Source organism: Oratosquilla oratoria, chromosome 40 (assembly GCF_046742065.1).
Source record: "Oratosquilla oratoria isolate Oo_2021 chromosome 40, ASM4674206v1, whole genome shotgun sequence".
NCBI lineage: Eukaryota > Metazoa > Arthropoda > Malacostraca > Stomatopoda > Squillidae > Oratosquilla > Oratosquilla oratoria.
This window is the reverse complement of record NC_134816.1, coordinates 25,907,089-25,979,177: the sequence shown is the minus strand read 5'-3', so window position 1 is coordinate 25,979,177 and position 72,089 is coordinate 25,907,089. Positions and strand designations below refer to the sequence as shown.

At 39.0% G+C, this 72,089-nt stretch overlaps 1 protein-coding gene and 1 long non-coding RNA gene across 2 annotated transcripts; both read left to right on the top strand.

Annotated features, from left to right (window-relative positions):
* The first annotated feature begins 27,033 nt into the window (after nucleotides 1–27,033).
* Nucleotides 27,034–71,237, top strand: LOC143020701 (arrestin domain-containing protein 3-like). Its single transcript, XM_076177354.1, has 8 exons — nucleotides 27,034–27,073; nucleotides 38,234–38,362; nucleotides 38,934–39,053; nucleotides 45,559–45,770; nucleotides 50,076–50,258; nucleotides 60,486–60,668; nucleotides 68,034–68,673; nucleotides 69,519–71,237. The coding sequence occupies exons 2-8, from the start codon at nucleotides 38,251–38,253 to the stop codon at nucleotides 69,641–69,643; spliced, it is 1,575 nt and encodes a 524-aa protein (XP_076033469.1). The 5' UTR covers nucleotides 27,034–27,073; nucleotides 38,234–38,250; the 3' UTR covers nucleotides 69,644–71,237.
* LOC143020579 (uncharacterized) lies at nucleotides 31,304–32,289 on the top strand. Its single transcript, XR_012965907.1, has 3 exons — nucleotides 31,304–31,473; nucleotides 31,607–31,714; nucleotides 32,210–32,289. It is a non-coding gene; the product is annotated as an uncharacterized LOC143020579 (long non-coding RNA).
* Nucleotides 71,238–72,089: the final 852 nt, after the last annotated feature.

Here is a 72,089-nt window from a genome sequence, read left to right as displayed (position 1 = left end):
CCAGAACACACACAACAGAATGCTAGAGGGAGGTGTGTACCAAGCCAGCGGCGGCGCCAAGGGGGGGACTTGGTGGGGCTTTAGCCTCCCCATTAGCCCCCCCCCCCAACTGAAATGAGCAAATTGAAAATTTAAAACACTCATTAAAAATAATTTTATTAAGTGGAATTTTTAATGGCCAGGTCTAAAATTTTGTCAGCCATCAGCGCTAGCCCTACCATTAACCCCCTCCCCATCTGAAATGAGGATAATATATGTGTATTATTGCGGCGTTATGCAAGTTCAACTGCTTTCATTATATATGACCCACGCCTCAAATCACCTGTAACCCGTTGTAGAAAGGTCACACATTACAGATAGCCTATCTGTAATGTGTGACATATATATGCATAGCTTATCTGAGATAGACTATGCAACGAATCAGGGCGTGGCCAGGCAACAATGGTATTCCCAAAGTATATAGATCAGGGGTTCTTAAAGTGGTCGATATCGACCCCGCAGGGTTCGATCGGAACATCCAAGGGGTCAATGAATAGCCAAGGGGTCGAAAGGGGGTCGATGAATAATATAATCAGGGGGTCGGTGAATGTTTACTGCTGGAGTAGAACAGACTAATTAAAAATAATTTCAAACTACAAAATTACACTGTATTAATGATTATGCTAATAAATATCCTTAGTTAATACCAATCATTGTTTTAATACCAATAATAAAAAGATACTTTATAATAGGTTACAATACATTATTGTAGTGGAATGTATATATATATATATATATATATATAAATTCGACGCACCCAAGTTATATCACATTTGACCTCTGTCACACTCCAAACTTCATCATAGTTCTTAACTCCCCTTAAACTTTTCTTCGCACTCATTCTTATCCTCTACCCACGTTGATTTTTTTCTCTATCATATTTGAGATGGTGCCAATATGAATGCGTCGTATTTATATGGAAAACCAGATATAACTGATATTAATGACTAATGAGACTGAGTAATTTCTTAAAGACGCAATAGATGATGAAATCAATTCAAACTAATTAAATAAAATCAATTGAAGTTTCAATTTTACAGCCTTCGTTGTCCGTGCAAGTTTGGTATGTAGTGTTCATAAGCAAGATGTATATTTTAGGCGAAATTGCGTTCTTGGCAACTATAAACTTCAATCAGTTTGATTGGAAACACTTTGAGGAATTTCGTGGTTGTTAATCATGCAGTTTCAGTTTGGTTGGTTGTGGGTTTGTTTGTGATTTTGTACATGCTGAGGTTTTTCAACTTGCTGTTTCAATCTTGTAAATTGTTTTCCCCACATGGAGAGGATTTCACTTCATGTATCTGTTTTTATATTGTGGTGCTGCTATTGATATATGGGCATTTTTATGCATAATTATACAAAAAACTGTATATGTACTTTCCACTGTTCTTGTTTCGTTGTGAAGCACATGCTTTTTCTTCATTTCACAGTTCCACTAATAACAATACAGGCTCTTGTTCCAATGGATGCTTTCTATTCGTTTACTGTAGTGGTTGTTGGTCGCAGCACGTTAGCGCAGGGGGACCCGCTCGGTTTCGAGTCCAATATTACCAATATTGGATTTTAAACGAATCCAACGACCCTATCAAGATGACACTGTTACTATACTATAAATGTTGTTATTTGATAATAGTGATATTGATAACGCCAATGATGTTTATACAAATATTTAACCTAAGCTAACCTAACCGAACCGAACCTAATTTAGTTAATTCAGTTAAGACCTAACCTAAACTAAACCTAACCTACCTAATGTATTTCCCAATGGTGACAATTGACGAATGAGTCACGAAGTCTATAAGTGGTCCGAATCAGCCATTGCTAGCGAGGGCCGAATGAGCCACGAAAATGAACACAATTTCTGATTGTTAGTGTGTTATGTATAGGGCCTATAGTACTTAGAGAAAAATTCGTCCCACCCCCATTTTAATCATGTGTTCTATTTTTCTGTATAGGTCATAGATAGCTTCCTAATTCCCCACAAGAGGCAACAAGTTAATGACAACGATCAAGAACCATGTACTTCTAGTTCTACTGAAAATCCGGAGTTGGAAGAGAATGTGGATGATGACAGTACCCAGAATAACAAAAGACGTCCTCCAGGGCCAAACAACATCAGCCTGCTGCCAGATAGTGGGCCTACTTGTCCTGATTTGAAGAAATATCCTTCACACATGCAAGGTGGTCAGACATGACCATTCAATAAAAGATGGCACCAACAATATTCTTGGCTTGAATATTCCGTGGTCAAAGATGCAGCTTAGTGTTTTGCGTGTCGTCATTTTACAACTTCCCATCTTCGTCGAGGTGAACAATCATTCACCCACAACGGATTCAAGAATTGGAAGAAGGCAACAATGTCTCTGAAGGCTCATGATACTTCACCTTGTCGTAAATTTGCGATGCAAGCTTGGGGAGAATTCATATTGCAGAAAGTTACAGGGGCAACAATTTATCAAGCCGGGCATGCCAAGACAGTGACGGAAAATCGGCGGTACATTAGAATAGTTATTGATGTACCTCTCTAAACAGCACAGAGAAGGGGTTGAATCCGACAATCGAGGAAACTTTTTGGAATTACTTAATGTGCTAGCTAAATATGATCATACAGTTGCAAAAAAGAAAGTTAACGGTCCGGGGAATGCAAAATATACTCACCACGATATACAGAATGAATTATTTGAAATAATGGCAGGTATGATCAGAAAGGAGATAAGTGATGAGGTGAAACAAGCAGTGCACTTTGCCACCATGGTGGATGAAACGAAGGATATAGCGAAGGAGTAGATCTCTATAGTTGTGAGGTATCTCCATGATCAGGAGCTTCATGAAGAATTCTTGGATTCCACACCGGCTGAAGGCCTTGATGCTGAATCGTTACTTCAGAGGAAAGAAACTTTAGCCAAATGTAAAATTGACCACAGTACCTGTGTCGGTCAGTGCTATGATGGAGCGGCAGTTATGTCGGTTTGCACCAATGGGGTCCAAGAAAGATTCAGAAGAGATGTTTCACAGGCTGTATACATCCACTGCTATGCTCATAGGCTAAACCTCGTTTTAGTTGACTGTGTAAACAATATAAGGTCAATCTCTGAGTTTTTCGTCACAATCCAATCACTGTACAACTTTTTCTCCTCGTCAGTGGTGCATCAGGAATTTCTAAAATTCCAAAAGGTGCTGAACCCAGAGAGACCACATATAGAACTCAACTTGTTATCAGTGTGTGACGTGGATGCGTCACTACACCATAGCTCCGGAGGTTTCTTTGATCAGTGTGTGACAGGTCGTGGATGCGTCACTACAACGTCATGGACGGCGATTGATAGGTAAAGACATGATAAAACATAAAATTACAAAAGAATAAAGAGAGAGAGAGAAAGAAAAGAAGGAAAAATAATGAATTTTGAATTTTAGGATCGTTAGTCGTCTTCGGGTTTGTTGTCTTTTGTGCATGCGCCGTGACGTCATGGGCAGAGATTGGTAGATAAAATAAAAAGATAAACAAGAAAATTAAATAACGAATAGATTGATAGATAAAAAAGATAAAACACAAAAATTAAATAACAAAGAAAAGAGAGAAAGAAAAGAAAACAAAGAATTAATTTTGAAAGAATTAATCGTTGGTCGTCTTCGAGTTTGTTGTCTTTTGTGCATGCGTCAAGACGTCATGGGCAGAGACTGGTAGATAAAAAAGAGATACAAAAAAAAATAAACAACGAATTTAGATTTAAATAACAAAGGAAAGAGATAAAGAGAGAAAGAAAAGGAGGAAGAATTACTTTTGAATTTTAGGTTAATCGTTGGTCGTCCCCGGGTTTGTTGTCTTTTGCGCATGCGCCGTACGTGACGTCATGGGCAGAGATTGGCAGATAAAAAAAGAAAATAAGAGAAAACGAAGAAAAGAGAGAAACAAAACAAAAAAAAGGGGGGGGAAGAATTAGTTAATTTTCAATTTTAGGTTAATCGTTTGTCGTCCGACTTCGGGTTTGTTGTTGTTTTCTTCTGCGCATGCGATGTGACGTCATGGACAGCGATTGATAAAAATATATATATATAAAATATAAAATTAATAAAAGAACAAGAGAGAAAGAAAAGAAGGAGAAATAATTAATTTTGAATTTTAGGATTATTAGTCGTCTTCAGGTTTATCTTTTGCGCATACGCCGTGACGTCATGGGCAGACTGGTAGATAAAATAAAAGAATAAACAAAAAATTAAATAACGAATAGATAGATAAAAAGATAAAACATAGAATTAGATAACAAAGAAAAGAGAGAAAGAAAAGAAAATAAAGAATTAAATTTGAAAGAATTAATCGTTGGTCGTCATCGAGTTTGTTGTCATTTGCGCATGCGCCGTGACGTCACGGGCAGAGACTGGTAGATAAAAATGAGATAAAAGAAGAAAATTAAACAACGAATTTAAAATTAAATAAGAGAGAAAGAAAAGAAGGAGAAAGAATTAATTTTGAATTTTAGGTTAATCGTTGGTCGTCTTCGGGTTTGTTGTCCTTTGCACATGCGTCGTGACGTCATGGGCAGAGATTGGTAGATAAAAGAAAAGAAAATAAGAAAAGACGAGAAAACGAAGAAAAGAGAAAGAAAGAATGAGTTAATTTTGAAATTTGGGTTAATCATTTGTCGTCCGTCTTCGGGTTTGGTGTTTTCTTTTGCGCATGCGACGTGAAGTCATGGATGGCGATTGATAGATAAGAAATGATAAAACATAAAATTACAAAGGAAAAATAGAGAGAAAGAAAAGAAGTAAAAATAATTGATTTTGAATTTTAGGATCGTTAGTCATCTTCAGGTTTGTTGTCTTTTGCGCATGCGCCGTGACGTCATAGGCAGAGATTGGTAGATAAAAATAAAAAAATTAAATAACGAATAGATTGACAGATAAAAACGATAAAACATAGAATTAAATAACAAAGAAAGGAGAAAAAGAAAAGAAAAAAAGAATTAATTTTGAAAGAATTAATTGTTGGTCGTATTCAAGTTTGTTGTCTTTTGCGCATGCGCCGTGACGTGTTGGGCAGAGATTGGTAGATCAAAATAAGAGATAAAGTAAAAAATTAAACAACGGATTTAAAATTAAATAACAAAGAAAAGATAAAAAGAGAAAGAAAAGAGAAAAAGAAAAGAAGGAGAAAGATAATTCTTTCTCCTTTTCTTTTGAATCTTAGGTTAATCGTTGGTCGTCTTCGGGTTTGTTGTTTTCTTTTGCGCATGCGACGTGACGTCATGGACGGCGATTGATAGATAAAAAAAATATCAAACATAAAATTAAAAAAGAAGAGAAAGAAAAGAAGGGGAAACAATTATTTTTTAAATTTTAGGATCGTTAATCGTCTTCAGATTTGTTGTCTTCTGCGCATGCGTTGTGACGTCATGGGCAGAGATTGGTAGATAAAAAAAAAGATAAACAAGAAAATTGAATAAAAATTAGATAAAAAAAAAGATAGGAAAGAAAAGAAATCAAAGAATTAAATTTGAAAGAATTAATCGTTGGTTGTCTTCGAGTTTGTTGTCTGTTGCGCATGCGCCGTGACGTCATGGGCAGAGACTGGTAGATAAAAAAGACATAAGAAAAGAAGAAAATTAAACAATGAGTTTAAAATTAAATAACAAAGAAAAGAGATGAAGAGAGAAAGAAAAGAAGGAGAAAGAATCAATTTTGAATCTTAGTTTAATCGTTGGTCGTCTCCGGGTTTGTTGTCTTTTGCACATGCGCCATGACGTCATGGGCAGAGATTGGTAGATAAAACAAAAGAAAATAAGAAAAGAAGAGAAAACGAAGAAAAGAGAGAAAGAAAGAAGGAGAACGAATGAGTTAATTTTGAAATTTGGGTTAATCGTTTGTCGTCCGTCTTCGGGTTGTTGTTTTCTTTTGCGCATGCGACGTGACGTCATGGACAGCGATTGATAGATAAAAAATCATAAAATATAAAATTAAAAAAGAAAAGAGAGAGAAAGAGAAAGTAAAGGAAAAATAATTTATTTTTAAATTTAGGATCGTTTGTCGTCTTCAAATTTGTTGTCTTTTGCGCATGCGCCGTGACGTCATGGGCAGAGATAGGTAGATAAAAAAAGATAAACAAAAAAATTAAATAACGAATACATTGATAGATAAAAACGATAAAACATAGAATTAAATAACAAAGAAAGGAGAAAAAAGAATTAACTTTGAAGGAATTAATTGTTGGTCGCATTCAAGTTTGTTGTCTTTTGCACATGCGCCGTGACGTCATGGGCAGAGATTGGTAGATAAAAAGAGATAAAAAAAAATTAAACAACGAGTTTAAAATTAGATAAAGAAAAACAGAAAGAAAAGAAGGAGAAAGAATAAATTTTGAATCTTAGGTTAATCGTTGGTCGTCTTCGGGTTTGTCGTCTTTTGCACATGCGCCATGACGTCATGGGCAGAGATTGGTAGATAAAACAAAAGAAAATAAGAAAAGAAGAGAAAACGAAGAAAAGAGAGAAAGAAAGAAGGAGAACTAATTAGTTAATTTTGAAAATTGGGTTAATCGTTTGTCGTCCGTCTTCGTGTTTGTTGTTGTTTTCTTTTGCGCATGCGATGTGACGTCGTGGACAGCGATTGATAGATAAAAAAAATTATAGAACATAAAATTAAAAAAAGAAAAGAGAGAGCCAGAGAGAGAGAAAGAAAAAGAAGGAAAAATAATTGATTTTGAATTTTAGGATCATTTGTCGTCTTCAAATTTGTTGTCTTTTGTGCATGCGCCGTGACGTCATGGGCAGAGATAGGTAGATAAAAAAAGATAAACAAAAAAATTAAATAACGAATACATTGATAGATAAAAACGATAAAACATAGAATTAAATAACAAAGAAAAGGCAGGAAGAAAAGAAAACAGAATTAATTTTGAAAGAATTAATCGTTGGTTGTCTTCGAGTTTGTTGTCTTTTGCGCATGCGCCGTGACGTCATGGGCAGAGACTGGTACATAAAAAAGAGATAAGAGAAGAAAATTAAACAACGAGTTTAAAATTAAATAACAAAGAAAAGAGATGAAGAGAGAAAGAAAAGAAGGAGAAAGAATTAATTTTGAATCTTGGGTTAATCGTTGGTCGTCTCCGGGTTTGTTGTCTTTTGCACATGCGCCATGACGTCATAGGCAGAGATTGGTAGATAAAACAAAAGAAAATAAGAAAAGAGAAAACGAAGAAAAGAGAGAAAGAAAGAAGGAGAACGAATGAGTTAATTTTGAAATTTGGGTTAATCGTTTGTCGTCCGTCTTCGTGTTTGTTGTTGTTTTCTTTTGCGCATGCGACGTGACGTCATGGACAGCGATTGATAGATAAATAAAATAATAAAGCAAAATTAAAAAAGAAGAGAGAGAGAGAAAGAAAAGAAGGAAAAATAATTGATTTTGAATTTTAGGATCGTTTGTTGTCTTTTGTGCATGCGCCGTGACGTCATGGGCAGAGATAGGTAGATAAAAAAAGATAAACAAAAAAATTAAATAACGAATACATTGATAGATAAAAACTATAAAACATAGAATTAAATAACAAAGAAAAGGCAGGAAGAAAAGAAAACAAAATTAATTTTGAAAATTAATCGTTGGTTGTCTTCGAGGTTGTTGTCTTTCGCGCATGCGCCGTGACGTCATGGGCAGAGACTGGTAGATAAAAAAGAGAAGAAAAGAAGAAAATTAAACAATTAAGTAACAAAGAAAAGAGATGAAGAAAGAAAGAAAAGAAGGAGAAAGAATTAATTTTGAATCTTAGGTTAATCGTTGGTCGTCTTCGGGTTTGTTGTCTTTTGCACATGCGCCATGACGTCATGGGCAGAGATTGGTAGATAAAACAAAAGAAAATAAGAAAAGAAGAGAAAACGAAGAAAAGAGAGAAAGAAAGAAGGAGAACGAATGAGTTAATTTTTGAAAATTGGGTTAATCGTTTGTCGTCCGTCTTCGTGTTTGTTGTTGTTTTCTTTTGCGCATGCGACGTGATGTCATGGACAGCGATTGATAGATAAAAAAAAATTATAAAACATAAAATTAAAAAAGAAAAGAGAAAGAGAGAGAAAGGGAAAGAAAAGAAGGAAAAATAATTTATTTTGAGTTTTAGGATCGTTTGTCGTCTTCAAATTTGTTGTCTTTTGCGCATGCGCCGTGACGTCATGGGCAGAGATAGGTAGATAAAAAAAAGATCAACAAAAAAATTAAATGAATACATTGATAGATAAAAACGATAAAACATAGAATTAAATAACAAAGAAAAGGCAGGAAGAAAAGAAAACAAAGAATTAATTTTGAAAGAATTAATCGTTGGTTGTCTTCGAGTTTGTTGTCTTTTGCGCATGCGCCGTGACGTCATGGGCAGAGACTGGTACATAAAAAAGAGATAAGAGAAGAAAATTAAACAACGAGTTTAAAATTAAATAACAAAGAAAAGAGATGAAGAGAGAAAGAAAAGAAGGAGAAAGAATTAATTTTGAATCTTGGGTTAATCGTTGGTCGTCTCCGGGTTTGTTGTCTTTTGCACATGTGCCATGACGTCATGGGCAGAGATTGGTAGATAAAAAAATTATAAAACATAAAATTAAAAAAGAAAAGAGAAAGAGAAAGAAAAGAAGGAAAAATAATTTATTTTGAATTTTAGGATCGTTTGTCGTCTTCAATTTTGTTGTCTTTTGCGCATGCGCCGTGACGTCATGGGCTGAGATAGGTAGATAAAAAAAGATAAACAAAAAAATTAAATAACGAATACATTGATAGATAAAAACGATAAAACATAGAATTAAATAACAAAGAAAAGGCAGGAAGGAAAGAAAACAAAGAATTAATTTTGAAAGAATTAATCGTTGGTAGTCTTCGAGTTTGTTGTCTTTTGCGCATGCGCCGTGACGTCATATGCAGAGACTGGTAGATAAAAAGAGATAAAAAAAGACAATTAAACAACGAGTTTAAAATTAAATAACAAAGAAAGAGAGAAAGAAAAGAAGGAGAAAGAATTAATTTTGAATCTTAGGTTAATCGTTGGTCGTCTCCGGGTTTGTTGTCTTTTGCACATGCGCCATGACGTCATGGGTAGAGACTGGTAGATAAAACAAAAGAAAAGAAGAAAAGAAGAGAAAACGAAGAAAAGAGAGAGAGAAAGAAGGAGAACGAATGAGTTAATTTTGAAATTTGGGTTAATCGTTTGTCGTCCGTCTTCGTGTTTGTTGTTGTTTTCTTTTGCGCATGCGACGTGACGTCATGGACAGCGATTGATAGATAAATAAAATAAAACAAAATTAAAAAAGAAGAGAGAGAGAGAGAGAAAGAAAAGAAGGAAAAATAATTTATTTTGAATTTTAGGATCGTCTGTTGTCATTTGTGCATGCGCCGTGACGTCATGGGCAGAGATAGGTAGATAAAAAAAGATAAACAAAAAAATTAAATAACGAATACATTGATAGATAAAAACGATAAAACATAGAATTAAATAACAAAGAAAAGGCAGGAAGAAAAGAAAACAGAATTAATTTTGAAAGAATTAATCGTTGGTTGTCTTCGAGGTTGTCTTTCGCGCATGCGCCGTGACGTCATGGGCAGAGACTGGTAGATAAAAAAGAGAAGAAAAGAAGAAAATTAAACAATTAAGTAACAAAGAAAAGAGATGAAGAAAGAAAGAAAAGAAGGAGAAAGAATTAATTTTGAATCTTAGGTTAATCGTTGGTCGTCTTCGGGTTTGTTGTCTTTTGCACATGCGCCATGACGTCATGGGCAGAGACTGGTAGATAAAACAAAAGAAAATAAGAAAAGAAGAGAAAACGAAGAAAAGAGAGAAAGAAAGAAGGAGAACGAATGAGTTAATTTTTGAAAATTGGGTTAATCGTTTGTCGTCCGTCTTCGGGTTCGTTGTTGTTTTCTTTTGCGCATGCGACGTGATGTCATGGACAGCGATTGATAGATAAAAAAATTATAAAACATAAAATTAAAAAAGAAAAGAGAAAGAGAGAGAAAGAGAAAGAAAAGAAGGAAAAATAATTGAATTTGAATTTTAGGATCGTTTGTCGTCTTCAATTTTGTTGTCTTTTTTGCATGCGCCGTGACGTCATGGGCAGAGATAGGTAGATAAAAAAATATATATATAAAAAATTAAATAACGAATACATTGATAGATAAAAACAATAAAACATAGAATTGAATAACAAAGAAAAGGCAGGAAGAAAAGAAAACAAAGAATTAATTTTGAAAGAATTAATCGTTGGTTGTCTTCTAGTTTGTGTTTTGCGCATGCGACGTGTCGTCTTGGGCAGAGACTGGTACATAAAAAAGAGATAAGAGAAGAAAATTAAACAACGAGTTTAAAATTAAATAAAAAAGAAAAGAGATGAAGAGAGAAAGAAAAGGAGAAAGAATTAATTTTGAATCTTAGGTTAATCGTTGGTCGTCTCCGGGTTTGTTGTCTTTTGCACATGTGCCATGACGTCATGGGCAGAGATCGGTAGATAAAAAAAATTATAAAACATAAAATTAAAAAAGAAAAGAGAGAGAGAGAGAAAGAGAAAGAAAAGAAGGAAAAATAATTTATTTTGAATTTTAGGATCGTTTGTCGTCTTCAATTTTGTTGTCTTTTGCGCATGCGCTGTGACGTCATGGGCTGAGATAGGTAGATAAAAAAAGATAAACAAAAAATTAAATAACGAATACATTGATAGATAAAAACGATAAAACATAGAATTAAATAACAAAGAAAAGGCAGGAAGAAAAGAAAACAAAGAATTAATTTTGAAAGAGTTAATCGTTGGTAGTCTTCGAGTTTGTTGTCTTTTGCGCATGCGCCGTGACGTCATGGGCAGAGACTGGTAGATAAAAAGAGATAAAAAAAGAAAATTAAATAACGAGTTTAAAATTAAATAACAAAGAAAGAGAGAAAGAAAAGAAGGAGAAAGAATAAATTTTGAATCTTAGGTTAATCGTTGGTCGTCTTCGGGTTTGTTGTCTTTTGCACATGCGCCATGACGTCATGGGCAGAGACTGGTAGATAAAACAAAAAAAAATAAGAAAAGAGAAAACGAAGAAAAGAGAGAAAGAAAGAAGGAGAACGAATGAGTTAATTTTGAAATTTGGGTTAATCGTTTGTCGTCCGTCTTCGTGTTTGTTGTTGTTTTCTTTTGCGCATGCGACGTGACGTCATGGACAGCGATTGATAGATAAATAAAATTATAAAGCAAAATTAAAAAAGAAGAGAGAGAGAGAAAGAAAAGAAGGAAAAATAATTGATTTTGAATTTTAGAATCGTTTGTTGTCTTTTGTGCATGCGCCGTGACGTCATGGGCAGAGATAGGTATGTAGTGACGCAGCCACAGGCGGTCACACACTTCCCATAGTTGGCAAGAGGTGAATATGAGCTAGCCAATCAGGAGCCAGCAAATGGTTCTCGAGCGGCTAGCGACCTCTCTTGCCAACTACGCTGAGCCGCGAGCGACCCTTAAATAGGGCAGCGGCGGCTAGTCAGGACAGAATGGTAATAGCCACGGCAGCAGCAACAACATCTCGTCTAGTCTTGTAGCAGTTCCATCGAGCCTCGCCGTCATCAGCCGCCACCGCCTCTGACGTTAGGCTCACCGTCCAGCTACGACTGATCAGATCCACTAACCAGTGGCTATTACTTGTGGTTTTACCAAAGAGATTAGAATAAGAGACCAAAGTGAATTTCATTTTCCCTGGCTTGTTCGAACCAAACCACTACAAATTGGTGACCCCGGTGAAAGACAACCAGGATTATGGAAAATTCACAAGTGAAACTTCCCAGTTTCTCCCGTGACTTGGAGAGCTGGCTACTTCACACAGAAGCCTATTTAGCCACTCAAGGTGACGTTCCAGACCACCAAGCCTTCGGCGCGTACATCGCCGTTCTACCAACGGACGTCATCGCCCTTGTCCGTAACGCCGTCTCTTCTCCTCCGGAAGAAGGCAAGTGTGCCGCCCTCAAGACTGCCTTACGGAAGCTATGCGCCAGGCCTGACGACCAGCTCTACCGAGATATCCAGCAGAGCGAACTCGGCGACACCACCCCCTCACAGCTATACACCCGTATGGCCAACCTCAACACCCGTGCAAAGGTGGCATTGCCCAAGGAACTCCTCCGCTCCATTCACCTCTCCAAGATGCCGGACGCCCTCCACTTACACCTGGAAGCTTTAGCCGGCGATAAGGACGACGAACAATACTGCGAAATAGCAGATAGGTTGTTCCAGCGACATACCTCGGTACACAAACCAGTGCATAGTGTTCGCGCAAAGTGTAGTGACAACCCAGGTGTTACCGACCATAGTGCTGTGAGTGAAAACATTCCCATGTCATATAGTGCCAGTGACCAAAGTATGCAGCAACTACGGCAGGAAGTCGCCGACATGAAGACCTTGCTCAACCAGTTGCTTGCCGAGAAGGGAACCCCCCCTCAACCACCACCTAGCCCCGCTCCACGACAGGATACTGCCTCCTGTTGGTACCATACCCGCTTCGGAGCCAAGGCGCTCAGATGCACACAACCATGCAGCTGGTCGCAGGGAAACGCCAAACGCGGGGGTCGGTAAGCACTCCTACCCCCGCTAACCATACTCACACCCTCCTCTCAGTGCGTGATCGCCACTCTGGCCTCTCTTTCCTGGTAGACACGGGCTCAGCCGTCAGCATCATACCCCCGACGGAAGAACCCAACCACGGTACACGGTGGCCATCCTACGACCTGCTTGCAGCCAACGGTACGCCCATTGCAACGTACGGCAGCCACCACAGCGTCCTGGACCTCCACGATGTCAAGTTCCCTTGGACATTCGTCATAGCAGCGGTCCAGCACCCCGTTCTTGGCTACGACTTCCTCCAGCATTACAATATGGTAGTAAACGCCAAGGATAACTGCTTGTACCACGGCACGACAAGCATACCGGGAACCACCACTAACGCCAAATCCCACCAGATATCGTCCCGCCAGTCCGCTGGCGATTATGTACGCATCCTGCAGGAGTTTCCCCAGCTAACATCGCCAGACAAGACCAACACCACCACCACCCCTCACAACATCATGCACCACATCCAGACATCTGGACCGCCAGTACACAGCAAGCCTCGACGACTTTCCCCAGAGAAGTTGGCCGCTGCCAAACAGGAGTTCCAAGAACTCCTAGACCAGGACATCATCCAACCATCGGAGAGTGCTTGGGCATCACCACTCCACATGGTTCCCAAGCCACCCCCACCGCCCAACCAATGGCGGGCTTGCGGTGACTACCGTCAACTTAACCGCATCACGAAGCCCGACCGCTACCCCATCCCTCACGCTCAAGACTTCCACTTCAAGCTTCACGGGAAGCAGGTCTTCTCCAAAATTGACCTGGTCAGGGCGTTTCATCAAATCCCTGTAGCGCCGGAAGACGTCCAGAGGACAGCCATAGCCACTCCGTTCGGCCTCTTCGAGTGGAAGATGATGGCCTTTGGCCTCCGGAATGCCGCCCAGACGTTCCAGAGGTTCATAGACCATGCCCTCAGAGACTTCGACTTCATCACCGTTTACATCGACGACATCCTCGTAGCCTCCGATACCCACGACCAACACCGCCAACACCTCCGCCTCCTCTTCCGCCGCCTCCAAGATTATGGCCTCCGGGTACATCCGTCCAAGTGTCTCCTCGGAGTTTCATCTCTCGACTTCCTCGGACACCGCATCTCAACAGCAGGTCTGTATCCTCTCCCTCAGAAAGTAGACACAATCCAAGATTTCCCACAGCCAACAACCATCAAGATGCTCCGACGATTCCTAGGAATCGTCAATTATTACCACAGATTCATCCCCAACGCAGCTGCAAAACTCGCTCCCTTGAACGACCTCACCAAGAACCATTCCAAGCGGTCGGTCAAACCTGTGAGATGGTCTTCCGAAGCGACCCAGGCATTCGAACAAGCCAAGGCGGCAATCGCTGAAGCCGCCCGCTTGTCCTACCCAGTAGCTCACGCACCCACATTCCTTACCACTGATGCCTCCTCCACAGCAATTGGCGCCGTCCTCCAACAGAAGATCAACGGCCAGCTCCAGCCTATCGCCTTTTTCTCCAAACGTCTGGACCCTCCTCAAATTCGCTACAGCGCCTTTGACAGGGAACTGCTAGCCATAGTCTCGGCTGTCAAGCACTTCCTTTACTTCCTGGAAGGCCGGCCTTTCGTTATCCTTACAGACCACAAGCCACTCGCCCATGCCCTAGACAGAGTCTCCGACCATCACTCCCCAAGAGTCTCCCGGCAGCTGTCCTTCCTCTCCCAATTTGATACTCGCATTGAATACATCAAGGGAGAGGATAACCAGGTAGCCGATGCCTTGTCTAGAATCACCTCCAGCATCCTCCCTAACCACAACATAGACTACGCACGCATCGCCGCATCTCAGAACAACGACGGTGAACTCCGCCTCCTACGTATGCACGACACCTCGTCCCTACAGCTAAGACAGCTTCCCAACAACCCCGTACCATTGTGGTGTGACATCTCCACAGGCAAACCCCGTCCGTACATCCCCGCCTGTCACCGTAAGGACGTCTTCTCCTCCTTCCATGACCACAGTCATCCGGGCATCCGCGCGACACAACGCCTCATCACGGATCGAGTCGTCTGGCCAGGCATCAACAAGGATGTCAGACAATGGACCCGGACCTGCCTCCCCTGCCAGACGGCCAAGGTTACGCGCCACGTCCACGCACCACTCCAGCGTTTTCCTGCACCAACGGCACGTTTCCAGTCAGTTCATGTGGACATTGTGGGCCCCCTTCCGCCTTCTCGCGGCATGCGTTACCTCCTTACGTGTATCGACAGGTACACCAGGTGGCCAGAAGCGATCCCCCTTCCGGATATATCCGCCGAGACGACCGCCCGTGCTTTCCTCTCTGGATGGGTATCCAGATTCGGCGCACCTCACATCATTGTCACCGATAGGGGCTCCCAGTTCGAATCTGACCTATGGTCCAGCCTCCTCAAGTTCCTTGGCACCAAACGTAACCGGACCACCGCTTACCACCCCCAAGCCAATGGACTCGTGGAACGGTTCCACCGCCAACTGAAGGAGTCGCTGAAGGCACAACTCTCATGCGACTGGGTCGACGCCCTTCCCCTGGTGCTTCTCACGATCCGCGTCACACCTAAGGTCGACAATGACATTTCCCCATCGCAGCTACTTTACGCTGAGAACCTTCGCCTCCCTGGGGAAATTGCCACGCCTGCCGTCGGCGATCCGGATCGTCACGCCCTCCTCCAACTCATCAAGGACACATTTGCCAACACCCGTCCAACACCCCCTCGTCCACCACAACCACAGCCGGAGCACCTTCCCCCGGCCCTGTCTACAAGTGACTACGTCTTCGTCAGGAAAGACTCCACACGAGCTCCTCTTCAGCGCCCATACGACGGCCCCTTCCGAGTCCTCAGCAGATCACCAAAGTACTTCGTGATCAACCGAGGTGCCAAACCGGATAGCGTCTCCATCGACAGGCTCAAGCCGGCCCATCTCCCCATCAATCCCCCTACCAAACCTCCAGGGCCACTACAATACCTCTTACAGCATGGTCCTAACCCCATCCTCACCACCGAACCAAGTCATTCCTCACCCCCCGAAACACTCTCCCTTCCAAACCAACACTCCCCTCCAGGGCCACTACAATACATCTTACAACATGGTCCTAACCCCATCCTCACCACCGAACCAAGTCATTCCCCACCCCCCGAAACACTCTCCCTTCCAAACCAACACTCCCCTCCTGCCCCTGACTCTTCACCATACACAGATCACACGCACACGACAGCGAACCCTTCTCCTTCTCCCACCCCGCAACCACATCCTTCTACAACTGTTCCCGGCACCCCGCAAGATCCTCCCCACCCTACGCCCCGACTCTACCATGCAATGCAACAATTCTCACCCAACCTTATGTCTCCACAGCTCCATACTCAACCGACCCCACCTCGCCAGGCATCTGACTTCGACCACACCACCCTGCATTCGAGCCCCCCTCCATCAAGGCCCTCCTCGCCAGACATGCCCCCTGATGGAATGACCACACGTTTTGGGCGAGTGATACGAAGGCCACACCGATTCAACCACGTCGCGCGCGTCGCTCCCTATCTCCCTCGACGCCCGCTCTCGAAGAGAGGGGGAGTGGTGTAGTGACGCAGCCACAGGCGGTCACACACTTCCCATAGTTGGCAAGAGGTGAATATGAGCTAGCCAATCAGGAGCCAGCAAATGGTTCTCGAGCGGCTAGCGACCTCTCTTGCCAACTACGCTGAGCCGCGAGCGACCCTTAAATAGGGCAGCGGCGGCTAGTCAGGACAGAATGGTAATAGCCACGGCAGCAGCAACAACATCTCGTCTAGTCTTGTAGCAGTTCCATCGAGCCTCGCCGTCATCAGCCGCCACCGCCTCTGACGTTAGGCTCACCGTCCAGCTACGACTGATCAGATCCACTAACCAGTGGCTATTACTTGTGGTTTTACCAAAGAGATTAGAATAAGAGACCAAAGTGAATTTCATTTTCCCTGGCTTGTTCGAACCAAACCACTACAGGTAGATAAAAAAAGATAAACAAAAAAATTAAATAACGAATACATTGATAGATAAAAACGATAAAACATAGAATTAAATAACAAAGAAAAGGCAGGAAGAAAAGAAAACAGAATTAATTTTGAAAGAATTAATCGTTGGTTGTCTTCGAGGTTGTTGTCTTTCGCGCATGCGCCGTGACGTCATGGGCAGAGACTGGTAGATAAAAAAGAGAAGAAAAGAAGAAAATTAAACAATTAAGTAACAAAGAAAAGAGATGAAGAAAGAAAGAAAAGAAGGAGAAAGAATTAATTTTGAATCTTAGGTTAATCGTTGGTCGTCTTCGGGTTTGTTGTCTTGCACATGCGCCATGACGTCATGGGCAGAGATTGGTAGATAAAACAAAAGAAAATAAGAAAAGAAGAGAAAACGAAGAAAAGAGAGAAAGAAAGAAGGAGAACGAATGAGTTAATTTTTGAAAATTGGGTTAATCGTTTGTCGTCCGTCTTCGTGTTTGTTGTTGTTTTCTTTTGCGCATGCGACGTGATGTCATGGACAGCGATTGATAGATAAAAAAATTATAAAACATAAAATTAAAAAAGAAAAGAGAAAGAGAGAGAAAGGGAAAGAAAAGAAGGAAAAATAATTTATTTTGAGTTTTAAGATCGTTTGTCGTCTTCAAATTTGTTGTCTTTTGCGCATGCGCCGTGACGTCATGGGCAGAGATAGGTAGATAAAAAAAGATAAACAAAAAAATGAAATAACGAATACATTGATAGATAAAAACGATAAAACATAGAATTAAATAACAAAGAAAAGGCAGGAAGAAAAGAAAACAAAGAATTAATTTTGAAAGAATTAATCGTTGGTTGTCTTCGAGTTTGTTGTCTTTTGCGCATGCGCCGTGACGTCATGGGCAGAGACTGGTAGATAAAAAAGAGATAAGAAAAGAAGAAAATTAAACAACGAGTTTAAAATTGAGTAACAAAGAAAAGAGATGAAGAGAGAAAGAAAAGAAGGAGAAAGAATTAATTTTGAATCTTAGGTTAATCGTTGGTCGTCTTCGGGTTTGTTGTCTTTTGCACATGCGCCATGACGTCATGGGCAGAGACTGGTAGATAAAACAAAAGAAAATAAGAAAAGAAGAGAAAACGAAGAAAAGAGAGAAAGAAAGAAGGAGAACGAATGAGTTAATTTTTGAAAATTGGGTTAATCGTTTGTCGTCCGTCTTCGTGTTTGTTGTTGTTTTCTTTTGCGCATGCGACGTGATGTCATGGACAGCGATTGATAGATAAAAAATTATAAAACATAAAATTAAAAAAGAAAAGAGAAAGAGAAAGAAAAGAATGAAAAATAATTGATTTTGAATTTTAGGATCGTTTGTCTTCAAATTTGTTGTCTTTTGTGCATGCGCCGTGACGTCATGGGGAGAGATAGGTAGATAAAAAAATATATTTAAAAAATTAGATAACGAATACATTGATAGATAAAAACGATAAAACATAGAATTAAATAACAAAGAAAAGAGAAAAAAACAAAGAATTATCTTTGAAAGCATCAATCGTTGGTTGTCTTCGATTTTGTTGTCTTTGCGCATGCGCCGTGACGCCATGGGCAGAGATTGGTAGATAAAATAAGATATAAAAAGAAGAAAATTAAACAACGAGTTTGAAATTAAATAACAAAGAAAAGAGAGAAAGAAAAGAAGGAGGTTATTCGTTGGTCGTCTTCGGGTTTGTCTTTTGTGCATGCGCCGTGACGTCATGGTAGATAAAACAAAAAGAAAAAAGAAAAGAGAGAAAGAGAGACCGAAAGAAGGAGAAAGAATGGGTTAATTTTGAATTTTGGGTTAATCGTTTGTCGTCTGTCTTCGGGTTTGTTGTTGTTTTCTTTTGCGCATGCGACGTGACATCATGGACGGCGATTGATAGATAAAAAAATTATGAAATATATAATTAAAAAAGGAAAAGACAGAGTGAGAGAGATAAAGAGAAAGAAACGAAGGAGAAATAATTAATTCTGAATTTTAGGATCGTTAGTCGTCTTCAGGTTTTCCGCATGCGCCGTGACGTCATGGGCAGAGATTGGTAGATAAAAAAGATAAACAAAATATTAAATAACAAATAAACTCATAGATAAAAAAGATAAAAAATGAAATTAGATAAAGAAAAGAGAGAAAGAAACGAGTTTGTTGTCATTTGCGCATGCGCCGTGACGTCATGGGCAGAGATTGGTAGATAAAAAAAGAGATAAAAAAAATCAAAACGAATTTAAAATTAAATAACAAAGGAAAGAGAAAAAGAGTGAAAGAAAAGAAGGAGAAGGAATTAATTTTGAATTTTAGGTTAATCGTTGGTCGTCTTCGGGTTGTCTTTTGTGAATGCGCCGTGACGTCATGGGCAGAGATTGGTAGATAAAAAAAAAGAGAGAGAGAAAACGAAGAAAAGAGAGAAAGAAAAAGAAAGAAGGAGAACGAATGAGTTAATTTTGAAATTTAGGTTAATCGTTTGTCGTCCGTCTTCGGATTTGTTGTTTTCTTTTGTGCATGCGACGTGACGTCATGGACGGCGATTGATAGATAAAAAAAAACGATAAAACATAAAATTAAAGAGAGAGAAAGAAAGAGAAAGAAAAGAAGGAGAAATAATTGATTTTGAATTTTAGGATCGTTAGTCATCTTCGGGTTTGTTGTCTTTTGTGCATTGGTAGATAAAAAAAAAAGATAAACAAGAAAATTAGATAACGAATAATTCAATAACAAAGAAAGGAGAGAAAGAAAAGAAAACAATGAATTAATTTTGAGAGAATTAATCGTTAGTTGTCTTCGAGTTTGTAGTCATTTCCGCATGCGCCGTGACGTCATGGACAGATATTGGTAGATAAAAAAGGGATAAAAGAAAAAAAATTAAACAACGAATTTAGAATTAAATCACAAAGAAAAGAGATAAAGAGAGAAAGAAAAGAAAAAATAATTAATTTTGAATGTTAGATCAATCGTTGGTCGTTTCCGGGTTTGTTGTCTTTTGCGCATGCGCCGTGACGTCATGGGCAGAGATTGGTAGATAAAAAAAGAAAAAAGAGAAGAAGAAAACGAAGAAAAGAGAGAAAGAACGAAGGAAAAATAATGAGTTAATCTTGAATTTTAGTTAACTGTTTGTTGTCCGTCTTCGGGTTGTTGTTTTTCTTTTGCGCATGCGACGTGACGTCATGGACGGCGATTGATAAATAAAAAAATATATAAAACATAAAATTAAAAAAGAAAAGAGAGATAGAGAGAGAGAGAAAGGAAAAATAATTAATTCTGAATTTTAGGATCGTTCGTCGTCTTCAGGTTTGATGTCTTTTGTGCATGCGTCGTGACGTCATGGGTAGAGATTGGTAGATAAAAAAAAAGAAAAAAGAAAATAACGAATAGATTGATAGATAAAAAAGATAAAACATAAAATTAAATAGCAAAGAAAAGAGAGAAAGAAAAGAAAACAAAGAATTAATTTTGAAAGAATTAATCGTTGGTCGTCTTCGTCTTTTGTGCATGCGCCGTGACGTCATGAGCAGGGCTGCGGAGTCGGAGTCGGAGTCGGAGGTTTTAGCTGGAGTCGGAGTCGGAGTCGGATTTCTAAGAGTACTAGGAGTCGGAGTCGGAGTCGGATTTTTTTTTATCTGACTCCGACTCCTTAAGTCCAATAGAATTTTTTTTTTTTAAATGGTTTCCCTGTTTGGTTTTACCAGTTGCACAATTTAACAGTTTTTGTATGGTTTTGCTTTTATTTTTGGAGGCAATAGTGAGTGTGTGCAGTGTATATGTACACTAAGTGGTCTCTCCAGATGGAAACAAAATACAATCTATCAATAATAATAATAAAAATACACAATACTGACAAGCTATCGTTGTCAGTCTGGGTAAAAGTGTTTGTGGTCATATATTTGTAGTTGTTTCCTGTAAGGAGAGTGAATATATATATATATATATATATATATATATATATATATATATATATATATTATTTTGTACTATACTGCAATGCTTTTACTTCAACATAAATAAACATCAATTCGTGCTGCCACCATGTGACGGCATTGTGTGCTACTAGTACTAACTAATGTAAACAAACAGCTGCAGATTCTGCCTGAAGCAGTGTCTCCCAGTGAATTTACTTTTCCTTCATTTTCGGTAGTTTTATCGCATTTTCCTTTAATAGAAATATGCTAGATTATGATAAAGCTACTTCAGAATATGAAAATCATACATTTATCAAAGAAATTTAGTGGTTTGAAATATACGAAAAAGAAACAGGCTACTGATCATGGTTACTAGTGAATACAATAGGCCTACAAGTGAAGCAATGAAAAATAGAAATCAGAGTAAAGAAAATCACGAACCATTTTAATCTAATTCAAAACTGATTATGGTATAAAGACAATTGCAAATTAGGCCTAAGTGTACCAGATATTTATGCTTTAACTCATAACCATAATTCTATCTATATACAAAAGGCTTTTTCCCCCTTATCAGGGAGGTAGCCAAGTCAAAAGGCATAAACCCACTCCCACCCATCATATATCCACTACGTATGCACCATGCACGTACGTCTTCATGTATGTAAAAGTCAACGGAAGTGCCCTGAGATAAACTTTGACCAGTCTCAGAGGCCAGATAGGAATGACATTAGAGCATATGTCACAGCATTTGATGATGACTGAAAAGGGGAGGAACAACAGCAGATATGGACAGTGTGCACAGGGGAAGGTTGTCTCTCTCTTTCCTGAACTGATTCCTGGTTTTTATGATAACATGGTGAAATTAATTCTGCAGTAAGTACTAAGTAGGGCATTCTCCATTAACCTTTCCTCATCATGATTTGTCACATTTTTTTCCTAATATTGTGATAGAAGGTTTATGAGATTGGACAAATGAAATAACAGATGATTTTTTTTGGGGGGGAGGGGAGGGGCACAAAGGAAAAAGAAAATATCTAGCTTGAAGTGGCAACTCTGCCATGACAGATCTGAAAGTGCTAATAAGCTGGTAGATGATCATGAGCATAAATAATACCATTATATATTTAATATATATATGTATATACGAATATACGTGCTTGTGTGCATATATAAAGCTGGTTGAGTGTATGTGTGAGCATATTCATCATACAAGTGAATGTTTCACGTAAAAAATAATATACATGAAAAATATAAAATGCTTGCTGAATAGGTGTGGGAGGCTGGTATATGGATCTGCAGAATAGATTTCCACATCATAGGGGTCAAGGAGTTAAGGAGTCGGAGTCGGAGGAATCAAAGGAGTCGGAGTTGGAGGAATCAAAGGAGTCGGAGTCGGAGTCGGACATTATACCATCCGACTCCGCAGCCCTGGTCATGAGCAGAGGTTGGTAGATAAAAAGAGATAAAAAAGAAGAAAATTAAACAACGAAATTAAAATTAAATAACAAAGAAAAGAGATAAAGAGAGAAAGAAAAGAAGGAGAAAGAATTTATTTTGAATTTTAGGTTAATCGTTGGTCGTCTTTGGGTTTGCTGTCTTTTGCGCATGCGCTGTGACGTCTTGGGCAGAGATTGGTAGATAAAAAAAAAAGAGAAAACGAAGAAAAGAGAGAAAGAAGGAGAAAGAATGAGTTAATTTTGAAATTTAGGTTAATCGTTTGTCGTTCGTCTTCGGGCTTATTTTCTTTGGCGCATGCGACGTGACGTCATGGACGGTGATTGATAGATATAAAAAAATGATAAAACAAAATTAAAAAAGAAGAAAGAGAGAGAGAAAGGGAAAGAAAAGTACCTGTGTCGGTCAGTGCTATGATGGAGCGGCAGTTATGTCGGTTCGCACCAATGGGGTCCAAGAAAGATTCAGAAGAGATGTTTCACAGGCTGTATACATCCACTGCTATGCTCATAGGCTAAACCACGTTTTAGTTGACTGTGTAAACAATATAAGGTCAATCTATGAGTTTTTCGTCACAATCCAATCACTGTACAACTTTTTCTCCTCGTCGGTGGTGCATCAGGAATTTCTAAAATTCCAAAATGTGCTGAACCCAGAAAGACCACATATAGAACTCAAACGGTTATCGGACACCAGATGGGCATGCCAACACTCAGCCTGCCAAGCTGTTAAGAGGACCTTGCCTGCCATCGTTGCAACCCTAAAACATTTAATGGAAGGGGGAAATGTGGACAGGGCCAGTGGAGCAAGGTCGATCATTACCCTTCTGGATCACCATTTTGTGACGAATCGGGTCTTCATGGAGAGTTTGCTGCATTTGACGAAAACCTTGTCAGATCAAATCCAGTCCCCTGATCTCCAGCTTGCCTCAGCAGTTGATTTGGTTGAAGCAGTGACGTCTAGTCTCACAGAGATGAGAAACGAAGAGAGCTGGGAGTAACTACGAAATCATGCTGAAGAATTGTGCCAGACTGTAGGGATTCGCAGACAACTTGCACGTCAGAGGCAAAGGGCAGCCCCACGATACTTGGATGAGTTTGTCATAACATCTGGCATAGGACAAGATGATTCGAATGACTCTGATGTTACCAAGAGACGGATTTGCTACTCCGTGATAGACAAGTTTCTCAGTGAGTTGAGAAGAAGGTTTTCCGGCGATGCATGTCAGGTACTTATTGGAGTATCTGCCCTCAACCCCAATCATCCAACCTTTTTGAACAAGGAAAAGCTATCAGGAATGGCTGCAAATTACGGGGTGGAGGACAAACATCTATCTGTAGAGCTGCACCAACTAAGAAGGTTGATTGCCTGAAAGCAGGAGCAGGGAATGGAAGTGGACACACCTATGCAACTTGCCATCATGCTCCAACCGTACAAAGATGCATTCATAGATTTGTATAAGCTAGTGCGTATTAGTGTTACTCTTCCAGTTAACTCGGCATCATGTGAAAGAAGCTTTTCGTGCCTAAAGCAACTGAAAACCTACTTGTGTAACAGTAGCGGTGACAAATGTACCAGTAATCTTGGAATATTAAACATCAATTCCCAAAGAGACAGGGATATGATTATCGATGCATTTGCTGCCAACCATAGGAATAGGCGTATCATTTTAAAGTAGGTGGAACGATGTATTTCCTGAGATATATCATCGTGGCTTTCTCTTCTTTTTCTAACTTTATCTGTTTATGGTTGAAATCCATGAAATGTCAAAACCAGGGCTGCGGAGTCGGAGTCGAATTTCTAAGAGTACTAGGAGTCGGAGTCGGAATTTTTTATCCGACTCCGACTCCCTAAGTCCAATAGAATTATTTTTTTTTAACATAGTTTCCCTGTTTGGTTTTACCAGTTACACAATTTAGCAGTTTTTGTATGGTTTTGCTTTTATTTTTGGAGGCAATAGTGAGTGTGTGCAGTGTATATGCACTAAGTGGTCTCTCCAGATGGAAACAAAAAACAATCCATCAATAATAATAAAAAAAAAAAAAAAAATACATAATACTGACAAGCTATCGTTGTCAGTCTGGGTAAAAGTGTTTGTGGTCATGTATTTGTAGTTGTTTCCTGTAAGGAGAGTGAAACTATATATATACTGTATATGTATATGTATATATATATATATATGTATATGTGTATATATATATGTATATATATATGTGTGTATATATATATATATATATATATATATATATATATATATATAATATTTTGTACTATACTGCAATGCTTTTACTTCAACATAAATAAACATCAATTCGTGCTGCCACCATGTGACGGCATTATGTGCTACTAGTACTAACTAATGTAAACAAACAGCTGTAGATTCTGCCTGAAGCAGTGTCTCCCAGTGAATTTTCTTTTCCTTCATTTTCGGTAGTTTTATCACATTTTCCTTTAATAGAAATATGCTAGATTATGATAAAGCTACCTCAGAATATGAAAATCATACATTTATCTAAGAAATTTGGTGGTTTGAAATACTGTATACGAAATAGAAACAGGCTACTGATCATGGTTACTAGTGAATACAATAGGCCTACAAGTGAAGCAATGAAAAGTAGAAATCAGAGTAAAGAAAATCACGAACCATTTTAATCTAATTCAAAACTGATTATGGTATAAAGACAATTGCAAATTAGGCCTAAGTGTACCAGATATTTATACTTTAACCCATAACCATAATTCTATCTATATACAAAAGGCTTTTTCCCCCTTATCAGGGAGGTAGCCAAGTCAAAAGGCATAAACCCACTCCCACCCATCATCCCTTCCACCCTCACATCTTAGCTCCTCGTGGACGACGGGTCATCCCTGCATCCCGCCCACCACCCTGGGTCAGAAGCAATCCAGGACACAGAACATCCACAGCAAGGCTGCTTCACTTAATTGGCGACCCCTCTCTCTCCGTCCCCTCACATAGAAAACGGAGGACGGGGAGAAGTCCCTTCGGGCTGCGTCAAAGTATCATTCACACTTTCCCACTCCCCAAACCCCCCCCCCCCCATCCTCCCATCCCTTCCCTTTCTTTTCATCACAGTATCATCTATACACAGCCCTTCTCCACTCATTTTATCTTCTGCCACCTCCCTTCCCTGCTCCACAGGCATTCCCCTCTTGCTCAACGCCCCTGTCACCCCATCCATCCATCTCATCCTCGGTCGTCCTCTCAAATTCACTCCCTCCATCTCTGCCTTCCATACCCATTTCACCATTCTTTCCATGTGTCCAAACCATTCTAATAATCTTTCATCAGCCTTCTCAGCCAACTCCTTTTCCACCCCAGCTCTCCTTCTCACTTCCTCGTTTCTCACTCTATCCAGCCTTGTAACCCTCACCATACTTCTCAGACATTTTATCTCAAACACATTTAAACTTTTCCTCTCTGCCTCTTTCAAATTCCATGTCTCTGCCCCACACAGCACTGTCGGCACAATCACCCCTTCATACAATCTCCTCTTTGCATAATTCCCAAATGTCTATTTCTCATTACTTTTTTAAATCCCCCAAGGCATCTGTTTGCTTCTCTCAATCTACAGCTTACCTCTACCTCTACTCCTCCCTTTGCAGCCACATATGACCCCAAGTACCTAAAACTATCCACTTCCTCCAGCCTCTCCCCTTTAAGACTTACTTCCAACTCTCCACCATCCTTTCCTCTTGTACACCTCATCACTTTACTTTTACCCACATTCACCTTCAACTTTCTTCTATCACACACCCTCCCAAACTCAGTCACTAACTCTCCTAATGCCTCCTCTGACCCTGCCACAAGTGCAGTGTCATCGGCAAACAACAACTGACTTGCCTCACACTTTTCTCCATTTTCCGCAACCAACTCCAGTCCCCTGCCCATTTCTCTTGCATTTACCTCCCGTACCACCCCATCCATATACACATTGAACAGCCATGGCGACATGACACATCCCTGATGTAGTCCCTCCTTTACCTCAAACCATTCACTCTCTCCATTTCTGATTCTAACACAGGCTCTACTACTCTCATAAAGACTCTTGACTGCTCTTAACAGCTTTCCCCCAATACCTGTTTACCCTATCATAAGCCTTTTACAAATCCATAAAGGCCCAAAAGACATCCTTACCATTTCCTAAAGCTTTCTCACAAATCTGTCTTATCACAAAAATCTGATCCACACAGCCCCTACCTCTCCTAAACCCACACTGCTCCTCACCAATTACTTTCTCTGGTCCTCTCCTAATTCTCTCGGTTATAACCCTCCCATACGCCTTCCCAACTACACTCAACAAACTGATCCCTCTGAAACTACTACATTCACACTTTTTCCCTTTTCCTTTGAAAAGCGGAACTATACATGCACTCCTCCAGTCCTCTGGTACTCTACCCTCCCTTAGACACACATTAAATAACCTCACTAACCAGTCTACTATTACTTTACCTCCCTTCTTCAGACACTCCGAATGACACCCATCTAACCCAGGTGCCTTACCTGCTCTCATCATTTTAATCGCTACTTCCACCTCATCTTTTCTTAATTTTCCCTCATTTTCCTCACCCATCACTGTTATTTTCTTTGCGCCTCCCACTGCTATCACCATTCCCTCCCTATCTTCCTCTACATTCAACAGTTCCCTAAAATATTCTGCCCATCTTCCCCTTATATATAAACAGTTATTTTCATTATAACGATAATAGCTACAGTAATAGTAAGATTCACTTAATGAAACAATTCAGCCATTGATGACACAATGTAATACAGTTTACTTAAATAATAAATTCGGCCGTTGATCCCAGGACCTCATATCAAAATTCCTTGCAACTGATGATGTTACATGACAATCTGCTTAAGTTATTCCATAAAATTATAATGTTTTATATACTTTTGCCAGTAGAAGACACGTAATGTTATGTTCGTTCGTCAGTGTGTATACAGTTAGTGATATTTGAACTAACACAGTTGCCAAGCAAGGAAATTTTTAACATCCTGTGGGGGTCAGACGGGCGTTAACCGTAACTAATCTGGGAGAAGAGCTGAGACGTTGTAGTGCGTTCGTTCTTGGGCTTGTAAGTTGCTAAAAATTTATCTCTAGTATTAATGTAAATTAAGGAAAGTTATTGAACTCGTTTATACTATTTTAAGATTTTTAGCCATAAGATAACAACAATTATGCACTATTTAAGTTGGTGAAAATTTATATCTAGTATGTCAATAAAGGAGTGTTATTGAACTAACAACAATTATGCACTATTTAAGTTGCTGAAAATTTATATCTAGTATGTCAATTAAGGAGTGTTATTGAACTCGTTTATACTATTTTAAGCCATAACAACAATTATGCACTATTTACCAACATGTGCATGCCGAAAGGATTTTTGGCAATCCGATAAATATAGTGAGAGGCCGTGATCAATTCCAGGTTTATTTTTGTTTTACTTTATTGGTATTGAATTTGCCGAAAGATTTTTTTTTACTAGTATCACATTGCCGGAAACGAGGAACAACGTTAAATAATTTCTAATCAATAAAATGTATGTCATCATATATGGGTGGGAATCTTTCAGTTTTCTTGTTTGCCCTAAAGTGAGTTTTTATTATGTAAAAATATACATTAAGAAGCATCAGAAACAATGGTTGTGTTATATATTAATGTTGTAAACAGATAACGGTACAAAATTGTGACAAGGACTGTTCGAATATTTATTATCCACTGCAGCCGACAGAAGTAAGCGTGGAGGAATCAGCGGAATGTTCGATTGGATGGGCAAATTTTGTCATTCTCCGCACAAAATACTGAAAATTCGTATGCACTATCGGTCATAATGGTTACAGTTTGATTGTTATTATATGTGTATTTTTAACTTCCATAGAAAATGTACTCTAGTCGCTCATTACGCAGTTTGTGTAGAACCTATTTTTTTTTTTTTTCTCTCTTTGGATGAATGAACTCGCCTTGATATCATTTGCCCCTGACCATTACTACATCACGTCATTTTGTTCTACTTGACCGCCACTCCCAGTACAGAGACAACATTTGTATCACTGAATCATGGTCTTGTTAGATCTTTTGTGTCGTCGTCACGGATGCTGACGGCCTGATTATAATATTATTATAATCATTTATGGTACAATTATTATTATGGTATAATTTATAAATAATATTTATAAATAATATTTACGGTATAATTATTATTATGGTACAATCAGCACAATTATTATTGTGCCTCGGGCAATTAACAGACGACGGCGGAACCCCGTGTTTTCACAAAAAATCTAAAGCCCTATTGTCATCGAAAATGCAGTGAGCAGCTGAAGGTTTGCGAGTTTTTCTGAATGAGAGGGGAGACAGTCTGTTGACCAATCTTAGGGCATGTCTCTGAATTTGTTCCAATGTATCTTTGTCGCTTTTCGATCTTGGACTCCATACAGTGGAAGCATATTCCAAGTGGGGCTGAACTAGACTTTTATACAAATGCAGGAATGCAATCTTCTCCATAGCTGTGAATGTGTGCCTCATTACCCCAAGTACTTTAGTACTTTGTTAGCCTCGTTAACTTGTGCTTGTATGTGGTTGGTGAATTTCAGCTGCGCCTGCTGGTCCACCACTACTCCTAGGTCCTTTTCTACTGTACTTCTGTAATCTTCAGTTGATGCAGTGTGTTGTTGACCATGGTCATTGTGTAGGAGCATTGAGGTTTATTTGATCCAAGGTGCATTACTTTACATTTCTCTGGGTGGAAAAGCTTTTGCATTTTATGTGCCCAGGATTGGAGTTTCTCAATATAGATAGATAGATAGATAGACTTTATTTGACAATGAATCAATATACATGAAGTGCAAATAATTGTAAGAATACATACATACATACATATACCAAGGCTTTTTCCCCCTTCCAAGGGAGGTAGCCAAAAAGGGAAAGGCATAAAAACACTCCCACCCATTTCATCCCTAAATACACTCCACACCCCTCCCACCCTCCCTCTCATATGAGCACCTCCTGGATGACGGGTCATCCCTGCACCCTGCCCACCGCCCTGGGTCAGAAGCAGTGTCGCAAGACACAGTACATCCACAGCAAGGCCGCTTCATTTAATCGGCGACCCCCCCTCTCCGTCCCCCTTTGCATATAAGGCGAGGACGGGGAGAAATCCCTTCGGGCTGCGTCAAAATTTACTCACACATACTACCCCACCCAACACCCCCCCGCAAAATTCCTCCTCATGCAGTCACAACATCATCCATATACAACCATTCTCCACTCACCTCTGTCTTCCGTCTTCTCCCTTCCTTCCTCAACAGACATTCCCCTCTTCCCCAAAGCCCCCTTCACCCCATCCATCCACCTCATCCTAGGACGTCCCCTCATGTTCACTCCCTCCACATCTGCCTTCCATACCTCTTTTACTAGTCTTTCCTCACTCATTCTTTCCATGTGTCCAAACCATCCTAATATTCTTTCATCAACCCTATCTCCCAAATCCTTTTTCACCCCTGTTCTCCTCCTCACCTCCTCATTTCTCACTCTATCCAGCCTAGTAACCCCCCACCATACTTCTCAGACACCTCATCTCAAACACATTCAAACTCCTTCTCTCTTCTTCTCTTATGTTCCACGTTTCTGCCCCATACAGTGCTGTTGGCACAATCACTCCTTCATACAGTCTCCTCTTCGCATCCATTCCCAAATGTCTATTCCTCATTACACTCTTTAAACCACCAAGGCATTTACTCGCTTCTCTCAATCTACATTCTACCGCCACCTTCACCCCACCTTTTCCTGCCACATTTGCACCCAAGTATCTAAAACTATCCACTTCCTCCAGTCGCTCTCCCTTAATGTTCACTTCCAGTCTACTGCCACTTTCACCCCTTGTACATCTCATCACCTTACTTTTACCCACATTTATCTTTAGCTTTCTTCTATCACATACTCTCCCAAACTCTGCCACCAGCTTCCTCAATCCCTCCTCTGACCCTGCCACAAGCGCAGTGTCGTCCGCAAACAACAGCTGGCTCACCTCCCACTTTTCTCCATTTTCTTTAACCATCTCCAATCCCTGACCCACTACCCTTGCATTCACCTCTCGCACCACCCAATCCATGTACAAGTTGAAGAGCCAGGGCGACATAACGCATCCTTGACGAAGTCCCACCTTTACTTCAAACCACTCACTCTCTCCATTTCTAATCCTGACACATGCTCTACCACTCTCATAAAAACTCTTGACAGCTCCCAAAAGCTTTCTTCCTATCCCATAAATCTGCATAACCTCCCACAGTGCCTTTCTGTCTACCCTATCATAAGCCTTTTCCAGATCCATAAAAGCCCAAAAAACATCCTTCCCCTTTCCTATAGCTTTCTCACATATCTGTCTTACCACAAAGATCTGATCTACACAACCTCTACCTGTCCTAAATCCACACTGTTCCTCACCAATTACTCCTTCTGTTCCTCTCCTAATCCTCTCAATTAAGATCCTCCCATAAGCCTTCCCTACTACACTTAACAGGCTAATCCCTCTGAAACTACTACATTCACACTTGTCCCCTTTTCCCTTGTAAAGAGGAACTATACAGGCACTTTTCCAGTCCTCCGGTACTCTACCCTCTCTCCAGCAAACATTAAATAACCTCACCAACCAGTCCACCATCACTGAACCTCCCTTTTTCAGACATTCTGCATGGCATCCATCCAGACCAGGTGCCTTACCTGCTTTCATCATCTTTACAGCTGCCTTCACCTCATCCTTCCTTATTTCTCCTCCATTCTCCTCACTCATCACTCTCATTTTCTTCGCATTTCCCACTGCAGCTATCTTTCCTTCCCTATCCTCCTTCACATTTAGCAACTCCCTAAAATATTCTGCCCATCTTCCCCTTACTGTCATCTCTTCCATTATCATCTCTCCATCTGTACCTTTTACCTTTTCTTCCCTACTTGATTCGCCTCCTCTTCCTCTCTTAATTTCTTTCCAAAACATCTTTTTATTACTTTCAAAATTTTCTGTCATACTCCTACCCCATTTCACATCTGCTCTCCTCTTTGCCTCCTTTACCTTTTGCTTTACTTTAGTTCGGAATAATAAATGCAAATTGCGAGGATAACACAAAAAGCATGTACGCTTATTTCCATTGTGGTCCTCATCAGATTATTATTCTACACTAAGTCTCACTGACAACATACGTAGGGGGTTAAGGGGACCAAAGACAATCATGAGTAATACCTGTCGGAACACATATGACACATAAACATCGTTATAGTTTTGCTAATATTACTAAAATGTTTGTACACATAGGAATATTGAGACCAAAAATTTGAGCACCATCATGAAAAGGAACATTGCATTAAGCAAAGGAACAACAAAATAATGTTAAACTGTAACAAAACAGTATGAGTGAGTACTATATCAGAGTAGTACCATTAATGATATTCTGCATTATTCTACAGCTGTATCAACATGTATGAGTGAGTACTATATCAGAGTAGTACCATTAATACTACAATATTTTACATCTGTAGCAACATGCAGTTATAGTGAATGCTACACTGCAGCTAGGGTCACCTATTAATTAAATCTAACATTTAACCTGAATCTCAGGACGGAGTGGGCAGTTAGTATGAGCACATGGGAGTAGTACATTATAACCTGAAGCACCAGGGGACCAGTACTCGAATGAGTAAAACAACAAGGAGAACGCGGAAAAAGGTCAGCTCATAATTGTTGTCGGACCCTACCTGAGACATATACCATATTATGACTGGCAAGACAAAGTTGGAAACCAATTTGTAAACATCAATCATTGTTATACTAAACTAAACTTCTGAAGAACAAAAAAGGGGGGGGAGGTCAGAACAGTTATGAGTGAACGCAGATTTGGATGGTATTACTCATGGAATCCGGTAACCCTCACTAAGCTAATAGTACACAAAATCAAGGCTGTTCTCTGTCCATAGCTGGGACACATAGTAACCCTTTACTTTTTTCTTGAAGGTAACCTTGCTATTTGACTTCTTAATTGACACAGGTAAAGAGTTCCATAGTTGAGCACCTGTGAAGTGAAAACTGTTTTTGGTGAAGGGACCTGCATGAGGTACAATAAGAGACTTGACTGTTCCTGGTTCGGTTCTCAGCCGATAATGTAAAATTACAGCTCACATATGAGGGAGCAGAACTATGAACGACATTGTAAACCTGGTTTAGTTTCAGCTGCTGGACACGATATTTTACAGGTAACAATCCTACTCTGCTAAATTCTTCAATACCAATATGACTACGTTGAGGTAAATTTAGTATGAATCTAATTATCTTATTTTGTGTAACCTGTAGCCAGGACTGGTTTTTTTTCTGCTCAAACTACTGTACCAAGAGCTACAAGCGTAATCAAAGTGATGTTGTAACAAGTCTGAGACTAGAAGCTTCTTTGTTTCCAGATCAAAATTTCTGGCTTTTCTGTACAAAAATTTGACTTTATGAGAACACTTGGATACAATCTTTTCCGTTATGGCATTCCCTGAGAGGGACTGATCTAAGGGTATTCCAAGATAGGTTACCTCTTGTTTTGACTCCAAGACATTAACCCCACATCTGACCTGTACATTGCTGTGTTTCCTGAGGTTGGGTTTTGATGCGAAGACAATACTTTCCGTTTTGCCGAGGTGTAAAGACAGCCTATTATCTATGAGCCACTCCTGGACCGATGACAGTTCGACACTCAGTTTCTCTTCTACTTCAACTGGGTCCTTACCTGAGACAATTAGAGCGGAGTCATCTGCAAATAGCAGTAACTTACAGTTCACCGCACCTGGCGTGTCGTTAATATAGACCAGGAGCAGTAGTGGTCCTAGAATTGAACCTTGTGGCACACCACAAGTTATCTCTCTGTCATCTGAGCAGGCTTCATTTACCTGTACTAGTTGTTTGCGACCTGTAAGGTAGGACTTGAACCAGCCAATATTCGCCACTCCTAATGCCTGAAGTTTTTTTAATAAAATATGGTCCACTGTATCAAATGCCTTTTGTAGATCTAACATGACTAAACCCGTGTAATTACCTCTGTCGTATTCGTGTTTTATCAGATCGTAAAGGTATATTAAGCTGGTGTCCGTTGAGTAATTCGTTCTAAACCCAGAATGCATACCGTATAGTAGATTACGTTCCCTGAGGTAGGTATCTAACTGATTGTATACAATACGTTCCAACACCTTGGAAATAATACCTAGAATTGAAACAGGCCTGTAGTTACCTGCCTCAGGTTTTGCGTTTTTCTCATACAGAGGTGTCACCCGAGCCCTTTTCATGTCGCTTGGGATAAATCCTGAACCTATGGACAAATTTATTATGTGGGTTATTGGGGGAGTAATAATTGTGGCTCCATCCTTAACAAACCTCGCAGGAATGTCACCTAACCCTGTAGCCTTATTGGCACTTAAGCTAGCCAATAATTTAAACACTTCTTTTTGAGTGGTCTTATGTAATTGGAAACACTTTGTGGACTTGTCATTGTAGTACTCCTGAACGTACCCCAGCCCAAACTTCCCAGAACCCATTGGGAGGGATTTAACTAGTTTTGTGGCTATGGTTGTGAAAAAGGTGTTGAAGTGGTTGGCTATGGTGTTCCTATCAGAGTTAAGTTCGCCGTTTATCATGAGTCCTATCCTGTCTACTTTGTTACTAGGCTTTGTGTGAACTTCTAGGGTCTTTAGTGTTTGCCAAAGCTTCCTAGGATCGTGTTTGTTCTGGTGCACCATCTTAGTACAATAATCAGCTTTGTCTTTTTCCTTCCAATATTTCACCTGATTCCTATAGTACAGAAAGCCATTATAGTCCTCCTGATTTCCACTTTTCCTAAATCTGGCAATAAATCTGTCTCTATCTCTAATTAAGCCCAGTACTTTGTTAGTCATCCAAGGCTCCGTCCTCTGTTTTATTCGTATCTCTTTGAGAGGCGCTACTCTGTCTATAATAGTAAGAAATGTGTACTTAAAATTAGACCAAGCCTTATAAACATCGGTACAATTTAGAACTGGCGACCAGTCTGTCCTATCCAGTTCATCTACAAAATGTTCTCGTGAGTAATGCTTCATGGAACGAAGCTTCACTGTGTTGTGCTTGTTGAAAATCGTATTCCTAGCTTTCCTAGTACAATATATGAGCCTGTAGTCACTAAGACCATAATCACAAGCACCAGCCTGCGTTATTTTGTTACAATCGGAGACCAGGATAAGATCTATGATGGACCTGGATGTGCCTGTTATTCTAGTAGGCACGTCGATCAGTTGTGTCAGGCCATGAGATATTAGCAAGTCTCTCAATGCCTTAATGAGGTTGTTATTTGTACTTGCCAGATTCGTATTAAAATCACCTAGGATAATAGTTTCTTGGTCAGGCATATTGACCCGATTGAAACAGGTAGATTCTAATGCGCTATAGAAGGATATCTGTTTCGGTGGTCTGTAACAGACCCCACATAAGATGAGATGCGATTTAGGTAACAATATATCTACCCACACAGCTTCGAGCCCATCGTTACTCATAAGGTCTGTACGGGGGTTGAATGCTAAATCGTTGTTTAAGAATTGACATACCCCTCCTCCGGTCCTCTTTCTATCATTACGCACAACACTATAACCCGGAATCGCAATTTCCGAGTCGGAGATGGTACTGTCTAGCCAAGTTTCGGTGACACCGATGACTGCTGCCCTGGTCCGCCGCGCAAGTAGACGGAACTCGTCTATCTTAGGTAGAAGGCTTCTGGCATTCAAGTGCACGAAGTGGAGGCCCCGCTTGTTGAAGCAGTTGAAATCGCCCCCGGGTGTTGACTGGGGCGAGGCACAGTGATCGGGGTTAACAGGTGAAGGGTCAACCTCATCATCGGACAAGGGGGCTCCTGGTAGTTCATTGAGTGTACACCCATTGCAAGTGAAGTAGAGAATGTCCTCATTCACCAAGGCTGCATTGTAGGTTTCGAGAGAAATTCCACAACACTTGATGTGAGTCCATTCCCCACATGATTTGCAGCTGATGGCTCTGCTATTGCGATGCACTCCTTTTAGACAGCTTACACATGGGTGTTTTGGGACTCTCGTTGCAGTTGGGCCAGGACAGGGATGTATATCACCACAGAGAAGGAGGGCATAGGACACCAGAAGCTTGGAAGTGTTGATTTTTCTTCTTCGGTGTTATATGAGAACTTCCCTTTTGTTTAGCTAATCGAATCCGACGCCACTTTCTGACTTCTGTTGTTGAGGTAGGCGGGGGAAGGAACTGACACAGAGTATGGTGGTTAAAAGATATCCTAGAGCTTCTGTCTCTCACCTCAATGTTAGAGAGGAGTGGAGGGTAACCAGGAATGCCCACTGCAACGTATGAAGGTTGATCACTTGCAGCTACGTTAATCAGCAAGACCGCTCCCAGCAAGGCTAAAAGCATACCGGTCATCCCTGGCGCCATGTCGTAAAATTTCACGAGTATACACTATTCACGGCACCGATCACAAACTCATTAACAATAACCACTTAAACACGTGTACTTGCAACAACACTTTGGCCCCACTCAGGGATTTAAACAAGTCATTTAAGATTTCTTCTCTGTGCCAGGTTTATCCTTTCTGCCTTTACCATGATGAGCATTAAAGTCAGGATGGTTAAAAGTTCGGGAATTAAATCGGAAGGATAAGAAAGAGAAGGATATAAGATCGGAAAGAGAAGGATACGAAGGAGGGAGGAGGGTGAGGAGGAGACTAGTATCATCTTGCAGACGTCCAATAGAGTCATGTTCTTCAATAATTTTGTAGATCTTAGTATCATCAGCAAACATCAATATGAAGTTGTCTAAAAGGTGTGATACATCAGCAACAAATATGCTAAGGAGGAGTGATCCCAGCATTGAGCCCTGGGGCACTCCACTTCTCACCTCAGACCACTCAGACATCACACCATTGACCATCACTCTGCTTTCTACTGATAAGAAATCCTCTAATCTGGGAGAGTACACTACCTTGAATGACAAATGTGTGTAGTTGTGCTAGTAGGTGCTCATGAGGGACTGTATCAAATGCTTTGGCATAAAAATATAACACTGACTGGCAAGTTGTGGCTCAAAGCTTCAGTCCAGATATCAGTTGCCTCAAGTAAGTTGGTCACAGTGGATTTTCCTGTTGTAAAACCATGCTGTTGTGCAGAAAGAAGATTGTTTGCTTTCAGATGGCTTGTTATGTCCTGATGTCAGTGAAACTGGTCTGTGATTAGCTGGGTTTGATTTGTCTCTTTTCTTGTAGATAAGTGTCATGGTTGTGAGCTTCTATTGTTCTGGTATTTCTTCATTTTTGAGACTTACTTGAAAAAGAATAAACAGGGGAGTTGTCAAGCACTCACTTAGTTCTTGAAGAACTCATGGATGTATCTGGTCTGGATCTGATGATTTCTCCACTCTGAGTGATTTGAACTTGCTCATCACTCTCTCCATTGTTAGTGTAACTCTTAATTCCGACTGGGGTTCCTTGTATGTGAATGCTGGGAAAGTGGACATATCCTCTCTAGTAAATACCTTTGTATATTGTTTGCTTAGTACTTCTGCCTTCCCATTTTTGAAATCACAGACTGCACAGGGACCATTGACAGGTACCAGCACAAAGTGGTCCTATGATAGGGTCAGCAGAGTCCTCTCCTTAGTGCCCATCTTCAAACCTTGATAAGTTTTTCACTTCCATTTGGAGATTCATCCACAAGGGGCTGATATTTGGTTTTTAGACTGAGTCCAAAAACTCTTTTGTCATCTTTATCTGTATTTACTCCATCTTTAAATCTAAAGAGGGCTGACAACCAGTGACACCCCTTGTACTGCATTCAGCTGGTGACATAAACAGTTCATATCAAAAGCTATGGAATAATCAAGAGATGTTGCATCTACTAGGTATACAGCACAAGGTCTGTTTCATAAAAAAAGAAAAGTAAGTAGATTAATCAAACGTGTAAATGTTGTGATGATGCATAATATGTATTCAGGACACATTTGATATCTTGGGTGAGATGATTGAAAAATTAAAACACATTACTCAAGGTTAACCTCTTTGATGCAATGACAACTACATAGGTGTCATGAGGTGAATGGGTATACAAGGATGCTGGCATTGATTGTATTTATTTTGTAGTTGTAGTTGAGTGACCCTCAAATCAAGTGGACTGGTTTGATCACATTTTCTGTGTTTGTTATTACTCATAGTAAAAGAGAACGAGAAATACAGCAGCGTTTTTATATCTTATAATGCAAGTAGTGTGATGCTGTGCACGAGAATTTGACTCGTATTGAAGAGGTTCAAATCAAGGGGTTATGAAATAGTTATTGTATATGACTACAGAGAGATGTGCTGTGCAGAATAGTATTATTTTACTTTTTTGTTCAGGCCCAAGTTTAATTTAATAAAATGAGTTTATTTATTTTATTTATTTATTTTTTCACTTAAGGGGTGCAGATGGGTTTAAAGGAGTAAAAATACTAAAAGAAAGTAAAGGTGAAAAATAGATGACACCAGTAGTTTAGTCTTTTATTAAAGTAGAGGACTTTCATCACATTTTTAGTATGCTTAGATGGAATGAATTGATATTGAAACCATCTCATTTAAAGATTAAGTACAGAAAAAAATGAGTTTTTTATATACTGTATAAGTAATGTTGCTAAATAATTGTACATTCGTGTAGATAAGACATCCCATTATAGGGAAGAACCTTCATATGTCACAAATTAGAATGATTACAAATGAAAACACTTGCACACAATTAAAATTCAAGAACAACAAAAGCTAGTATAAATGAGCTAGCTAGGCCTGCGAGTTACCACAGGAAATAGATATTTGAGTGAAATAAAAAAAGCAAAATCTGCCATGTAAGCTTTTGAAACAGCGTGGAATCTAGTTTTTAGTCATTAAATCATTTGCTGTTTTTTCACCAAGTATAGATAATAACAAATTGTAGTTTTAACTGCCTGTAACATACTGACACAGTTGTGCCTTCTGCTATTGTATACTCAAGTTTGCAACCTTTACACTTATAAGTTGGCATTATACAATTTCTTATGGTACTCAAATATTCTTCTACTCTTGGTATATTCAACACATCCATACTAATTAGTCATTCACTACCTTTCCCTGCTTTGTAATTATCTCTCCATCCATATTGAGTCCTACTGCTTTCCCATATTTTTAAAACATACTGTATATGTATTTGATAGTTATTTTCAGCTGAACAATGCAAAATTTCATAAGGATCATTTTGGATTATCCTGATGTTGTGTACTTTCCTGGACAAACCATCACTGGGAGGATTGAACTGAGTAATACCTCTCCAAAGAATTGTCGTGGTAAGTTTTTTTTTTTCTTTCTTTCTTTTTTAGCCATAATAGTTTAGTATGAATATTGTATGCACCAATACTAAAACTGTGTACTGTACTCTCAGTTTTATTGGAGAACTTGTAGGTTGTTTGAATTTTCCCTTTTATGTTTAGTAGAAATGGTTATTGCTGGTTACCTGAAGGCTGCGAGTCTTCTGCAAAATAGATCAAGGTTAATGGAGTGATTGATTGATTAAAAGAAAGGGCTTTGTAAAAGGTTACTCTATTATTTATGAATATGACAGTCCAGTTGGTGTTATTGATTTGCTGTTGTCTTCAAACTTTGCCTAGAATGAGAAAATGCCAATGCCAGTTTTTTAATGTGGACTAATGAGGTGAAAGTTGGGGCCAGAAATTTATGAGAAGGCCCAAGGACCATTACCAGCCATTGTGAGGTCATGGTATTCTAGTCATTGACATTTGAGGCAACAGTTGTTGATATGGGTATCCCAAACAAGGGGCTGATGATCATTTTCTACCTGAGAGTGTCCCAGCTTGAAACTTTATGAGCATTTGTTTTGAGAAATTGATTCTTTTACAGGTGTGAAGGTGAATTTTAGCGGGTACAGCACAGTACGCTGGACTGATAATTTTGGCAGCACCAACACTTACGAATCCAATGAATGGTATTACCACACCGAGTACTATGTCTGGGGGGATGGTAAGACTTTAGGCATTGTGACCTAATAAAGCTTTGGTTGTATTTAATTATCACACACATACACACATGGAAGTAAATTAAGAAAGACCACATGTCAAAAGGATGTGAAGAAATGTAGTTTTCCAATAAGATGTATGAATGTGTGGAATAGCTTACTAGGTGATAGAGTCCAAGCTGGAACAATACTTGAGTTCAAATCTAAATATGATAATTGGAAGTCAAAGATATAGATTAAGTTGGAACCATACATGAATTTGAGTCTAGGTATGTAAGAAAATTAGAGAATAGGAGAGAAGACTGAATGAGCATTGCTTTCCTGTATACTACTTTTAGGTAAATATACACACACACAGAGTCAGATTGACAGCGAAGACTGGAACTCCAGAAAAAAACACAATTTTCGTGGATTTCAGCGACAAGGGAATACATGTGTTGTATTAGTAGGGAAGGGGAAAGCTCGTGGTGTAGTGAGCAGTTGAAGAAAAAGGAGAAGGGGAGGCATTATCGAGGAGAATGAAAGAAAATGGGGAAGGGGAAGAACGGACCTTGGACATCAGAAGGGATGTAAACAAAAAGTGTGCAGATGACACAGACAAGTTTGAACAGGTGAACAGAGGTATCAAAAGTAGGAATATAGACAATAGCAGCTGAATGGAAAGAGGAGATAATTACCTCTATGGATTTAATGAGGGAGGAGATGACAACTGCCCCCAACTAGTAAGTCTAGAGGAGAAACTAACAAAAATGAACAAAACATGGGAGGTTAGGTTTAGCCAACTAGCACTAATTACTCAAAGAGTTGATAAACTGGAAGAACTAAAGAAGGAAAATCAAAACCTAACAAAAGAAATAGAAGAATTGAAAAGACACATAAGAGAAGTAAAAGATGAGAATGAGGAATTAAAGCAGAATAATAAAGAGAATAAAGAGTCTATAGCAAAAGAGGTGTTTGGAAAAAGTCCAAGAGAATAACAAAATTGAATTTAGAAATATAGTGAAACAACAGATGAAAGAACAAACTAAGGACACAGTTATTAAAGTGATGAGAGAGAAGGAGAATATAGTAAGAGATTTAGCAAAAAAAAAAAAATATATAATTATATTAGGAATGGAAGCGAAGCATAATCCAAATAGGACTACAAGAGTAAAGGAAAAGTAAACAAGGTATTAAAAATAGTTCAAGAAGATGAACAAGAAATAGGGAAAGAAATTGAAGAAATATATATAGAATGGGGAAATACAATATAGACAAGACCAGACCAATTAAGGTTAAATTCAGGTCACAAACGATAGCAGAGAATATGCTATAGAAAACAGAAAACTAGCAAAAAGTGATTAGTATTACTATGTATGGATAAAAAGAGATGAATAAAGAGGAAAGAGAGGAAGGGAAAACAAAAAGAATAGAAGCTAAGGAAAGACATGAGAACAGAACAGAGTCAAAGAGAAATTCTATTGGAGAGTAGTGGATATGAAAGTGAGGAAATGGTTCATAGCAGAGAAAAACAGAAGGGAAACAGAAAACAGGATGAAGGGAACAAAAAATTAAAAGTATCTTTCACAAATATAGGCTTGAATGAACTGAATGATTACCTGAAGGAAAAATAACCTGACATAATGGGAATTGCATAGACAAAATTGAAAGGTCCATTACCACCCAACAGTGTATGACATGGTGCATATAATTATTGGATTAGAAACAGAGAAGTTGTATAATAGACTTTATTATAACATGGTCTACAGTGTACTGGGCTCGATCATGCGCAGCAGCGCCGAGTACGGCTTGCGCGTTGCCGATATGTCGGCCCAACATATTGTACATATCCTACATCTCCCCCCAAGATAATACATGTACAGTACATGGTATTCATAATATATGGATAGTGTAGTATCAGACTGCAGGAACAAACTCACGAATATAAACATAAAGGAACATAAATTTAATCACGGTATCTTACAGGGTATAAGATGAACGAAGGGAAAAAATACTGTAGTTGTACAAAATGCATACGTAAATACAAACACATGTACGCTTACACACACGAATACCCACATATGTGTATACAAACACAGGTATACACGCATATATCTAATGTGAGGGTGTGGTAATAAAATTTGCCATCCATGCCGGTTGTTTGACACGATGCCGTGGGCGATCCAACGTCTCTTGTTGTGTGTCAAGTCGAGGTGTTGGTGGAGAAAGAGAGCTTGGATTTGTCCGTGTTGATACATGAGAATACTAGGTATAGAAATGAGGAAGAACCATCGAGACTGGACCAAATATTCACATCAGAACCTGAAATAGTGGACAAGATTGAATATAAGACACTAATAAGTAAAAGTGACCACATATTAGTAGAACTGGAACTAAATAAGGAAAAATACATGGAAAAAATGAACAATATAGAAAGGTAAGATTGATGTTTGGAAAAACAAATTTTGATAAAATAGGAGAATTATTCAAAAAAGCAGACTGGGAAAGGATACGCAAGGAGGAAACAACAGTAGAAGAGAAATGGAAAAAATTGACAAAAATTTATAAAGGAGTGGAAAAGTATGTTCCAAGACAAAAACAAGAAAAAGGATATGTAAAGTGTTGGTACAACAAAAGATGTAGGGAGTTAAAAGACAAAAGGGATAAAGCTTGGATAAAATGGAAGAAAGACAGAAGACCTGAAAAATGGAAAATATATACTGGTTGTTGTTGTTGTCGTTCCCTAGACTGTCTGTCCGAGCAGTCCTGTCTCCCCAAGGAATGCCACAGCCGAAACTGGGTTTTCCCACAAATCCTTTATAGAGTGTATGTTGTGTTGTTTGCGTGCATGATTGTGTATAATGCAGTCTTCCATTATGTGTTGTATGGTATGGGGTGAAGTGTTACATCCTGGGCAGCTGTTCACAATGCGGTCATCCAGCCTCTTCTGGTAGCTTAGAAGTGCTGGGTGGTGGCCGCACCGCAGTCTGGCCAGGTGGACTCTGTCCTTTCGTGGGAGAGAGGATTCAGAAGGGTGGATATCAGGGGGTCTGGCATGCAGCAGTGTGTTGTCTTTCAGTGTGTTAATGGAGCGGTGAGTGATATGATTATGAATATGTTTCTGTAGGCTGGTATTTGGTGGTTGTGGAGGAAGAGAAGAGAGAATTTGTGCGTAATAAAGGTCTTTGGGTGTTGTTTTAATGTTTCTTGGTGTGTGTGGGTGTTCTGCTATGTAGTGTAGCAGGTGTGATGTGTTTGTGGTGGCTGCAGCAAGTGTTTGTGTGCCTCTCATGTCGAGGTGGTCCTTGACTTTGAGGACTTTTGTTTCATGGTGTAAATGGTCTGTAGGTGTTGTATTTGTGCAGCCTGTAATTGTTTTTAGGGTTTTGTTTTGTATGATTTGAAGGGTGTTGTGGTGTGTCTCACTGAGATTAGGAGCCCAAGCAGGACTCGCATAATTCATCACTGAGTGTATGCATTGTTTGTATATTGTTATATTAGTTTCTTTGTTTTGTCCAAATGTCGTTCCAGTGATTGACTTAAGTGCGTTAAGTCTAGGTGTGCATTTGTTTTTTATGTTTGTGATGTGTTGTTTGAAAGACATGGATGTATCGTATGTTACACCAAGAATTTTCGGTGTGTTTGTGTGTGGTATTAGAGTGTTGTTGATGTAGAGATGAGGTATGTATTTGTGTTCTATTGTCCAGTTGGTGAGAAGTGTTGCTGTAGATTTGGTTGGAACTATTTTGAGTCTGTTTGTGATGAACCATGTGTTTAGTGTATCAAGGTATGGCTGGATTATTTCTGCAGCTTTGTCTGTGTTACGATGTGTGCATGTGATTGTTATGTTGTCTGCGTAGGAAGAGATTTGTATTTCTGAGGTGTCTGTTGTGGGTAAGTCATGCATGTATAGATTAAATAGTTTGGGGGATAGAACTGAGCCCTGTGGTACTCCATTCTTAACGTTTCTGATGTGCAATGATTGGCCATTATATGTCACGTAAGCATTCCTACCTGCCAGATAATTGGCCAGCCATCTTTTGGTGTTATTGTGCATGTCTGTGTTATATATTTTATTTGTTAGGTTGTGGCGGGGGATAGCATCAAAAGCTTTACTAATGTCTAATGTTATGAGAAGTGTTCTGTGGTGGGGCCTATCTGAATTGATGCCATCTAAAATTCTTTGTGTGAGGTTTATCAGAAGAGTGTGGAGTGTAGTGGCCTAAAACTGTGTTGTAAGTCAGCAAGGGGAATATGTGGTGTGACAAGTTTAAGTATTAGGCGTTCAATGATTTTAGAGGGGGTGCAGAGAAGTGTGATTGGGCAGTGCGATGTTGGTATTGTTGGGTCTTTGTTCGGTTTTGGAATGGTGATTATTTTACCATGCTTCCAGATGTCGGGTATAGTGTTGTGTGAATAGCTGTAGTTTGCAATGTTTGTGAGTGCGTGTATACCTTGTGGTCCAATGTGTTTTAGGTGGATGCTGCTTATGTTATCAGAGCCACAGGCGGATGAGTGCTTGAGATTATTTATTATGAGTTTTGTCTGACTGTCTATGAAGGGTATATAGTCTGAGTCTGTGGGGAAGTCTTTCTTACATTGAATGGTGCGTCGGTCGTCAGGGTGAGAAGTGAGATGGCTTGTCTGTGCAAAATGACGTATGAGTGAGATGGCTTGTCTGTGCAAAATGACGTATGAGTGAGTTTGCTTGTTGTCTGTTTGAGGGTAGATTATCTGTTGTTGTGATTATTGCTGCGTGAGAGCGTGTAGTGTTACTGTTGGATAGTGTAATGCTGTTGAGTGTTTTGTACAATTTGCTGGTGTTTGTTTTGTGATCAAGTGTATTGATAAAGTTTTGCCAATTTTGTGTTTTTTGTTCGTGTATTTTATTAGCAATCACAGTGTTTAGTGTTTGTATTTGGTCTGCTATGTTTTGAGGGATAGGTGTGGGGGTATCGTGTTTAAGTGTGTCACGTTGTCTGATGAGATCTTGGATTTCTGGTGTGAAGTTGGGGTTGTGTGATTTTCTGTTGCCTCTAGGGATGTATCTCTTGTCTGCGTTTTGTATGATTGTATTAAAAGTGTGCACAGCATTGTTTATGTTTGTGATTGGTGTACTGTTAAGTGTTTCAAAATGTTGTTCTGTCTCTTCAGTAAAAGCTTCCCAGTTAGCTCTCTTGTAATTGGTGTATGTGTGTCTGTGGCCAACTGGGGTGCATCTTGTTTTGGTGGTGATGATGATTGGAAGGTGGTCAGAACCAAGGGTTCCGACCACTCTCCATGATGTTGTTGGGGTTAGGCAGGGGGAGCAGAAGGTGATATCAGGAGAGGAGGGAGTGTAGAGGGCTTGGTGTGGGATATGTGTATGATTATGTGTGTTCTTCATGATAGTCAATGAGTCAAACTGAGTCTGTATATCAAGCCCTCTGTCCGTGTCAGAGTTGTCGACATACCAGGCAGACGACTTGGCGTTGAAGTCACCACCCAAGATCAGGTTGGGGATTGAGGCTAGTTGGCTAAATTGAGGATATATACTGGTTATAGAGATCAGTATGTTCAAGTGCACAGAGAAGAAAAGAGAAAATATGAAAAGGATGTCATAGAAAAACGGAAAGATCAGCCAAACTATTTTATAGATTTGTAAACAACAAACTGAAAAAGAAACAAGAATTAGTGAAACTACAAGGAGTTGAATACACGGAGGAAATAGAAATGGCAGAAATTATGAACAAGCATTTTAAATCAGTGACTGGAAGGGAGAACATGAAACTTAGAGATGTCGAGTGGGAGGAGAAACTCCCCCTATGAAAGAGATAGAACAAGGAAAGAAAAAATGAATCACTTGAGTAATCTCGATGTCAGAAAATCACATGGACCAGATGAAATGGCAAACTGGATTTTGAGAGAATGCAGGAACGAATTAAAAGACAAAATACATAGTCTGATAAGCAGTTCATTGAAAGAAGGAAAAGTTCCAGAAGATTGGAAAAGAGCAAATATAATACCAGTATATAAGGGGGGGAAACAAGGAAGACCCTACTATCTATAGACTGGTCTCTCTTGCAAGTATGGTAGCAAAAATTTATGAAAAAATGATCAAAAGTAGATGGGTAGGTATTTGGAAAAAACAATGTAATCCAAGGTAATGTGGATTTAGACAAGGAAGATCATGTGTCACAAACTTGATGTGTTTCTATTCAAGGTTAATAGATGTAATACAAGAAAGAGATGGATGGGCTGATTGTGCATTTCTAGACCTGAAAAAAGCTTTTGATAAGGTGCCACATAAGAAATTGCTAAAGGAATAAGAAACTGCAGGAGGAATACAGGGCAAACTGCTGAAGTGGACGGAAGAATTCTTGCATGAAAGAAAAATGAGAGTGGTGCAATGCTATAGGGATTCTTTCTCTAACTCTCTAGTTGTCATACTTAGCCTAGATAAATGTGCTTAAAATTCTTGTCTGGTTCCAGTTTGGACTATATCACTTTCTTGGATGTTCCAAGAGTTTATGCATATTCTTCTTTTTTCAGGAAATGAAACTGAGTTACCTCCTGGCAATCACGCATTCAACTTTAGTTTTATGTTGCCTCTCAACATTCCTCCTTCATTTGAATCCAAGTATGGACAGATACTGCATGAAGTCTTGGCTGTACTTGATCATCCCATGGCTTTAGACAAAGAATGTATAAAGCGTGTATCAGTTAGCAACCTCTATGACCTCAACACTCTTCCAGGTGTTATTGTAAGTGGTAAGATAGATAATATAGTTGTGTATCCTTAGGTCCATTGCTGCAGTGACAGTTGGTATAAAGTAAACACTAAATGATTCATTCGAGTTTAGGAAGGTTCCTTTTGCAAAAGGTTCCAGACTGTCTTATATATATGTACAGTATTTACATAGTTGTGTTTTACAGGATGAGAGCTATGCTCATAGTGACCCATTTTTATATTTCTCCACAACCAGTTTGTTCTTAAAATCTTGTATAGTTTTGGCATTCATTGTTTCCCCATTTCGTTTGTTCCAGACATAAATCACTCTGTGTGGGAAGCTTTTTTTTTTTTTTTCTCAAATCTCTTCTGTAACTGTCCTTCTTTAGCTTCTTCTCATGTCCCCTTGTTTCTCGTCTGTCCCATATTAATAAGTCATCTCTATCAAGAACTTCCATCCCTTTCATAATTCTGTAAATGATCACCAAATCACCCCTTTCTCTTCTCTGTTCCAGTGTTGATAAATGTAATTTATCCAATCTTTGTTTGTATGTCAAATCTGAGAGTGTAGATGCCATTTCTATTGCTGCTCTTTGAATTCTTTCTAATTTCCCCCCTTTTTTTGTACTAGGTGCCCATAGTGTCACAGCATACTCCAATTTAGGTCTCATAAGTGTAATTACTATTTTCTTTATCATTTCTTCATCCATGTTGTCAAAGGTCACTTTCATTGATCCTAATACAGGTCGAGTCTCGATTTTCTGAAATCCTTGGGATTTTTAAAGGAACGGATGATCAATTTTTATGGATTATGTGGGAATTCATTGTAAATTAATAAAAATGGTACTAGAGATAAGGAAATTAATTAAGTAGTCATTAAAGATATTAATAAAGAAGTTAAATAAGGAAATGCAGGTACTGGTAAATGATAAAAAATCCATAAATACAAAAATGAGTCCTAGTACTGTACTGGATTTACCAATTGTAGGTGATTTCTTCCGCTCACAAATTGTAGAACCCACACAATCACTGCAGAGATGAATTACAGAGGTGGATGTAGTTTTATCAGCGGCAAGGGTGATATCAGGGATTAGGTCGTCATCGGATGTGTCGTCATGTAAAAATCCAGGTAAACTCACATCAGGCGTTTCTGAGGTAGGGTTCATTGCTGCTGGTGTGCTGCTCCTAGGTTAGGTAGAGGTAGGTCCGGTGCACTAGAAGGTCCTGATTGAGTTGACGTTGGCTGAGGCTGTAGTGTAGGGACGGACATTTTCTTAAAAAAAGCCTGGATTTTCCATTGTTTTATGCATTTGGGCTTCTCTTTGATGAGTTTTCCTTGGAGGTTGTAAATCCACATAATTTCTTGCTCAGAAATAAATGGCTGTTGCTCAAGTGTAGCAATAAATTTCTCCACGAGTTCGATGGTTTCATCCAGGGAAATCTTATCTTCAGCTTGTACAGTGCCGTCATCTACTTCTTCTTCATCACTTCTTTCATTTCCTCCATCAGTTGTTATCATTCAAACATTTTCTTCATTTGACAGCTGGTGAGCGAGTGGAGCATCAGCATCTCCCTCCATCCACTTGTAAAAAATGAATGACCAGCTTTTTATGTATACTCTTTTGTGATTTTGTTTTGTTTCTTCATTTAGGATTTTTTCCCAGTTTACATTATGAAAGTATTTTTAGAGTTTCTCAAAATTCGTTTTGTTGTACATTAGTCTTCCTTTTCTATGTTTCTCATTTCTTCTTTCATCCATTTCCTCTTGTAGTTCAAATTCAATTAGTTCATGGTCACTCTTTCCTATTGGAGTTTTGTAATCAATTCTGTCCACAGTTTCAGGTTCTGATGTAAGTATTAAATCCAGTCTTGATGGTTCCTCATTGTTTCTGTATCTGGTATTTTCTTTTATCCACTGAGTCATTGTGTATTCAATGGTCATATCAAGTTTGTTGCCCCAGAGGTCTTCTCTATCTTTCACTGTCATTTCTTCCCAACTTATTTCTTTTGAATTAAAATCACCCATAATTACTATATTTCCTCTTTCAGTATATTAGTTCATATTTTGCATCTTCCAACAGTTTGGAATGATCGCTTTCTGTCCAGGACTGTGTTTTGGGGGACACATATGCTACTACAAATTTTCTACTTTTCATGTAATTGCTTTCAACTTTTGTCATAATTGAATCTACTTTTTTTTTTTTTTCTTCTTTGTCACGTTTAAGTCTTTCCTAGTCAAAAATGATACTCCCCCCACCCTGTTTTTCCTTTCTATTGGAGTATATGAGGAGGGATAGTGAGAAATGAGGAAGTGAGGCAGCCCATTGAGCTTCAACAGTTTATCATCCATTCACAACCAATTTCCACTCACACCTATCTCTTGCCTTGTTATTTCCCTACTCAGCAGACATTCATTCATTTTTTATCATCCTTGTCTCCTAATTTTCTTGGAGTTCTTTAAATACCTTCACTTCAGTTTTTTCATCATGATAGTGATGTCCAGAATGTAAACTGGGAAAAATTCTATATGGAAGAGAAATGGAATATATTGATGGAAAATTACAATGAAGGGGTGAACAGGCATGTACCAAGACAAAAGCGAGGAGTACATTAAATGTTGGTTCAACAAAAGATGCAGTGAGGCAAAAGACAGAAGGAACAAAGCTTGGATAAGGTGGAGAAAAGACAAAAAACAAAGCAAATGGCAAATTTATATAAACTATAGAAATGAGTATGTTAATGTGAGAAGAGAGGAAAAAAGGAACCATGAAAAGGATATTATAGATAAATGCAAAGATCAACCCAAACTATTCTATTGGTATGTGAATGGTAAACTTAAAACCAAACAGGAAATGGTGAAACTACACCAAGGAAATATAGAATACACAGAAGAATTAGAGATGGCCAAAGTCATGAACAACCACTTTGAATCTGTCTTCACCAGAGAGAAAATACAAAATCTCCCCACATGAGTGAGTTCACAACATCACAAAAAGAAATATCAGAACACTTATCAAAACTGGATGTCAGAAAATCACATGGCCTGGATGGTATTGCAAATTGGATTCTAAAGGAATGCAAAGAAGAACTAACGGACAAAATACACATCATAATAAATAGCTCACTGAAAGAAGGAAAGATACCTAATGACTGGAAAAATGCTAACATTGTACCAATATATAAAGGAGGAAACAAGGAAGAACCCACCAACTATAGGCCAGTATCACTAACAAGCACTATAGCCAAAATTTGTGAGAAAATCAAGAATAGATGGGTAAAACATCTGGAAGACAACATGTTAAACCCAAGATAATTTGTGTTCAGGCAAGGAAGATCATGCACCACAAACTTATTATGCTTCTACTCAAGGCTAATAGACACAGTGCAAGAAAGAAATGGATGGGCTGATTGTGCATTCCTAGACATGCAAAAAGCCTTTGACAAAGTACCACACAGAAAATTACTTAAAAAAAAAACTGGAGCACATAGGAGGAATACAAGGGAACCTACTAAAATGGATGGAGGACTTCCTGATGGGTAGATAGATGAGAGTAGTGCTCAGAGAAAAATATTCAGACTGGAAAGAGGTGATCAGTGGAGTACCGCAAGGATCTGCACTGGCACCAATAATGTTTGCTATCTATATGGATGACATGGACAAGGAAGTAAAGAAGGTAGGATCGGAAAAAGATTTGGGGATAATTATCACAAACGACTTGTCCTATGATAAACAGATTAACAAAATTGTTGGGGAGACTTACAACTTGCTAAGATCAATAAAAGTGGCATTTGCATACTTGGACGAAGACATGATAAAAAAAATATTGGTTACATTGATAAGGCCTAGACTAGAGTATGCGCCAACATTGTGGTCACCCAGTACCAAAAAGAATATAAATAAAATAGAAAGAATCCAGAGAGCAGCAACAAAAATGGCACCTGCACTTGCAAACCTATCATATGAGGAGAGATTGGCTAAACTGGCATTACCGATGCTGGAGCAAAGAAGAGTGAGAGGTGACCTACTGACCATTTACAGAATCATGAAAGGCACAGAGATACTTGATAGAGAGGAATTACTAAACTGGGACAAGAGAAACACAAGAGGACATGGAAAGAAAATAAAAAAACATAGCTATAGAAGAGAACTGAAGAAAAACAGTTTTCCACATAGAGTATTGGACACTTGGAACAAACTGGATAATGAAGTATGAGTTTAAAAGCAAACTAGACACTGCGAGATACAAAGGCGGGACACCACCCCTGCCGCAAAATACAACTAGGTAAATACTAGGTTAGCTGGGAGCTAGTGATATATAATGTGTGTCTTCTTTTGCAGAGCCCTGTCCAGGGGAATAAAACAGATCATCTTTGTTGTTGTTGGTGTAGATCAGGACCAATTTCTATTGTTCTGCATATTGAGAAGACGGGCTTTGTCTCAGGGGAGAACATCTCTATCGATGCTGAGTGCACCAACATGAGCAATCGATCCATGAACAGTACAGAAGCCAAGATTATACAGGTCAGTATGAAAAAAAATTCACCAGATTCAGTTGTAAATGTTATAATGCACTGTTAGTTTATAAGGTAAATGTAATCAAATCAATAATGCTAAATGTAGCAAACATGCAAGTGTCATTTACTTCAGTATCACCAAATCTGTAATTATGTTCCTTTGAGGTAGATTAAATTTATCAGTGACTGGATAAAGAATACTGAGATTCCCTTCCAGCTTCATAAATAAAATTGATACTTTTGATTGGTGTCCATCATAACTGAAGATGTCCAAATGCATTTCTTTCACTCTAGAAAAAAGTCTGTCTTACTGAAGTCCATATTACAGGAATCAATTACACTCACTATCCGAGTTACGACCTAGATTGGTTCCGACCAACTGGTCGTAAGTCGAAACGGTCGTAACTCGGACCGTATACATTCGAGGTGTATATTCAAGGACATATGATGGAGAGCGTAAATCCAGCTCAAATGTTTCGTTTGTGGCCTCATTTTAGAACATTCTCAGGGTATGCAAAATATCCAATACTCTTTGATTGTTATACTAAATAATAAATTAATAATAATAAATTAATAGGATAGGGTAAAGAAAGAAAATATATTACACAGGATTCTTATTAGAGACCGAAAATACAAATTAACACAAAGATACAAAATATAAAAAATAGAAAATATGCATGTAAAAAACAAAAACAAATAAAATCCACTTTTTGGTTGCACGTCATCTACACTTTCTTCATGCGTACGGTCGAGGGAAAGATCAGGCAGTAGGTCTGGCGAGGCAGCATGGGAGATCCGTTGGTATTCGCTGGTCGAGGCATAATTAATTAAAAGAGGTTGTAGTAATAAAGGCTTAATAACATTTAAAATAATTCCCTCAAATGTACATGAAAAGTACAAGATTAGCTTCTATGCACTGGGCTCAATCGTCGTCTCCCATGCGAAAACGTTCGGTCTCTCTTCGTAAGAAAAGAATGATAATCATAGCATAACGTTATTTCACCAAATAAATATTTTATGCATGGAATAATACAGTGAGATATATTGTCTTATTGAATAGAAGATATTATACTTCAGAACTCCAGGAATATCATAGACTTGGGTTAAAGCTATTTGTATCCATGTTCGTACACTACAGCTTTCGACTTTCGACCAATAGAGAACTCGAACCAGAATGAAAAGTACGAATGCAGGACTACTGTAAACCGACTCTGTCTTGGCTTTCGGGGAAGCGTGTATCACCGATCTGGCAAAACTGCCCTTTCTGACCATTCCTACCTGCCCTGATTATCGGTGGCAACTGGGAATCGAAATACGGTATAATATCAATTCCAGTAAAATTATGGTATATTATAGACATCGTATGGTAGGTGGTAGACACACACTAAATTATGGTAGAAATACCATAATTATGGCAGACAGCGCAACCTTGGTGAGATGCTGTGCTGCTGTAACTGTCATATGGGATGCTGGACGCCACGTGCAAACGTACAGTAAACCAGTAAACTCATAATATGTGCATGTAGGCATCTGCTGAATGTGGTCGTAAGTACGGGTGGATGTAAGTCGCACAGGTCGTAACTTGGATAGTGGGTGTAATCTGTTATCCTAGTTCTCATGCAGGAGACTCAAGGCACTAGGAGACTGACTTAGGCTACCTGTTCAGTCAATAGGTCTCCTGGTGAAAAGATTTTATGAAGATGTCTGGTGGGTGTGGATCAGTCAATCCATCGCCCCATGTTTTTGTAGACCCATTCCTCACAGGCAACAGCCACCAGATTGACCCGCAAGTCACTCAAAGAATAGATACTGTGTTATTGTCTTGTTAGGGTAAGAACAAGACAGTGTAAGATGAAGTGTTTTCTATTTACCAAAATTACCTAATTGTAATATACATGAAAGGAGCAGCTCTTTTGTTCCTGTCTCCTACTCTCCAGTTGATCAGAAATAGCCTCAAGTTTATGTACAGTTCCAACTTAATCTGTATCCATGATTTCAAATGATCATATTTAGACTTAAATTCATGTATCGTTCCAGCATAGGCAATATCACCTAAGTTATTCCAAGTACCGTATTTTTCGGACTATAGCCCGCACCGTTATATGACCCGCACCCCCTTACACCTTAGTGAAAATCCACACAAGACCCGCACCGCTGTATGACCCGCAGTCATATGGCGTGCGCGGCAGTGTAGATCCGACGATGTATACTACCCATGCATGGGTTGCCACAGGCACAGCTTACGGCGGTTGTTGTTACGGCTGGCCGTTGACGTGGTGATCAAAGTAATTTCAAAGCTGAGGCTTTTTCTAAATTTTCTGTTTCATCAATGCTTATGTGATTTATAAAAAAATGTATATATGTTTTCCGATATTAGCAGGTTTCTTGGTGATATCTTGCTTTTCAGGATTCATCACAATTTGGTTTCTGAAGCTGCCACTAGATGTAGTGGTAGCTTCGATGAAAGAGGGGTGATCTCGAAAGTGTGCAACTGATCTTACGATGCCTTTGGGATGGGTCGAAGACGCGGCATTGCGATTCATGATCATGATACCAGTATTCCTCCAGTCCTATTTATTTCTGATTGTGATGAAGATGAAGAATAACCAACAAATTACATTTCAATATATTTTATTGCACTTATATATTACAAAGAACCTTAATAAATTTGTGTAAATAATGCCATAAAACCCTGTTTGATTGTTTACCGGTAATTAATCAATTGGTTTATAAATGCCATACAAACACTGGTAATTAATTTTTAAACCAAACAATTTCCAATGGTTAGTTTTCAATAGAATAGAACAATAATAGAGCACATTACTGAACTGTTATGAACAGAGTCAATGGAGCACATCGTTATTAGAAAAAAAAACACAGTGATCACAGACGACAGTCAATGTTTATGAAGGCATATCATCGCTCACGAAGCCATCGAATTCCTCATCCTCTGTATCGTCATGGAAGAGGTTGTGGTATAAATCGGCCAATTCTGATGCAGTGACCTCATCCGTTTCCATTTCGATTTCGGATTCGTCCGATTCCTTTTCAGAGTTGTAGCATGCATCGAGCATTGCAGGATGGCACATTTCTGATTTACGGAAACCGTTCTGAATAGTCGATTCTTTAATTTTCTTCCATGCTTGAACGACCCACATGTAATGCACAAATTTAGCATTAAGGAATCAGGTACAGTTTGTAATTTGTAATTGCGAAAATGGCCACCCGCTTGTTTTAGTTTGATCGCGACACACGATGTTGGTGTTGGTACCAGTCACTTGTCTTGTGTTCATGCTGTTTAGTTAAGCCTGTTTTATTTGTGATAATGCCTTTATTAATAACAAGAGCATGTAAAGCGGGTAAGACAAATCCTACCTTCTCTTTGTCGTTTGTCTCGATCGTACGCGCTGTATTATGACTTTAATCAACTTTCATACGACGAATCCGGTCGGTCCCCCCGCAAATCCCCCATCCGAGAGGGCACCCAGCTAAACTAATCGTTCATTTTTTTTTTGATTGCGTAAGAGGGCAATTTCTAACCAGAATCCACAGATGACCCGCACCCCCGAAATTTGGCCCCTTTCTGAGGCAAAAAGCCGCGGGTCATACACCGAAAAATACGGTATTTATGTATCCATATGGAAAAGTGTATTCTTTCACATCCTTTAGACATCTGGTCTTTCTTAATTGTTCCCTTGACCTCATAAAGCCCTCCCATCCTTAATCAAGGTATCTCTTCCAGTAATGCAATCTATCCCCATTAGTGACCTGCATTTACCTAGTTTACCTAGTTGTATTTTGCGGGAGGAGAGCTATGCTCATAGTGACCCGCAGTTGTATCTTTCTTCATCCAGTTCTTTCCTAAAATTCTGTATAGTTTTAGCACTCACTGTTTCCTCTTTCAGTTTGTTCCATGGATCTATTACTCTATATGGATTTTTTTTCCCTCTCTCTCTCTCTCTCCCAGATCTCTTCTATAACTGTCTTTTGTAAATTTCTTTTGTGTCCTCTTGTATTTCTTCTGTCCCATTTTAATAGGTCATCCTTATCAAGAATTTCCATCTCTTTCATAATACTGTGGATGGTTATCAAATCACCACTTTCTCTTCTTTGATCTAGAGTTGATAAGTTTATTTTGTCCAATCTTTGTTCGTATGTCAACTTGCAAAGTGTTGGTGCCATCCTTGTCATTGCTCTTTGAATTTTTTTGCTTATGTTTTGTCTTTTGTACTAGGTGTTCATAGAGATGCTGGGTATTCCAATTTTGGTCTTATCAGTGTAACTAGTATCTTCTTTACCATTTCCTCATCCATGTAGTCAAAGGCCACTTTCATTGATCTTATTAAGTTATAAGTTTCTCCAACTATTTTGTTAACATGTTTGTCTGGTGTCATGTTGTTTGAGATAATTACTCCTAGGTCCCTTTCTGAGTTTACATTTATAACTTCCTTTGCACCAATTTTATATTGACCCGATATTCTATTTTTGCTTTTTCCAAATTCCATTATATTACATTTCTTAATGTTGAAATTCACTTTGTTCTTTATATTCCATTTCCAGACTGTCCAGGTCTTCTTGAAAAGATTTTCAATCTTCTTCTGTACTTACTTTCTTCAATAGTGTTGCATCATCTGCAAAGAAGTTCATATAACATTCAATGCCTTTATCCATGTCATTTATATAAACAGCAAACATTATCGGAGCCAATACAGAGCCTTGGGGGACTCCGCTTATCATATCTACCCAATTTGAGTTCTTTTCTCTAAGTACCGCCTGCATTTTTCTTCCATTCAAGAAATCTTTCATCCATCCTAAGTTTTCCTTGGATTCCACCTATTGTTTCAATTTTTCTTAGTAGTTTTTTTGTGTGGTACTTTGTCAAAAGCCTTTTGTAAGTTCAAAAGGGATTTAAACACTTTCATCATGATAGAAACCACAAGAAAGGTGGGGGTGTTCTGTTGTACGTTAAAAACAATGTTCACGCTTGTTTTTTAGAGAAAGTGAAACAAGATGCATACGATAGTATGTGGGTTGAGTTAACCCAATCAAATGGACAAAAAATGAATATAGGTGTAATATATAGGCCAAAGACATTATCATTAGCAGACAACAAACTGTTATTTCAAGAACTGTCTAGTTTCTGCAGCCGGGATTTATTGATAATGGGCGATTTCAATTTTACAGACATTGATTGGATGACCCTTGAACATGGCCATATAGGTAGTCGCTTGATTGATTTTCTTGGTGACAATTACTTAATTCAGCATGTAAAAGAGCCCACAAGATATGGAAACTTACTCGATCTATTGATCACTAGCCACGAAAGCATGGTAACTGATGTAGAAGTCGGTGAATCTATTGCAAATAGCGATCACAACTTAGTTAGATTCAAACTCCTAAAAATTTTTAGAATAGATATTTGTGTTTCTAAAATACCCGATTTCAGTAAAGCTCAGTTCATAGGACTACGTCAGGAGCTTCAGCTTACAGATTGGGAGGCAAAATTAAACGAAAGACCTGTAGATCAGATGTGGGAAATATTTCAAAATACGCTCACTAAGATGATTCAAACTTACATTCCTTTTAAGGACAGACGTCCCCCAAATCAGGCTCGCCCAAAGTGGCTCGACAAAGAAACTGAAAAAAGTATTGCTAAAAAGAGACAGGCTTATAAGAAATATAAGTGCTCGGGTGCATCTAATGACCATGAAAGTTATGTATCAATACAGAGAGATTTAAAAAAAAAACAATAAGAAAAAGGAAATGACAATATGAAATGAACATCGCTGACAAATCCAAAGAGAATCCCAAAGAATTCTATAGTTATATTAGAGATAAAAAGGTTGTTAGGAATCACATTGGTCCACTATTATCTGCTGACGGTCAACTTGAATATTCAAATGAAGGAATGTGTAATATCTCAAACAATTATTTTAGCTCAGTATTCGTAGACGAAACACCTCAAAGTGAACTCCAAACTGAAACCTGTGAAAAGTCTAGGGTAAACTTACTACGGTAAATATAACAAAAGAAAAAATTAAATGGTGTATAGATAAACTCAAAGTTAATAAAACACCAGGGCCTGACGGTTGGCATCCAGGAATCTTAAAGGAAATTAAAAATGAGATTGTTGTTCCATTAGAAAGTATTTCCAAGAAATCCATCATATCCGGAGATGTCCCAAGAGAATGGAAGCTAGCTAACGTTACTCCCATATTCAAAAAAGGTGACAAAAAGAAACCAAATAATTATAGGCCTATAAGTTTGACTTCAGTCGTAGGAAAAATAATGGAAACTATCATCAGAGATGCTATTGAACATTATTTAGAAAGTAACCATTTGATAAATGATAGCCAGTATGGTTTCAGACGGAAACGTTCTTGCGTGACTAACTTACTCGAATTCTACAACACAGTTATATCAAGTTATGACAAAAGAAACAATATAGATTTAATATATCTAGACTTTGCAAAAGCTTTTGATACCGTCCCACACGAAAGACTACTTACTAAATTAGCTTTACACGGAATAAGTGGTAGCCTATTAAGTTGGACTAGTAATTGGTTGAATGGTCGAAAACAAAGAGTTGTTTTAAATGGAAAAACTTCTTGATGGAAAAATGTTACAAGTGGAGTTCCTCAGGGTTCCGTTCTTGGGCCACTTCTATTCATAGTATATATAAATGATATAGACCATGGACTAAAATCTACCGTTTCCAAATTTGCTGATGATACAAAACTGTGCGGAATGGCAAATGATCACTTAAACCAATTAGATATTCAAGAAGATTTAGATAAATTACAGCAATGGTCTGAAAAGTGGCTAATGAAATTTAACACGAGTAAATGCAAGGTAATGCACATAGGTAAAAACAACAGTAAGTACGATTACAAGTTATTTGGAAATTTGTTAACAAAAGTGGATAGTGAAAAAGATCTTGGCGTAATTATCAGTAACGACCTCAAATCATCCAAGCAGTGTAGTTCAGCCTCTGAGAAAGCAAATAAGATTCTAGGACTGATTGCGCGATCTTTTGATTTCAAAAGTCCATTACTCATTAACAAGCTATATAAATCGTTAGTTCGTCTACATTTGGAATATGCTGTTTCTGTATGGTCACCGAATCTCATTAAAGACATTGACAGACTGGAAAAAGTACAACGGCGAGCCACAAAACTGATTACAAATATAAAATATAAATCATACTAAAATCGACTAAAGCATATGAATCTGTTTTCCCTAAAAAAGCGTAGACTCAGAGGTGACTTAATACAGGTCTAAGATTCTAAAGGGAATTGACAACATCAAAAGTGACAATGTTCACATTGAATGAGAATCAGACAAGAAACAATGGTCTCAAACTATCCGGCAATAGATTAAATTTGGAAGTAGGTAGAAAAAACTTTGCCAACCGTGTAGTTAATGAATGGAATAAACTTCCTGCACAGGTAGTGCAATGTAGTTAAGTTCGAAGCACCCCTTCCATACGGTGCCGCATACGTAGGCGGCATGAGGAGCAAGTGGATATGCGAGGCTGCCATATCGGCGTCTTGATTATATTTATTGTAGTTGCCCCTGCGTTTTGACATTCTCTGTAAACTGCCCTTAATCACATTCTCTATGGTTTTCAAATTTCACGGGTGAAAGAGAGAACTATTGATATAAGCGGGGACTATATTTTATGATGCGAGTATTATTACGACACGTTGCACGGCTGGCATCGGCTGCTGCCCGCGAGATTTAAGGCCCGTACTGAAGAGGTTAGACTCATTTAGATAAACACCTAAGCAAGATGCTGTAATGATTATAATTTATTTTATATTATTTGTTTTTGCTTTATCATTTGTCATTTGATTTTCACTTATTATTAGCTATGTGCCAATTTATTATTATTTACTGATTACAAGTTAGATGAGAAAGTGGTGTGTGCAAAAACAATACATGAATTTAAAAATAGTTTAGATAAAATGAGATATGAAGATGGGACACCACGAGCATAGCTCTCCTTCCCGTAAAATACAACTAGGTAAATACACTTCATCGAATGGACAGCGTAGAGGACGTTCTGAAGAAAAAGTGAAATTTTCGTGGATCCCAAAGCAAAGGAAGTACCTATTGTATTTACAGGGGGGGAAAATTGCTCGTGGTGTAGTGGGAAAGTGAGGAAAAAGGAGAAGGGGAGGGATTACTGAGGGAAATGGAAGGAAATGAGGAAGGAGAGGACTTGGTCCAAGAGGCCAGACGGCTTGTAAACAAAAGACGGACCGATGATTTGGATTTTGGTGATGGGACTAACAAAAATGTAAAGATTAGAAACAGAGATAAGAGCAGTTCAATGGAAGGTGAGGATAATAACTTCCAAGGATTCAATGAGGGGGCGGCGGATATCAACCTCCCCCGACTGGCAAAACTGGAAGAAAAACTTGATCAAATGACCGAACATTGGGAGATTAGGTTCGGTAGGATAACAAAGATTGCGCAAAGTGTTGAAAGATTGGAAGAACTGGAGAAGGCGAACAAAAACAACTGATGAAATTGAAGAATTAAAAAGACAGTTAAAAGAAGTAAAAGAGGAGAATGAAGAATTAAAGAGGAATAGTAAGGACAAAAGAGGCCATAGCAAAGGAAGCACAGGGCTGGAAAAAAATCCAAGAAAACAGTAAAGTTGCATTTACTGACATAATCAAACAACAAATGAAAGAACAAACTGAAGATTCAGTTATTAAAGTGATGAGACAGAAGGAGAATATAGTAAGAGACTTAGCAGATAAAAAGAAATGTATAATAATATTAGGAATGGAAGAGAAACATAACCCAGATAGAACCACAAGAATCAAAGAGGAAAATGAAAAAGTAAGCAGTTTACTACAATTAGCTCAGGAAGATGAACCAGAAATAATGAAACAAATCGAAGAGAGGTTTAGGCTCGGAAAATATAGTACAGATAAGACCAGACCAATTAAGATTAAATTCAGGTCACAAACGACGGCAGAGAATATCTTATCCAAAACAGGGAAACTAGCAACAAGTGAACAATATAAAAAGGTATGGATAAAAAGGGAAATGAATAAAGAGGAAAGAGAGGAGGAAAAATGAAAAGACATGAAGCTAAGGGAAAAAACGAGACCAGAACAGAGACAGAAAAAGAGAGATTCTATTGGAGAGTAGTGAATATGAAACTAAGGAAATTCGACATACTAGAGAAAAACAAAAGGGAAATAGAGAACACAATGGAAGTGGCAGAAAACTAAGAGTGTCTTACACAAATATAGATGGATTAATAACAGGATTGAATGAGCTGAATGATTATCTGAAGGAAAAAGAACCGGACATAATGGGAATTGTAGAAACAAAATTAAAAGGTCCACTACCACCCAACAGTGTAGGACATGATGCATATAATTATTGGATTAGAAACAGAGAGACAAAGCAAGGTGGTGGAGTTATGTTCCTGACTAAGAAGGATATAAACGTGAGGTGTGTCACATATGGAAAGAATACAGTAGAGATGATTATGATCGAAGTGGAAGACAGAGATAAGAAGAGCAGAAAGTTTGTGATAAATTATGTGCCTCCGAAAACAGCCTCGTGGGAAGAGAGTGAACATAAAAGTATGTTAGAGGACACAAAGATAACATTAAATAAGATAATGGAAGATGGAGGAAGAATAGTTATGATGGGCGACTTTAATTGCAAAGAAATCTGCTGGGAAGAGATGACAGTAAAGGGTGGAGACGGCTCATGGGGAAACGCTCTACTTGAGATGATTACTGACCATACAATGACACAATGGATACAGGAGAACACTAGGTATAGAAATGAAGAAGAATCATTGAGACTAGACCTAATAATTACATTTGAACCCAGAATAGTGTTAAAGATTGAATATAAAACACCAATAAGTAAAAGTGACCACATATTGATTGAACTGGAACTAAATGAAGAAAAATACATGAAAAGAAATTAACAATATATAAAAGGAAGAATGTATGAAAAAACAAACTTTGATAAAATAGCTCCCCTTCCCGTAAAATACAACTATGTAAAACTAGGTAAATACACACATACATATATATATATATATATATTTATACACATAAGTAAACTTCCCTTTACTAAAAATTTACTGAATTTTTTTTATCATATATTCATTTATTTTTTTATTTATCGATTTATTTTTTATTCTATTTTATTTATGTTTTTATTTATTTTTTTATTTTTTTATTTTTTTCAGAAAGTCACATGTTATGCTGATGGTGAAAAACGCAGCCGTAGAATGATAGTGGCCTCTGTGCAAGGCCCATCAATTCCTGAGGGTGAAAGTGACATCTGGTCAAGTGTGTTACTGAAAATTCCTCCACTGCCACCTTCAGAACTTCCAGGCTGCCAAAACATCAGAATTAAATACATATTTGAGGTGGGATGAGCTATTTTCATCAAGTGATTTTTTAACAGGTCTCTTGATTTTTGATAGAGTGTGATCAACCAATCCGTTGTTCCTGTTCATTTTTTGTGGAGGCCTGTGACCTCCACAAAATTGCCCATAGAGTCCTGTTTGTCCCATAAATTGCTCATTGAAAAGATTTAGTGGAGCTACCTGAGGTGAGTGAAGGACAGTGTAGTATAATGGCCTCTGTTTCTTCTGTAGGCATTTAGTGTCTGTTGACAGACCAGTTATCTTGTATACATTTTCAAACTTAGTGCTCAAGTATGTTGCTGGTTTTATGTGGTAAAGCATGATAGTTCTTTCAGTTGCCATAGCTCCATTTTTTTTTTTTTCTAATATAGTATTGAGGAGGTGAGGAGGAGAGCAGGGGTGGAAAAGATGGTAGGGCTCATGAAAAAGTAATGGAATGGTTTGAACATATGGAATGAGTGAAGAAAGGTAATCAAAATAGATGTGGAAGGCAGAAGTGGATGGAGTGAACTTGATGGGATGACCAAGGTTGAGATGGATGGATGGGGTGAAAGGTGGCTTTGAGCAAGAGGGCAGTGACTGAACAAGGGAGAAGGCAGGTGAGGGGAGAAGGGCTGTGTGGATTATACTTTGATGTAGCTTGAAGATATTTCTACCCATCTTCTCTATTTTCTGCATTAGAGGATGGAGAGGGGGATTGCCAAGTGAAGCAGTCTTGTTGTAGATGTACTGTGTCTTCCTGCATTGTTTCTGACAGCCATGGGCAGGAGGTAGGGATGACCCTTCATTTACAAGGAGCTAAGATAAGACAGAAAAAAGGGTGGTGGACAGGAGTGGAATGGGAAGGAGTGGGTTGCCTATGACTTGGCTACCTCCCTTATAAAGAGGAAGAAGCCTTTAGTATATACAAGCACACATATATGAAAGGATTTTTCCCCCTTACAAGGGAGGTGGCCAAAGTCAAAGGCATAAATCCACTCCCACCCATTTCATCCCCATATACTCCACTCCCATTTGCCACTCCTGAATGATGGGTCATCCCTACACTCTTGCCCACCATCCTGGGTCAGAAGCAATGCAGCAAGACACAGCACATCCATAGCAAGGCCACTTCATTAAATCAGTAACCCCCCTCTCTGTCCCCACATGCAGAAAAGAGAAGATGAAGAGAAACCCCTTTAGGCTCTCAAAATATCATTCATACATACTCCCTCATCCCTCCTATCCACCACCCACTCCTTTCCATGCATCACATCATCTATACACAACCATTCCCTACTCACCCCTGTCTTCTCTCTTCCTTCCTCAACAGACATACCCCTCTTTCCCAATACCCATTTTACCCCATCATCCAAAAAAGGGACTGGCTGGTTAGATTGTTTAATGTTTGTCTAAAAGAGGGTAGAGTGCTGGAGGACTAGAGGAGTGCCTATTTAATTCTGCTTTACAAAGAAAAAGAGGATAAGTGTGAGTGTAGTAGCTTCAGAGGGATCAGTTTGCTGAGTGTAGTTGAAAGAGAGGAACAGAGGGAGTAATTGGTGAAGAGCAGTGGGGTTTGCATGGATAAAATTCTTGTGGTAAGGCAGATATGTGAGTAAGCTTTAGGAAAAAGTAAGGATTTTTTGGGGACCTTTATGGATTTGGAAAAGGCCCAGGGTGGACAGGAAGGCATTGTGGGAGGTATTATAGATATGTGGGATAGGAGGAAAGTTTAAGAGCAGTCAAGAGTTTTTATGAGAGTATTAAAGCCTGTGTTAGAATTAGAAATGGAGAGAGTGAATGGTTTGAGGTAAAGGTGGGACTTCACTAGGGATGTGTTATGTTGCCTCAGCTGTTCAATCTATACATGGATGGGGTGGTGCGGGAGATAAATGCAAGGATTATGGGCCAGGGATTGGAGATGGTTAAAGAAAATGGAGGAAAGTTGGAGATAAGCCAGTTGTTGTTTCCTGATGTCACTGTGCTTTTAGCAGGATCAGAGGAGGGATTAAGTAAGTTAGTGATGTAGTTTGGGAAGGTGTACAAAAGAAGTAAGTTAAAGATAAATGTGGGTAAAAGTAAGGTGATGAGATGTACAAGGGGAGATGATGGAAGCAAATTGGAAGTGAGTATTAAGGAAGAGAGACTGGAAGAAGGGGATAGCTTTAGATACTTGGGTTCGAATGTGGTGGGAAAGGGAGGAGTGGAGGTAGAATGTAGATTGAGAGAAGCAAGTAAATGCCTTCAGGGGATAAAAAGTGTTATGAGAAATAGACATTTGGGAATGGATACTAAGAGGAGATTCCAACAGCACTATGTTGGGCAGAAACATGGAACATAAAAGAGGAAGAGTTTAAATGTGTTTGAGATGAAATGCCTGAGAAGTATGATAGGGGTTACTAGGTTAGATAGAATGAGAAATGAGGAGGTGACGAGGAGAGCTAGGGTGGAAAGGGAGTTGGGAGGTAGGATTGGTGAAGAGTATTGGGATGGTTTGGACATATGGAGAGAATGAGTGAAGAAAGATTAGTAAGAGGTGTGATGGCAGAGGTGGAGAGAGTGAACATGAGGTGGTGACCAAGGATTGAGTTGGATGATGGGGTAAAAGGGGCATTGGGAAAGAGGGGTATGTCTGTTGAGGAAGGAAAGGAGAAGACAGGAGATAGGGGTAAGTAGAGAATGGTTGTGTTTGGATGATATTGTGATGCATGTGTCATGTTCCATGACATGTTACTGACAAAGGACGTGGGTATCACACACACACAGGACGCAGAAGGCTTAGAAGCCGGCAGTGGAGGACTACAAAATCGGGACCTCCTGTCATCAGAGGTCAGAGGGCACGTAAATCAAGATGACTCGAAGTAGGTCCCTAACTTCTAGGCCCCATTGCTTACATGTTTTAGATGAGTATTGGTGACTATATTGTAAGCCCTCTTCACACAAAAATAAGATACGAGTAAATTATGTGGAGCTGGTTAAATAGAAATAGGATAGGTTACATTGGCATACATTGGCACCTGTTCCATGGCACTGGTGTTGTACAGCTGTAGTATAAAGAGATGCAAGGGCACTTTAAGACCCTCCTGATTACTGCGCTCGCACTCTGTTCACACTGACTTAATTGTAAGTAAAAAGCTAATTGTAATTTAATTCACATATTGAATTAAGTGATTGCACTTCACTATTTTCTTGACCCCAGTGAAGTTAAATGTTGTTCTAGGACCTGGATTGCAGGAACTACTTGAGTCACGGTTTATGATTCGATGTACCAACTCAAATACAGTGCCTAGCATGTGACACATGGAAGGGAGTGGGTGGTGGATATGGGGGTGAGGGAGTATGTATGAATGATATTTTGACACGTCCTGAAGGGTTTTTTCCCTGTCTCCTCTTTTCTGCATGTGGGGACAGAGGGAGGTTGCTGATTTAATGAAGTGGCCTTGCTATAGATGTGCTGTGTCTTGCTGCATTTCTTCTGACCCAGGGCAGTGGGTGAGACATAGGGATGACCCATCATACAGGAGGAGGCAAGAAAGGAGGGAGAGGTGATAAATGGGAGTGGAGTATATGAAGATGAAATGGGTGGAAGTGGATTTATGCCTTTGATTTTGGCTACCTCCCTTGTAAGGGGAAAAAGCCTTTCGTATATGTATTTACCTAGTTATATTTTACGGGATGGGAGCTATGCTCATTGTGACCCATTTTTGTATCTTTCCACGTCCAGTTTTTTCTTGAAATCATATATAGTTCTGGCAATCACTGTTTCACTGTTCAATTTGTTCCAGACATCGATCATTCTGTGTGGGAAACTATTCTTTTTCAGGTCTCTTCTGTAAATGTCTTTCTTTAGTTTCTTTTTGTGTCCTCTTGTTTCCCGTCCCATTTTAATAGGTCATCTCTATCGAGAACTTCCATCCCTTTCATAATTCTGAAAATGGTTAACAAATTGCCTCTTTCCCTTCTCTACTCTAATGTTGACAACTGTAATTTCTCCAATCTTTGTTCATATGTCAAATTTGATAGTGTGGGTGCCATTTTTGTTGCTGCTCTTTGGATTCTTTCTAATTTTCTTGTGTTTTTCTTTATGCTAGGTGCCCACATTGATATAGCATATTCTAATCTCGGTCTTATTAATGTAATAATTATTTTCTTAACCATCTCCTCATCCATGTAGTCGAAGGCCACTTTCATTGATCTTAATAGGTTGTAGGTCTCTCCAAATAACTTATTTACATGTTTGTCAGGGGTCAAGTCGCTTGAGATGATTACTCCTAGGTCCCTCTCTGAGTTTACTTTTTTGACTACTTTGTTTCCATTCATATATTTTCCCGAAACTCTATTTTTGCCTCTTCCAAATTCCATTACGCTACATTTCTTGATGTTGAAGTTCATTTCATATTTCCGGCTCCATTCCCGTACTTTATCCAGGTCATCTTGTAGCGATCTGCAATCTTATTTACCTAGTTGCATTTTACGGGACTGGAGCTATGTTCGTGTTGACCCTTTTTGTATCTTTCTACGTCTAGTTTGCTTTTGAATTCGTGTATATTTCTGGCATTAACTATTTCACTGTTCAATTTGTTCCAGATGTCAGTTACCCTGTGTGGGAAACTGTTCTTTTTCAGGTCTCTTCTGTAACTGTCTTTCTTTAGTTTCTTATGTCTACGATAGGGTAGACAGAAAGGCACTGTGGGAGGTACTGCAGATATACGGGATAGGAGGAAAGCTTCTAGGAGCTGTCAAGAGTTTTTATGAGAGTAGAAGAGCTTGTGTCAGGATTAGAAATGGAGAGAGTGAGTGGTTCAAGGTAAAGGTGGGACTTTGTCAAGGATGCGTTATGTCGCCCTGGCTATTCAACTTATACATGGATGGGGTAGTGTGAGAGGTAAATGCAAGGGTAGTGGGTCAGGGATTGGAGATGGTTAAAGAAAATGGAGAAAAGTGGGAGATGAGCCAGCTATTGTTTGCTGACGACACTGCGCTTGTGGCAGGATCGGAGGAGGGACTGAGGAAGTTGGTGACAGAGTTTGGGAGAGTATGTGATAGAAGAAAGCTAAAGATAAATGTGGGTAAAAGTAAGGTGATGAGATGTACAAGGGATGAAAGTGGCAGTAGACTGGAAGTGAGCATTAAGGGAGAGCGACTGGAGGAAGTGGATAGTTTTAGATACTTGGGTGCAAATGTGGCAGGAAAAGGTGGGGTGAAGGTGGAGGTAGAATGTAGATTGCGAGAAGCGAGTAAATGTCTTGGTGGATTGAAGAGTGTAATAAGGAATAGACGTTTGGGAATGGATGCTAAGAGGAGACTGTATGAAGGAGTGATTGTGCCAACACCACTGTATGGAGCAGAAACATGGAACATAAGAGAGAAGGAGTTTGAATGTGTTTGAGATGAGGTGTCTGAGAAGTATGATGGGGGTTACAAGGCTAGATAGAGTGAGAAATGAGGAGGTGAGGAGAAGAACAGGGGTGGAAAGGGAGTTGGGAGATAGGGTTGATGAAAAAGTATTAGGATGGTTTTGACACATGGAAAGAATGAGTGAAGAAAGACTAGTAAAAGAGGTATGGAAGGCAGATGTGGAGGGAGTGAACATGAGGGGACGTCCTAGGATGAGGTGGATGGATGGGGTGAAGGGGGCTTTGGGGAAGAGGGGAATGTCAGTTGAGGAAGGACGGGAGAGGACAGAAGACAGGGGTGAATGGAGATTGGTTGTATATGGATGATGTTGTGATGCATGAGGTGGAATGGGCAGGGGGATGGGGGGGGTGAGGTAGTATGTGTGAACAAAATTTGACGCAGCCCGAAGGGATTTCTCCCTATCTTCTCCTTTTATGCATGGGGGGACGGAGAGGGGGGGTCGCCGATTTAATGAAGTGGCCTTGCTGTGGATGTGCTGTGTCTTGCGACACTGCTTCTGACCCAGGGCAGTGGACAAGGTGCAGGGATGACCCGTCATCCAGGAGGTGCTAAGATAAGAGGGAGGGTGGAGGGGTGTGGAGTGTATTCAGGGATGGAATGGGTGGGAATAATTTTATGCCTTCTCCTTTTTGGCTACCTCCCTTGTAAGGGGAAAAAAGCCTTGGTATATGTATGTATGTATGTTTTCACTCTCTTGAGTAATTTGGCATTGTCAGCAAAAAAAGTTCATGTAACAATTTACTCCTTCATCCGTATCATTTATGTATATGTAAGTGTTATCATTATTATTATCAATTTCATTATACTGTACTTGCTTTGGATGTGATGTGTCTTGCTGCATTGTCTTTGGCCTACACAGTGAGACAGGAGAAAGGGTTGACACTTCAGACACAAGGAGCTTAGATGAAAGAGAAACAAATGGGTAACAGATGGGTGGGGATGGGTACAAGCCTTGGCTAGTTACCTCAATTGTAAAGAGTAAGAAGCCTTTGATATATGAATAAAGGTGATAATGGTGAATAGAACCAGTAAATGTCCCATGATTTCCTATGAAATGACTGAAAATAAAGTTCTTTAATTAAACATTTTTATATATCCATCCATATACCAAAAAGCCCTTTTAAGGGAGGTAGCCAGCACTCACCCCACACCCATCCCACATCCATTTGTTTCCCTTTTATCTTAGCTCTTTGTAGATAAAGGGCCATCCCTGGCCCTTGCTCACTGCCTAGATCAGAAGCAATGCAGTTGTAAAGTCAGGGCATAGAAGAAAACTTGAGAGGATGTTCATGTATATGTTGATTTTATCTTTTTGTGAGGAGCAAGGAAAAGTACTTCCATTATCCCATAGTATATAACTAGATTGGTGTCTGCATGGTGAAATCCATAGGTGGGAATATATATATATGTATATATATTTATATTTATGCATACAGACACTCCTCAACTTACGTTTTAGTTATGTTCCAAACGGTCGAACGTAACGTAAAAATGAACGCAAGTTGTTACTGTACATTCCAGTAATGTATAACTGTTCATACTGTACTATACATATATAAATTCTATTACCGTATCTTATAAAACACCCCTAAATCATTAATTATAAACATAACATTGTAAAATAATAACATTAATTTCAAATAATTTAAATTCAAACAACATAAAGTGAGATAGTGGAGGAGAAGGAAGAGGCAAGGCACGTTCAGTCTGTCATTTGTGCCATGTAAACAATGGATGCAGCATCATGCGTAAGTATCGTTTGCACGTCTCGCACTACGGAGAGCGCACTAAACTGAAAAATTCACTCAATTTTTTTTTTTTTTTTCTTTACAATTTTTTTTACAGTCAGTTCAAACATAAAATCGAAAAAACGTAAAACGAATGAACGTAAGTAGAGGAGCGTATATATATATATATATATATATATATATATATATATACACACACACATTTTTTTTTATTCTTCAGTTCTCAATGCACCCTGGTGGCGTGGCCTTACCTCTAGAGATAGAAATTCCTATCATTATTGGAACCATTCCTCTACGCAGAGCACATCAGAATATCATGGTTCCTCCTAGAATGATAGGATACCCAGCTCTCCCAGCTGTTCCACCAGCTGTATTGGTAGCACCAGATCCTGGTTCACAACCCATGGATGAAAACAGTCCTTTGCATCCTAGTTACCCACCTGCCCCTGGAGGCCCACCTGGTTATCCTTCTGGTCCAGGAGCTCAGCCTAGGTATAATCCTTCACCTTCAACTCCATTTGCCCCTGGAGCTCCTCTTGGGTATCCAGGTGCCTCAGGAGTTCCTCCTGGGTATCCAGGTGCCTCAGGAGTTCCTCCTGGGTATCCAGGTGCCTCAGGAGTTCCTCCTGGGTATCCAGGTGCCTCAGGAGTTCCTTCTGGGTATCCAGGTGCCTCAGGAGTTCCTCCTGGATATCCAGGTGCCCCAGGAGCTCTTCCTGGATATCCAGGTGCCCCAGGAGGTCCTCCTGAGCATCCATCTGCTCCACAAGCACCACCCAGTTATTCTCCTCCTGATGCAGGTGGTGCAGCTCCTTCTGGAACTTTATACTTCCCTGGATTGGTGCATTATCCAGATATGCGTAAGGAATTGTGTTTGTTTTTGTATGTTTTAGATATTATCTAGAGTATCAGTGATTCCAGGCTAATCATTTGTGTTGGGTTATTCATGAATATATACAGTTTGACCAAACTGGATTGTATCTGAAGCTATTTTAATTTATTATGGATGCACTGTTACAAATAATGAGTGAGAACACAAACTTGATTAGGCTATATTGTGATACTAGAGAGTTTAGTCTGACCATCACCTCATTTATCTCATCTAAGGACAGTAACTTGTGCTCAAGTGAGGTTAACTCCCTTTGTAAATCACACACAAATACTCTCCTCTCTTCCTCCTCAACCACCAAATGTCTGCCTCCAGAAGAATATTCATAATCATATTGCTCACAGCTCTATCAATAAACAAAAAGACAACACACAGTTGCATGCCTGAACCCCTGATATCCATCCTTCTGAATCCTCTCTACCCTGCCAATAACAATAAATATTTCATAAGGGATTTGTAGGAAAACCTTGTTTCAGTCACGGCATTCCTCAGAGAGATGGGACTTCTCAGCCAGACAGTCTCGTGAATGACAACAACAAAATCAACAACTGCATCTGTGATAATAATGCTCCATAGATATTCAGTTTTGGCTAATGTCAAATTTTATTCAGCGGGTGACAGGACATTGTACTGAAGAGGTGAAGCAATAAAATCTGGTATTTAACTGGCTGGAAAAAAATTCTTTGTGACTTATGTCACTAGGGTAAAGGAGTTGGTGAGGCAGTCAGCACACTGGGACAGATATGGGAAGGGTTCGATGAAAATGGACTTTGAATCTTAAAGTGATTTTTTTTTTTCCATTATTCTCCTTTACAGCTCCTCCTTCATATGATAAATATCTCTCGGGACCCCAGAAGATCACAAATGATAGTGATAACGAAGACACTGTTCAGACAAGAGATGAATTTACTCCAAGATATGTGACATATTGTTTCAGGTAAGAAGAGAAAACTAAGAATTTTCAAACAAGACGACAAGTTTTTTAGGATGTAATACCTTGATGCAACACTGAATATTGCAGATTATCTTTGTTTAGTTTCTATTGTTAACTTTTTACTTATTGCAATAGTCAATTGTTATTTAGTTACTTCCCCCACAGTCTTTGAATATAATTTATTGTGTACACACTCCAAAAGGGAGAAGTGGGTAGTGTTTAGCTCTCCAAACTTGTTTCAGGTTACAACTGTGTAGAACTACTTTTAATTATGGGACTGTGGTTGGTATTGGTTTAGTCTTACCAATGTGACAATCAATCATTCATTGCCTTGAGTTTCCCCAAGTTTTAAACCTGTATGGAGAGCTGACAAAAGGTGACTGCTCTCCACTTTCTACAACTTTCAACCAGTGTCACAAACATTCCAACACTGATACAACACAAACAATAGCCTTTTTTTTTTTCTCCTAGAGAGACTGTTGCCAGCCTTTGTGGGGCTGCGGGTTTTCCATTTGGTGAAACTTGAGGCAATGAATGATTTGACTGATTACTCAATTGAAGGTATTGATAGCCAAGTCATATGAAACTTTACAATTTTTATTTTTCATATTACTGCCTGGACACACCCTAATATCTTAAGCTAATAGGTTGTATCACATAGAGAAATGTACTTAAAAGACTGTGATATAGTGAAGAAGTGTTGTCTGTTCCTGTCCATGCCAACTTGCCTAGCTCACCACAGACCAGGCGTTCGCTCAGTGCTGAATAGACAAAGAACCACAGAAGAATGATCAACACAGTATTTTCAGTGTGGTGACTGATTCAACTGCCTTGAGACCATATACTCAAGTAGACTGCCTTACTTTTACTTTAGTAATATATATGTTTTTTTCATGACATACCTTTATTTTTTTCTGTATACTACTACAATATAACATTACCTGTAAAGTGAATATACATTACAGTTTTAGCAATACATCAGCCCCTCTGATATGAGGAGTAATGCAATCTGACCTTGTGATTCTCTCCCCTATCCCAAACCAAGTAATCTGTTATGCCAATTTTATGGATTTCCTTTAATAACCTGTTAGTAGTGCTTGTGAAATGTAGTGCAAACAGTGTGTGGTGTTTAGGGTTCTGCCAGAGAATTGTGTTCCTGTCATTTTCACATAGACACTAAAAATTGAAAAGGCTCAGCACTTTTTTAAGTATTCTTCTGATGGAATAACTAATGTACCATTATTCTTGGTGTGTATTTATTTTCCTGGTGTATGAATATTTTCCTGTATGTTACACTTATACAATTAGATAATACAAAGAACACATACTGTACTCCAATTTTCTTCCAAGAGAAAGCACTGAGAGTCCAAGGACTGTTGTTAACCAGTTTAGGAAAGTGAAATAAAGCAACAATTACCAGATATTATAAGTAGTAACAGAAAATAATCATTTTGGCTATAAGAGGAAGGCTAAAGGGGCTTGTCATTGGTATCATGGTTAGCCACCAGTAATGTAAGAATGCTGGCCTACCATGTAGGTTACTGTCACTGAAAATGCATGACTTTTAACTCTTAAAAATCACCTATTTACTCTGTGACCCTATATTTTATGCATATATATATATATATATTTTTTTACCAAAACCCACACTCTAATCAAGTATACAGTGGTCCACTAACATTCACAAATGTCAAAAATATGCAAATATGAGATGTTCCCCCCCCCCAAAATACATGTAACTCAATATTTTCTTATAACTGCAACTAATATAAAACATAAGAATATATATACAATACTATATATGCCAGTCTATAAAATGCTCAATTATATAAGATGCACCCTTATTTTACAAGGATATTTTGAGAGAAAAGTTATCAGTATTTTGAAGAAGAAAAATTCATCACAAATTTATTCAAATATATTGAAGAATGGGTTTTGTAGAAAAAAATGACTAGCAGTAATACTAATTAAGTGTGTTTTGTTTACAAAGTGACAGCAACACAAACCTAATATGCTGTTACTCGAGACTGATTGAAATAATACAAGAAAGAGATGGTTGGGTGGACTGCACCTTCCTGGATCTGCAAAAGGCTTTTGACAAGGTACCACACAAAAAATTAATAAACGAAATTGAAAAAATAGGGAGAATTCAAGGCATGCTGTTGGAATGGATGAAGGACTTTCTAAATGGAAGAAAGATGAGAGTGATACTTAGAGATAAAAACTCAAAATGGGAAGAAGTAAAAAGTGGCATCCCCAAGGGCTCTGTTTTGGTTCCCTTAATGTTTGCCATATACATAAATGATATGGACAAAGCAGTGAATTGTTACATGAATTTCTTTGCTGATGATGCAAAATTGCTCAAGAGAGTGAAAACAGAAGAAGATTGCAGATCATTATAAGATGACCTACATAAAGTATGGGAATGGAGTCAGAAATACAAAATGAATTTC

Excerpts from the sequence above, each read along its gene's own strand:
- LOC143020701 (XM_076177354.1), top strand. The coding sequence starts at position 38,251 with ATGCAAAATTTCATAAGGATCATTTTGGATTATCCTGATGTTGTGTAC. Across the intron at positions 45,771-50,075 it reads ACACTCTTCCAGGTGTTATT|AGCCCTGTCCAGGGGAATAA; the intron begins GTAAGTGGTAAG and ends CTTCTTTTGCAG. Across the intron at positions 50,259-60,485 it reads CAGAAGCCAAGATTATACAG|AAAGTCACATGTTATGCTGA; the intron begins GTCAGTATGAAA and ends TATTTTTTTCAG.